Source organism: Macadamia integrifolia, unplaced genomic scaffold (genome assembly GCF_013358625.1).
Source record: "Macadamia integrifolia cultivar HAES 741 unplaced genomic scaffold, SCU_Mint_v3 scaffold1410, whole genome shotgun sequence".
NCBI lineage: Eukaryota > Viridiplantae > Streptophyta > Magnoliopsida > Proteales > Proteaceae > Macadamia > Macadamia integrifolia.
In genome coordinates this window covers 103,828-165,447 of record NW_024868193.1, presented here as the reverse complement: position 1 = coordinate 165,447, position 61,620 = coordinate 103,828, and the positions used below count along the sequence as shown (strand labels likewise).

General features: G+C 40.6%; 1 protein-coding gene across 9 annotated transcripts; it reads right to left on the bottom strand.

Annotated features, from left to right (window-relative positions):
* Positions 1-5,385: 5,385 nt before the first annotated feature.
* LOC122063660 (flowering time control protein FPA) lies at positions 5,386-49,901 on the bottom strand. 9 transcript variants are annotated; one of them, XR_006135432.1, is made up of 9 exons: positions 49,761-49,901; positions 49,318-49,646; positions 35,333-35,578; positions 34,764-34,907; positions 33,555-34,549; positions 18,715-20,181; positions 18,558-18,606; positions 10,579-10,637; positions 5,386-5,701 (listed from the first exon to the last, which is right to left on the bottom strand). XR_006135432.1 is itself a non-coding variant. In XM_042627355.1 (7 exons), the coding sequence occupies exons 2-6, from the start codon at positions 49,624-49,626 to the stop codon at positions 18,729-18,731; spliced, it is 3,147 nt and encodes a 1,048-aa protein (XP_042483289.1). In that variant the 5' UTR covers positions 49,627-49,646; positions 49,761-49,901; the 3' UTR covers positions 5,386-5,701; positions 18,715-18,728. The 9 variants fall into 9 exon arrangements, 4 of the variants coding, with proteins under 4 accessions (XP_042483289.1, XP_042483291.1, XP_042483290.1 ...); XR_006135429.1 differs by lacking the exon at positions 18,558-18,606 and having other exon boundaries at positions 10,579-10,667; XR_006135431.1 differs by lacking the exon at positions 18,558-18,606.
* Between the last annotated feature and the right edge of the window lie 11,719 nt (positions 49,902-61,620).

Sequence of the window (61,620 nt, the reverse complement as noted above, 5' to 3'; positions counted from 1 at the left end):
TATAGGAGCATGCGGTATTAGAATTCTCACCATCCCGTGCTACGACCCTTCCCAACAGGGGTTAAGGTGTTGGGTTGCCATTTGGGGGGAATCAGGGGTCGCGGTTGTTGGATCATTGTGGCGGTTAGGCATTACGCCCGGCGAGTCATGTAGGACAGTCGGCAACCCCGGTGGTACATTCAAGAGGGCCAATCGTACTGCTTTTAAATTGCTGGAGTCAGCACCTTTATTTTCAATCATTTACATTTCTGTTGAGAGCCGGTGGGCGGCATTGTCTTTACTTTTCCGAGTACTCACGGTGGGCCTTCTCCGACAGTCCTATGGGCGTATCGCGGGAGGGAGTTCGCGGCTCGTACCCGGACTTAGTAATGTTGCTTAGGTGGATGTGATTTAAAATGTATAGCATGGTATGTAGTGCATATGATGTGTTGTGATGTGTGGACTGCTGTGTGGTCCATCTTTCTACTTACTGAGCTAGTGAGCTCATCCCACGTGTACACCCCTTTTTACATATTTTGCAGGTCATACATCTGAGGAGCATGGGGTGGGTCCCACAGTCGAGTTTCCTGAAGAGGACTGGTGGACCCCTGAGGAGTTAGAGCACGGCACTGACTGCTCGTGCGAGAGTTGTGCTGCAGGACAGCAGTTCTGAGGCCGAGCTGAGCTCCACCTTTGAGGCCGTGCTGAGCTCCACTTCTGAGGCTGAGCGGAGCTCTACTATGTGATGCCGAGCTGGGCTCAACCCTTGATGCCGAGCTGATCTCTAGCCTTGATACCGAGCCGATCTGTGTACACTGATTGTTTTGGTGGATTTCCTTATGTACTTGATAATTGAACTTTATTTTTATTGTGTAAATATCATGCCTTCGAGCCCAAATGTATATAATTATTGTATTACAAATCGGGTATCAAATATTATGAGATTATTCACAGGTAAAACTTAGTCTTCCGCTGATCTGATGAGTTTATATTAGTTGTGTGTATGTTGTGGTGGAATACAGTATCTGATGATCCTGGCAGGTTTGGGTTAACCGGTGTTAACTCGGTCACTGGCCCGGTTCAGTGTGAACGGAATGTGACAGCCGCCTTGTGAGTTTAGGTGAAAAAGGGATAGAAAGAGGGTGAGAGATGTCTCCCAATCCATTTTATGAACCAATGCACAAAACTCAATTAAACTCTACCAACTATTCAGTAAGAGTTGGGATGGGTAAATGCTGAAGTAATGAAACACCTCGATCACAAAGGGGTGGATGAGAAAATGAAGGCCTCCTATAAAGGGCTCCTCGAACAAACAAACCTCGTCGTCAGACAACATATAGGAGAACTCATCAGCAGTAAGTGCCCAGAGAGTAACAGTATCAGGAACATGGAACCTGGACTTAATCTGAACCATATCATCTACCGTTAGGTGGCTAAAGAAGTTCAAAGCCTCAAAACCAATGCCCGTGGGGATGATAGAAGGTACGATACCCTTCTAAACATTAGGCACAACCAAACTAAGACCAACTCTTGAAGGAAGCACAGCCACTGGAGCCCCTGTCACGGAAGGGATCCAATACGAGAGCAGTAAATGCGAAGGTGGCCCTATTCATTGCAGAGATCTCCGCGATCTCTGCCTCCACATTCTGAGAAGACATCGAAGAAGGACAAAGAGAAGATAAAAGAAGGAAGGAGAAAATAGAAAGGGAGCTTACTAGTGAAAAAGACAAAGCCCAACAAGCGAGGAAACCACAACAGCAATAGTGGCAACCCAAAAGTAGGAGATGAGAGCTCTATCGGCAAGGGGAAGAAATTGCGGAAGGGGAAGAGCAGTCTTAACTACGATGAAGATCAACAGTGGAAAAGCCCAATAGATCAGTCTGCTTAGGAGATGTGTGGACAACATTGCTGTGAAATAGGTTGTGCACTATAGCCTATAAGAAGCGACGCTACCTGAGCCAAACAATAGGTCGGTTCCCCCTCTCCTACATCATGCTAAAGACGGTGAGATCGTCATGGCACCCCTTGATTCCTTAGCCATAAAATAAGGTGCCTTTTTAGCCACGAAAATGTACTGTTGCGCTAGCACGCTTCCTAGGAAGACCACATCGCATCAATGAAAGAAGAAAAATCCAACAAAAGATGAAAGGTCAAAGCTAATTGTAGCCTTGCCGTAGTCTGGCAAGGCAAGCACCGGTTCCTCCATTATCGCCTTCTTAAGGTCCTCAAAGGCTTGCTAGCATGCCTCAGACCATTCCCATGCCTTATTCTTATGCAGGAGGTCTATGAGTGGACCTTGTAGAGGGATTGCTACTCTATCACCCCAAAAAGCCCACTTGTTAAGAAGGAATGAAAGCAGGGCAAACTGTTATGGGAAATATAGTTCAAGGAAGATAGAGACAACCTAGTGACCAACGAATAGGTCGCTCGGACTAGACGCACAGCATGTTACCCCCACTAGGAAACTCCTAAAGAAGTCTATCCAGCCTGACACGTGGGCCATGGAATGAGGATCAATCCTAGTCCACAAAGGACTACAGGTGGAATACCAAATCTCCCATTTTAAGGAAGGTTTGACACATTGTATTCTTCGAGATATTGCCAGTACGAGAAACTCGCATAATGGGAACGACCTCTATACTCACTTCCCTAATACAACTCCTACTATATCTAAGCTCCTACCTACGGTGAACAACTACCAAAACAAGACTCTCCATAGACAACCGCCATCTTCAAATATAAAAACCCAAGTAAACCTCTTTCTAAGGGACTGATTTTTTTTATTGCAATTGAAATTATCTGTTTGCATAGAAGTCTAACTTAAGCATCGAGGGGTGGATGCTTAAAGTATAAAAACCCAAGCAAACCTCTTTCTAAGGGACTGATATTTTTTTATTCCAATTGAAATTATCTATTTGCATAGAAGTCTGACTTATGCATCGAGGGATAGAAAGAGGGCGAGAGATGTCCCTCGATCCATTTTATGAACCAATGCACAAAACTCAATTAAACTCTACCAACTATTCGATAAGAGTTGGGATGGGTAGATGCTGAAGTAATGAAACACCTCGGTCACCAAGGGGTGGATGAGAAAATGAAGGCCTCCTATAAAGGGCTCCTCGAACAAACAAACCTCGTCATCAGACAACGTACAGGAGAACTCATCAGTGGCAGGTGCCCAGAGAGTAACAGTATCAGGAACATGGAACCTGGACTTAATCTGAACCATATCATCTACCATTAGGTGGCTAAAGAAGTTCAAAGCCTCAAAACCAATGCCCGTGGGGATGAAAGAAGGTACGATACCCTTCTAAACATTAGGCACAACCAAACTAAGACCAACTCTTGAAGGAAGCACAGCCACTGGAGCCCCTGCCACGGAAGGGACGATCTCGTCCTTCCGGAAGGGATCCAATACGAGAGCAACAAATGCGAAGGTGGCCCTATTCATTGCAGAGATCTCCGGGATCTCTGCCTCCACATTCTGAGAAGACATCGAAGAAGGACAAAGAGAAGATAAAATAAGGAAGGAGAAAATAGAAAGGGAGCTTACTAGTGAAAAAGACAAAGCCCAACGAGCGAGGAAACCACAACAGCAATAGTGGCAACCCAAAAGTAGGAGATAAGAGCTCTATCGGCAATGGGAAGAAATTGCGGAAGGGGAAGAGCAGTCTTAACTACGATGAAGATCAACAGTGGAAAAGCCCAATAGATCAGTCTGCTTAGGAGATGTGTGGACAACATTGATGTGAAATAGGTTGTGCACTATAGCCTATAAGAAGCGACGCTACCTGAGCCAAACAATAGGTCGGTTCCCCCTCTCCTACATCATGCTAAAGATGGTGAGATCGTCATGGCACCCCTTGATTCCTTAGCCATGAAAAAAGGTGCCTTTTTAGCCACGAAAATGTACTGCTGCGCTAGCACGCTTCCTAGGAAGACCACATCGCATTAATGAAAGGAGAAAAATCCAACAAAAGATGAAAGGTCAAAGCTAATTGTAGCCTTGCCGTAGTCTGGCAAGGCAAGCACTGGTTCCTCCATTATCGCCTTCTTAAGGTCCTCAAAGGCTTGCTAGCATGCCTCAGACCATTCCCATGCCTTATTCTTATGCAGAAGGTCTATGCGTGGACCTTGCAGAGGGATTGCTACTCTGTCACCCCAAAAAGCCCACTTGTTAGGAAGATATGAAAGCAAGGCAAACTGTTATGGGAAATATAGTTCAAGGAAGATAGAGACAACCTAGTGACCAGGGAATAGGTCGCTCGGACTAGACACACGACATGTTACCCTCGCTAGGAAACTCCTAAAGAAGTCTATCTGGCCTGACACGTGGGCCACGGGACGGGGATCAATCCTAGTCCACAAGGGACTATAGGCGGAATACCAAATCTCACATTTCAAGGAAGGTTTGACACGTTGTACTCTTTCAGATATTGCCAGTACGAGAAACTCCCATAACGGGAACGATCTCTATACTCACTTTCCTACTACAACTCCTACTATATCTGAGCTCCTACCTACGGTGAACAACTACCAAAACAGGACTCTCCATAGACAACCGCCATCTTCAAGTATAAAAACCCAAGTAAACCTCTTTCTAAGAGACCGATTTTTTTTATTCCAATTGAAATTATCTGTTTGCATAAAAGTCTGACTTAAGCATCGAAGGATTAGCCCGATATTCACTCTTCTGTATTTATTCCTCTTTGCAGGATTCAAAGGAAGCCTCGGATGATTTCCCACGGAACACTACTACACTCAACACTTTTCATGAGGATGATGACTTAAGAGTACCCTCTCTCTCTCTCTCTCTCTCTCTCTCTATCGTCAATGATTTTCTTTTTCTGCCCCCTTACGATAAGGATAGTAAGTTCTGTTCAGAAGGAATTAACACGTGTAGAGGCAACTAACTGCAAATCAGTAGATTGACGGTAACACGCAAGTCAAATTCTGTACCATAAATGCCTGCCATAGGGATTGAACTCAGCGAAGCCAGTACTTAGCCACAAAACAAATGGATCTCATGGCTTTTTTTTATTATTATTTTTTTTTTTTTCCCTCTAACGAATGGCAAATCCCTTGGCTTTACATCGCCAAGTCCACCGCATTTTACTCTTTTTTTTTTTAATTATTATTTTTATTTCTCTCTCCATCTTGAGCTAAGCTGCAGTTGGTGATTAATAGCTCACGATGAAGAATCTCTTAGTCGACCGATTCTGGTGGTTAGATGAGACATCCAGAATACAATGAGCAGAGGGAATTACAACACCACACCACAATGGCTAGATTCTCCTCACCCATGTTTCAGAAACACTTCTTTCACCTCAGGAAAAGTACAAGTCAAAATTAAATCAAGCATCCTGATAATTATTAGAATTAATAGGCCAGATGAAATGAAAAGAGTGAACGCACGAAAAACCACTTTGTTCTATTAAATTTAGAAAGGAAAAAAAAAATGTTTGAAATAATGATTCATCTGATTCCATTGCTTTTCACATAAAATTGAAATCGATCCCGTTTATCAAAGTATCAAACCCTTGAACGCTAACGGGAACGCAAACAAGAGAAAGGTCGTCATTATCGCTGGCCAACAGACGCGTGCTGACCATGTTTGCTTAAACATTGATTTCCGTCGCCACACGTTTTGATTACTTAAAGCTTAAAGAACCCAAAACCGGTTCTACCCATTAGACGTCCGGGGTGCACCATGCATTCAAACCTACAAAATATTTGAAGGGTCACCAAACATTAGAGAAGGGCGTTAGAATACTTGGACTAACACACACACACTAACCGTAGATTTAGCGATTAGCATGCCATTACGGCTTGAAAGACAATTTTTTGAAAAAAATAATAATAAAACCCAGATGTCGGGGAGACCTACGATGTAGAGGATCATAAACACATTTTATATCCCAATCTCCAAATACAATTGACGGCCAAGGTTTTTTTTTTTTCTCAGCGATCTTTATTGTAAAAACCTCAAAACAGCAGGGAATATTGAAGAGGGAGGATTGAACTTAATCTATGAGAGCAAGCAATAGAAGTTTTGTATATTTTGGTTTGTCCACTTAATTCTTTTGTACCCAAAATGTTGCCATAGAAAGGTTTGAATAGAAACGCATGATGTTCCATGTGTTTGGATTCCAACATAATCGAACTCATTAAATCCCAGAGAGAGAATTCCAGTTTGCATGCAAGATTCTAATTCTATGGTGGAGCAGGTGGAAATGAGTTATGGCGCATGATTGCGTTCACACTGTATTGATCTGAATGGCTTTCCCAAGGAGTTTTCTGAAAAGGTAGCTAAACTTAAAAACATATTATGAAATTGAGTCCATCCATGGCTTTAAATCAAAACATATATGAATGGCTTCCAAAGTCCTCATTACGAACTATGCATTCATCTGTGCAATGTATTGTATGGATCTATCACTGACATTGGCATCTGCATGCAACAAATATGGTAAAGAACACCTCTCCTTGAAAGGGCTCAGTCTACAAAAGAGTATGTTGTCCTATGACGAATTCTATAGTTGGTATTCAAATTGCCACTTTTAACGCTAGGCCAGTCAGATTGGATAAAAACACAAGTTTGAACACCTATCATCATACTCCCTCCAAACCAAGTCAACAAATTCTACAACACAGCGAAGGTTTTCAGAATGCCAAGGTCAAGGTCAATGAACCTGATTTCAAATAATAGCACTAACTAATTGCACAAATAGAAGATATAATAGACGTATGCTATTGTCGAATTTTACACATACTTCAATGGTGGAAATATCAGGGCTCATAGACAATGTTCACTAAACTTTCTCTCGCCAATCAGATCAAGTGTCAAAATACATTATGAATGACGGTATTTACCATACTAAATCAGACAATAGAGACCAATGACAAGCCTATACCAAATAGGGATTATCTGACATATCGTATATTATTCAAGCTTGCTCAATTTTATTTCATAAATAGTAGGTTCACTCCAACTTCACAGACAACTAAGGAAAAACAAGTTTTCCACTAACCTGAGCCCTAGTTAAAACATCATCAAGACATTGAGATTATGATTTAGTCTAAACTTGGGTCAATATCAAAAAAAAATGCTCAGCTGACACCACTTTCAATTCATAAAATAGAATATAACTTTTTAGGAAATTATGTGTTAAGTTCTAATGGAAGAACAAGACTTGCTCAGGGAATATAGGACTGATAATGATTTTTAATAAATTGTGGTTTGAGAATGAATTTCAGTATAAATATTATCTCTTAGCCTTTGGAAGCGTAAATTACATGACCCGGTCAACAAGCTCCAGTATGTTTTGCCATAACGATAGAAGGAAAGGATAAAAAACTAGCGCTAGATTTTATTTTATATACCACAAGATCAATCCAAGGTCAATTTGATTGCTTAGATACTAGCAAAACGAGTATTAAGGTTGCCAAATCACAAAACATATTGTATTAAGGTTGCCAGATCACAAAGCCAATTGTTGAAACAGAACGTGCTTCTTAACAAAATTAAATGTGCAATATTTTAGTATTTTCCAACTTGCTATGTTGTATAAAAAAGGTAATATTTGTAGCATTGTACTTTTGGTTGTTTCTTACAAGTACAGCCCTAACCATAGTCATGCTACCGAGAAGAGACTTACTATCAATGGATGGAAGATGTGTTATTTACTGGGATACTCATGAACCATATACAAGATGGATGATTAAAAAATAAAGTAGGGACTTCAACCTATCGTAGGTTCAGATCAGAGAGGTGGCTTTTTGAGAGCAGCAGGAAGGTTAATAACATTATGTTTTAGAGCAGTAGCAAGGTTGATAATGTTATTTCAGACCATGATTGTCATGCAAACCATATTTACAGGTTCTACATTATGACCCTCCCTACACCCCACAGCGGCGGGAGCCTCATGCACGGGGTACAACCTTTTTATACCACACTTCAGAAACTGATGTCAACCAAACCTTATTCCTTCACCCCCAGATAACAGCAATGCCAGATGCATCACAGGGTCAAATATCATAGTGACTGAACCATTCGGTTTGAATTAGAGATGATCACCCTACCCTAGCCTTCCAAACTATCGATGTGAGTTCGATACCATAATGAAGTGAGTTCGATCCCCACTACCCACTCCATTTAATTGTGCTGATATAGAGTATGATACATACACCATTGAATCTTTAGTTATAATGGTTTGAAAATGCTCCCTCTTCCATCACATCATGCACTTTTTTTTTTTTTTGAAAAAAGCAAAAGGGAAAAAGAAGGAATGAAAAGCATCCACTGTCTAATGGATCAGATCATAGGACACAGGTATAATAAACCTCTGATATAGGTTGAAAACCTATTAGACGCTATTTATTTCCATCTATTTTCTTCCCTCTGTTCCTGGAAAGCTTTCAACAAAAGAGCTTCCACTTCATCAGTGAATGTCTTGGTAGAAGATATAATTTCTTAGAAATGAGATTTATTGATTTTTAAGCAGGCACGTAAATGATGAAAGCTCCAGAAGTTTGCACAGAGGCATATGCATGTGTAAACTTGTGAACAAAGGTTGCTGTTACATTTTTACCTATGTCAATACTACATAGATTTACGTGCCTTACTAGGACAACTGGTCTTTCATATTTTTAACTAACGTTATAATTGTACGGACTACCAAGTAACAGATGAAAAGAATGAAATAGAGAGCACTGAGTCATTAGGGGAGGGAGGTGAAGGTTTTTGGTAGGGTCCAGAACACTCCCACAAAAAAAACCTGATTGCTGTTAGCACAACTTTTGCATTAGTAAGGTCTGTACTCTCTACCATGCATGTGAACTTGCTCCACCTAGGACATCAATGAACCGAGTGGAGATCAATGCCATCCAAGCAACTGCAATCAACCAACTGCTCAGATATGCAAAGAAAATCCAGAGGAATTGCATGAGGATTATTATCTTACGAGCAAAATCATGATGATGATAAAGAGATTTCTAGGAATGTTTCATTACTTGTTCAGGACTGACAAACTAATATTCATGTATTTTCATACTTCGATCAGTATCTAATGCAATCCAAGGGTTCAAAAACCCTTGCTTGGATAACTTATGGGCCTGCCCAATCAACAAGACTCCAAGTTTTAAAAGGGAATGACAGCTTGGTAAATAACCATAACCAAAATTTTAAGGGGCTGTCAGGCAGACTAAAAGCGAAAGGGACACAAATGGGATTAGTATTTAAAGAATAAAGGTAGACTAGGCAATAAAAGGTTGGGAAAAATATACATGAAAGAGATGGGTATTTTTTTAAAATATGGAAAAGGAGGTCACATTTAAAGACTCACCTGGTTGTCTTCTTCCTTACGATGGAAAACACAAAGGGGAGCAAACCAGTGGAAACTAGTTTCATAAAACTTTGAGAGAAATATCTCATGATATACCCAACCGAAGTGAAACTTTGAGAGGGTAATCTCCAATCATACTCCTCCTGAAACCAACAATAGTAGTCCCAAGAAGCAAGGATTAAAGCTGAGAAAATTTCTGCAAGTTTGGTCTCACTGTTGAGGAAGAACCTGAAATATTTTTTAAAACTCAAATCAGATGGGATTTCAGTGTCAGGTTTGGCAGTCTGAGATGCCTACGCATATGTGCGCACCCCCAAAAGTTATCAAAATTGGAAGGTAACCGTAGGAGGGAGATCAAACCCAAACGTTGGGCCTGCCAGTGTCACACAGAACAGAGGTAACGGTAACAGAAAAAGTGAGAGAAAGGAACAATGAAAAGAAGAAAGATAAGACAAGAAGGAAGATAGAGAAGAAAAAAGGAAACAGAACAGAAGTACCTGAGAAGAGAGATTCAAACTCGATCCAAGGAGCACAAGAAGGAGGGAACAACAACCAACAAGCTGCCTAGGCCACACATGCACTCTCAAAATGTAAACTTAATTCTATTCTGTCCTACTCAATTGGTAACATGCATATAATAAGATAAAACTCCATAGAACTCAACTAGGAAACTAAAACTAAAGCAAGGAAACCAATCCTATCTCAAACTGCCACATAAAAAGATAATTAAAAAGTTACAAAATAACCCTAATCGCATGGCCTGGTTTGGATAAATAGTGGTGTAGGCTTGAGATCCTCCAAACCTAAGCCCAGCCTTCTCCAGCATCCTTACACTCTACATGAGTTTTGAAACAAGGTAAGTCTTATTTCTTCTCTTTTATTTTATTTGTGCAATTAATGTTTGGATATTAACTCCTTCCATCATCCTATTTAGAAGACTCAGAAATGCCTTGGATGGTGCTACTATGTGTTGCACCCTTTGTTTTTCAAGTTTAATGTTAGGATAGTGTTACATATAAACCTATTTTGACAACTTTGGCATGTGCACAAATTTCCCTAGTTTCTTTTTCTTTTTCTTTCCCCCCCCCCACCCCTTTTTTTTTTTTTTTTTGTCATGTTATTTTCTATCTATCTATCATGTGAGATATGAAAGAAAGAATGAAAAGAAGAAAAGTAGAACAGCAAGTTGAAGAGGGAAAAAAAAGGAAACAGGAAGAACTAAGGGGAGTTCATCTAAGGAGAGTTTCAAACTCACCAAGGAGCACAAGAGGGAGTGAACGATAGCCAACAAGCTGCCCACGCCATGCAAGCACACTAAAAACGTAAACTCAATTCCATTCCATTCTACTCAATTGGAAGGATTACATGCATATAAATAAGATAAAACTTGTAATTACTTTCTAAAAAAATGAAGAGGTAACTCAACTAGGAAACTATCATTAAAGCAAGGACACAATCTCTTACATTACCAATTGTTGATGTATACATTTATGCTACCCCTTCCCCCACAGTTCAAGCTTTTAGGTGAAAAGGTAGCAAACATGGTATCAGAGTAAGGAGGTCAAGTGTTTGACTCTTAACAAGTGCATCGGAAGATTTTTGCCGACATTCTCTTCTCTGCCACACAAAGGAAATGCTATGTGAGCTCCATGTGCAAGGACCATGGGATCTTGGCCTGCTCGTGCAGAGGAGTGTTGATGTATACATTTACCCTGCCCTTCCCTAACGATTCAAGCGTTCAGGTGAAATGGTAGCAAACATCAATCCTATCTAAAACTCCCATAAAAAATTAAAAAATAATGCAATTTCATGACCTGGTTTGGGTAAAAATTTGGTCCAATGATGAGCCAAACCATTTCCTTTTCTCTTTCCATCTACCATCTGCACAAGTATCCACCCAACCCCCCTCCCCACCCAAAAAAAAGAAAAAGGATAACTAAAGTCACAACTAAGGTACACCATTCTGCAATTAAAAGTGCAGTGCCAATATATAGAGTTTTTGGTCCTGAAGCTCTAAATCAATAATTCTCATATATTGAAGTGTCTAGGTAGCAAAGTCAAACCCCCCATCCTCCCTTCCTAGTCCTTGCCAGTTGTTAAGCAACTAGTTCAGAGTAACTAAAGTTTTCAGACTGGTTTCAGAGTAGTTTTCTATCAAGGAGCTCAAACATTGTTATCCTCTATTAACATTTCAGATGATGTAGCAAATTAGACTAGACAAACTACGAATGCACAAGCAAAGAAACTCAAGGTATAACCCTTTTGATGTTCTATTTGTAACATCTGCAAATCAAAACTACTCAAGAACCTTGATATCACATTAACATGTTTAGTTTATTGAAATAAGAAGACAAAAACTCACTAGAAATCAAATATATTGATTTAAGACAAGAAAATCAGCAAAAATGTAATGAAGTTTCATTATTACATTGACTTGACAATGGCAAAAGGCCTAAAAGGTGTTATCTAATAACATTTCATATGAAGAAAAGAAAAGTCCTCGTACGTGAAGACAAATTGCCATCAATGCAAGGAAGCACACAAGTAAGAAATAAAAGTTTGATGAAAAAGCAACTTTCAAGTTAAGTAGACAACAATTATTCCTAGAGGAAACCATGAGTCAACAAATTAACACACAGAACTGCTAAAACAGTTGGAAGTTAAGGAAATGGGAAACAAATTTTGATCATCATCGAAGTCAACATTTCTTGAGTAAGAACCAATGACAACTCTCCCACAAGTTCCAGCAACCTTTATGGACCATAGGAAAGGTTGGTTTTCGTTTTTTATTTTTCTTCTCCTTCTTCCTCTTTTTTTTTTTTTGTTTTTTTCAGGGGTGGGGGGTGAGGTGGTTATGGGTGGTGGAAGATCCCACAAAAACTCAAAGGCACAAAAGACAAAGTTCATTCACTAATTCTTAAATGTTCTCATAATATCTACTACTAATAAAAATAAATAAATTATAAAATGAACCTATTTGGTTACTATTAAATTCTGTTTTGATAGCCTATCTAATAGCCTATTAGTGAACCCATTTGCATCTGAGATCAATAATCCATTCGATTATCATATTGCATTAACTAATCTTGTAATTCTAGCTCGTAGTTTAGGCCAATTAAAGTGGACCATTACAATAATAACCAATTGGACCAAAGGCCCAACATGCGTAGTACACAACCCAAGTGATGCAGAATTGAAGACATCTCAGAGGACAAGGACCAAGAAGAACCAGCAGGCTTAACATGGCCTACTTTTTTCGTTCTTTTATTTCTTTGAATTTTTGTTCAATTGGTTCAGTTATTGAACCATTTGTAGTGTGTTATACCCGTGCCCTAAATTCCCTTGTGTGACTGAATGCAGATGAGCCACAAGAGAATGCCGGTACTAATGAATACTGGGTAGCAGCAGTCTTCTGCCGAGAAGGGAAGGATGATCCCACATGCACATGCTACTCATATTTCAAACCATTGAAGAAGAAGTTAGTGTACGTGCTTTACCATTGAAGAGGAATTACCCGAACCCTAGTAGTGAGATGCACGAAAAAAAGACCCACACACTTGCAAACACCTAAGGAACCCTCCACACAGCCATCAGATATTGTCCCACCCAAAGTGGGCCAAAACAGCCCACCGGCTGATGGACACCAACTACTAAGCACCCTCCAGTGAGAATACTTGCCAAAAATGGGTTAATGCTGGCGCGGGCCCTCGCACCCATGCACCTCAAACCACCTCCAATAGCTGGTACAACTTACTAGAGAGTGGATTAATGTCACTCTGAGGTAGGCCACTAGTGCCAAATGAGGAATTAACCCAGTAATGAGTTAAAACTCATTTATTTCCTAAATGGACCCTAAGTAACTTAAAGTTACTATAAATAGAGTTACTTGCTCATTCATTTCATTCCACCAAATTAAGAGCAAGAAAAGGGAGAAAGGAGGAGGAGGCAAGAGAGATCTCCTCCAATCACCTACCCCATTGAAGGTGAGTTTCTCTCTCTACCTCTCATGAATGTTGTGCTCTCTCTCTCCAACCCCCATTCTTAACCTAGGCTAAATGGGCAACCCTAACCGAAATCCCCACAGTTCATCTACATGATTCACAAATTAACTTGGTGGTTTTTTGTAGGAGACCCAAATTAACTAATTCATATACTCACCATTGAGTGTGGAGGCATTCTACATGAAAAACCCCAAATTCACGCAACCCAAACCCTAGAATTTGGGCAATCGACTAAATCCCCTATAATCATCCTAACCTAACCCTATGTTGGGGGAAAAATGTTGTACACCTAAAGGGGGTTGGGGTAGTTATAGGTGAAATTAGAGGCCATTGCATGAAGCTCCAACCTAAATCCCCAAATTTTGGGTAACCTAGACTCTAAACTTGGGGAACATTATCAAATCCCTAGAACCAAAGTAATCTACACAACTAAATACACCATTCCTAAACTAATTAATGTATGTTATGCTACAACATGAAAACTAACCCTAGAACTCCAAACTCTAATTTTTACACTAACCTAAAGTAGGAAAAATGGGAAGTAGGAGTAGAACCATCACTCCAATGGAAAATTGGGATATACATAGTCACTCAAAAGGACCTCAATGACTTTTGGGGCAAATCTGAGCAGAGAAGTCCCCGATTTGGTTCCACCGGCTGATCCCCATCGGTGGATCACCATCACCCGGTGAGCATCCAACGGTGAAACCCCATAGATATTTTGACTCCTTGCAACTTTCAGATTCATCAACCGATGAATTCACTAGTGGGTCACCTCCAGCCAGTGAACCACCCAAAACCCTAAGGTGACCTCCTCTTTGGATGGTTAGTTGACCCTCAGGGAGACCTTCCCATACTTGAACAACTGACCAAAAACCCCTATGTTTTATAGGAATAGAACCGGCAAGTAGTGAAGCATCGCGGCACGAGAACATCGGCAATACATAACAAATAGGAATACGAGGTGAGTGGGTGTCGTGAATATTTTAAGGAGTGTATAACATATTATTGCGTATGATCATGAGCATGTGCATTATGAACCTGTTATTGTTGAGAATTTGGATGTGCATAATGACGTGGTTTTGGGGTGTGTGTGTGTGTGTGTGTGTGTGTGTGTTGATGTTAATGGATGGGATGCAGGTGAACGAAGATTGGATTCCAGCACTACATGCCCATCTTGAGAGTGTGTTGGTGTTGGTGTGTACGTGTTGGTGTTGATGGATGGGATTCCAGCACTGCATGCCCATAGAAAGAAATAGGGTTGGGGTGCAGGGTGGCGAAGGTTCGATTCCGGCACTGCATGTCCACAAAATGTGAGTATGATTGTGATGTGATATGAATTCATACTAGATTGCATTGGGCCAGGAGAATAACCCAGGTGCTACAACCATTGCGAATAGGGGGATAGGTATTGGCTAATCCTACCGTTCGATGGGCCGAGGTTGGGGGAATTTCTGGTGACCGAGGTGGGGGTACCGGTGTCGTGACAAACCCATCACCAAAGGTTAGATACTAGTGTAGTGGTATATATGGAGGATTATTAATAAGGGCTTATCGGGTACCGAGTAGCCATGTAAAGACCGGTATGCTCCTGACTCGCAATTAGTTTGTATCGTCGGGAGACCGATAACGAACCTTCATGACCAGGGATACCACCTATGTTGCACTAGCACTAAAACCCAATATGGACTTAGAATCTATTGATTAGGCTTGTGTGATAATAAACCAGATCATAACATTGCATTCATCTAATACGCATTCATTTTATGTTGTTGAGCATTGTCATTATCATAACATTCATATATGATTATGTTTGCTTGCATGTCCACCACTCATTGAGCTTCGTGGAAGCTCACCCATTTGTTTCAATGTTTTTAGATGATGATCTAGGGAACCCTTCAGAGGCTACTATTGAGGAGCCAGCTCTATACGGAGATGAGCTATGGGTCGAGGAACTGATTGCAAACGAGACAGGTTGCGTGTGATGATTGTGCCTACGGGGCACCTTGAAGATGACAATAGTCGTCGTCCTCTTATGATTCTTTTGTGTATACACTTGATGTAACCCAAGGGGTAATATTATAATTATGTTCTGACATGAGTAAACATTCTTTTGTATAAATATGGTACATATCAATAAAATTCACCAGCTGTGTTTATCTCACTGATTATTATTTATACTGTGGATTTTAGATTTATTTTATAACATTGTGACCTAAAATACTTCATCGAAGATCCTAGATGGATTGTGGATAGAGTTGCGTGTCCAGGTCACCAACCTTCAGGTAAGCGAAGGTGGGGTGTGATATAGTGGTCATTGAGTTAGCCAAGTAATTAACCAATCAGGTTCTATTTAACATTAACCTTTTGGCTAACCAATCAGTTTCTGTTTTATCCTATACGTAAGCTAGCTTTTAGTTATTTACTTTATTGGATTATGATTAGGACTCCCACTCCATAAGTGGGTATTTCCTGGTCTAGTTTGGCTTCCTTTTTGGTCTACGGTTTGTATTCTCTATTTATAAATGTTAAGTTTGTCTCGAATTCTTGACCTGTTTTGAAGAATAACCATGATGTAGATCCATACTTTGGGTTAGGCTATCGCAGGAGGAAGCCCAGCCCAAGAACCCCCTCTTAGTTAAGGGGTTTTAGTGATCTTAAATAAGGGCGGGCCTAGAAGGCCCATCGATTTTCACTTATTTAATAAAGTTCTTAGTTAATTTAATAGGGTCCATTGGGCCCATCGATTGTGCTAAGCCCATTAAAGGCTTTTAGTTAATGACTATTAACTACTTACTCCATGTTGGAGTTCTAGTCTACTCTTAGTGGGAGCCCAACTCCTATGATGAAATGTCTAAACCTACTTGGAGTCACTCCTAGTTATGGTATAAACGCTATTCTGCCCTCTCTATATATAGAGAAGCTTATGTACTCTTATTTCTCAGATTTGAATAAAGAAAATTACAGTCAATTGCTTAGAACAGCCGAAATAGCTGTGGGTGAGAAACCCGGGCCGAGATATCCCTTCTCCCCCCACTTTTCCTTTGTCTTAATTTCAGTTCTTGTTTTCTATTTGCTGCGCCTGTTTACTGTTACTGTGAGGAGTCAAAAGGATTTCAGATCTGTCCAAACATTCAGAACCAGAATCGATACCCAGGAATTCCCCTTCTTGAAGCCTGTGATCTCTCTCTTCTCCCCTCTTCTGTAATCTGATCAGGGAGCTACTGCTAAGGGGTGTTATAGACCATTGTATGACCCCTCAGTCCTCTTCTTGAAGCTGTCCAGATAGTGTAGTTGCTGTTTCTGCAGAAGTTTTTCAGATTCTCTCTCCTAGGTCTGAAAATCAAGAAGATATATAATTCCAAAACCAGCCGTCAAAAGTCTATCAGCTTTGGGGGTTTTTGTAACCTTGGCGGGCCCTACCTTCAACCAAAAGCCCAGCTCCAACTGAGCTCTCCAAGCTCAGCCGCAGGTCTCTCTCTTGGACCCTACGCAGGTTATTTTCTATCTCCTATTCTCTAAGTTTTTTTTCTTGGTTTTGGGAGTTGTTTTACTTGTCCTTTGTGGGGTTACTTCTGGATTCCTCTCTTTGTTATTCTATTCTATCTTTGGGATTCTAGAATTAATTGTGAAGTCTTGAATTGTCTTGTTTGGGGTTGTATTTTGTTGGGGGTAGTTTACTTGTAACCTACTACTACATTAGACCCGCTCCGACATATTTTGGTGGCAACCCGAATGGGATTTTTTCTGAAATCTGTGATGGAAGCAGAGAGGTTGGGCCGATTGACCTGTGACTTGGAGGAGTATATAATGTACTATCGTCTTGTTGAGCAAACAATTGTAATTTGGGGGGTTTTCGAGCTAGGGTTTCATAGCGAGTTTTCTCGGTGTTGTTTGGGTGTAATACCTATTCTACACAGTGAAACATCTTCTTCTTCATCTGAGGACGTAGCACACCACATCGGTATGTGAACCTCGTTGAATCTCTGTGCTTTGTGAGGATCTATGTTAGTTTATTTTCGTATTTATTGATGTTTGCTATAACAATAAACAAAGCTCAAGGGAAAAAATGCTGCCTATGATTTTTGCATTCAACCTTTTATTGTCTCCGCTGCTGAGGTGAATCAGCTTCTTCCTGTGGTGAATCAAGCACCAGGTTAATGGTGAATCTAACCTAGCCATGCGGTGAAAAACCCAAGCACTGATCTTGTATTGTTTTCTTATCATTTTTCTCTGCTACTTCTATTCTCTGTTTCTATGATTGGAACAGATAATAGCCTGCAGTGAAAAAACCCATGCCCTGCTCTTGTATTATTTTTAATGCTGCTTCTATCCTCTCTTCCTACGATTGGATTATGGATTATCTATTCTGGTCCGCAAGCTATTGTCCTATTGCTTCAAGGAGTCTTCGGTTCCTGCTGCAACACAGGTCAAACTTGAGTCTCCTCCTAGTATCTCCTACTGCAAGGTCCACTGAATTGATCTGACTTCAAAATCTAATCTTGCAGGTTGGATGATTGATTACCTAATTCGACTATGAGTTTCTGTTTTCGTAGTATGGTTAAAGATTGAATCTTAGTTGAATACCTGAGTTTAATTTGTCCTAGTCTGGGATTGGGATTTTCCTCAGTATTCTTTCATCTCAACAGAAAGATTCATAAGTTTGTTGGATTTGAAGTTTCCTACTACCACAAGGAATCTGCAAATCTGGGTCATCCAACTGTTGGATTGATCACCACTATTGATTTATTATTCTCTTCTCTATTCTTAGCATTCAACCAAGAGGATCTGTAAACTTTACTGTTGATTTTTTTTATCTGGTCTTCTCTTGCCCTATTTCCAATCTTGTATATTACTACTTGTTACTTTTGACCAGAAACACATTATCAATGACTTCAACAAATCACAACAGATAATTTATTTCCAGAACAGTCACTACCATTTTTCAGTTTCTGAGATTCTTGAATCATAAATTGTAGCAAAAGAAAATCTTAAACCACTATGCATCTAACTGCAATATAATCATCCCACACTTACAGATACATACAAAATTGAATGTGAGCATAATGTCTGCAAATTTAAATTCAAAATGAGCAAACATCTTTATCTTTTATTTTATAAATGGAGAAATAGGATTTGGATACTACACAAGCCTCAGAATGCCACATCTACTAGTTTCAGTAAAAGCACATTTGAAGATAACAGAATTAGAAACATGGTTCTGCAAACCTACCAAAGCTAATGTAAGTTACCATCCATCAACAAATAATATATTTGAGAATCTGTTCAAATTAGAATTCGATTCAGATGATTTACCTTCAGTCAGACAAGCGTAGATCAGAAGAAAATAAACAAAAGAACAAAATAATAATAATGAACTAATGTATTACCTGACACTAAGAACTTATTCATGATTGCCAGAACCTTGCAGTGCTTGAGCTGTCGTTTGCTGTTGTTGTTGCTGCTGCTGCTGCTGCTGCTGCTGCTGCTGCTGTTGTTGCTGCTGCTGTATCTGGAGGAGAAGGCTGGCAGCAAATTGTAGCGTTGATTGGTATCTTTGGTTCTTATCTGCTTCACCATCTGATGTACCTTGGCCAGCACTTGATAGAGCAGATTGTAACTGTTGTACCTGATTAGGAAATTCTGAGTTTCCTTTATCAGTTGCTGACAGCATGCCAAATTGTGGTTGGGATAAATTTGAGCCCTGAACCTGGGCAGATGCAATGACAGGGGGCCTAGGCTGCAGAAAGACCTGAGGACGGAATAAACCAGAAGCTTCTGTACCAGGTACCATCCCATAGCCTTTCTGAGCAATTTGAGAAGCATCAACTTGATACTGTTGGGTGCCCTGATGAGGTACTGTATACTGCCCAGTTTGGGAAGGAACAGGAAAGCTATTCAAAGGTCTAGATGTTGCACCCTGTTGAGTCACATTGAGAGAAGGATCCTGAATCTGTGTACTACCAAGGATGGCTTGTGCAGAGGGGTCAGATCCATTTGATACATTCGTGTATGCAGGAAAGTGAGACAAAAGTTGTCCCTGGGAATTAAATTGAGCTCCCAATGGCTGGGATGCATAGCCTACTTGTTCTTCCTTCACAGGATGATGAGCACCAGCAACAGAGGCTTGATGATCTTGTCTCCATCCCTGTGGTGGTATTGCTCTATCAGGTGTCAAAGCAGGCAATGAGGGCCTTGAGGAAGGGCCGAGCTGTAACTGAGCATTGTTTGAATTTGAGGACTGCATATTGTTGTTAGGAAGTAAAGCAGCAAGGGTAGCAATGAGCTCAGGAGTTAGAGATACTCCTTGGGGAGCCACTGAGGGATTACTTGCACTGTCTCGAGGAGCAGACTGCATTGCATGGGGCTCATCAGAAGGTAAGAGTTGTTTCGGAGGTTGAGGCATCGAATCCTCATGGAATGCCCTATTATAATCAATTGGCAATGTTTGGTCCTCCTGATGAACTGAATTGTAATCGTTTTGAGGAAGTAATTGCTGCCTATCGATATACTGTGATGGAGGAAAAGTGGACTGCTGTGGTTGTTGATTGGATGCATTGCTTGGTATTTGCTGTGGTAACTTGAGAACCACACCATAGAGACGCTCTGGACCTGAGACAGACAGCACTTTTGTTAAGAAATCTGACGGAGGCACCAAAAATAATGTCATCCCATCATCAAGCTTAGCAACACCAGCACGATTCTTTGCACCAAGGTAACGAAGAAATTCAGTGTAGGAAGCAAAATCATCTTCACTGTCTGGTAGGAAGAAAACAATGTCAAAACCACTTGCTTCTGCATAGTGTTTTGTGAGCATATCCAATCCTGTTCTTGCTGAGCAATTCACAATATCAGGGCTGCAAACCACAAGTCGATGTCAGTATTAATATTGTTAACTAACAAAGCAAACATTTAGGTCCATAAAAAGATCTGTTAACAAAACAATGATCCCTTCAAATCAAGCAAACCATTGAGCAGATTAAATTACTTGGAACAGTTTATAGAATGCGACAGAGATGATGTTCATCTATTTTTGATAAAACAGATTAGGTCCATATATTGCATAGTCTAGAATCATCAGGTTCATTGACTTCTTTCTCCAATAAGATGCCTGGATAAGAAAATTGCAGCTCAGAAAAACAGGTTGCACTGGTGTTTGGCATTCAAAGAAATGTCTGAAATGGTGACTTGGGAAACGAGAACAGTTTCATCAAAATAGAGCTGTTTGGCGGGCAAGGATACATGTAGCCAACCCCATTTAGGTGGGATTTTTTGTTATCATTTTAGCCTCTAACAGATCCATGCAGCCAACCCCATTTAGTTGGTAAAAGGCCAAGTTGTTGTTGATTGTAAAATAATCTAGTTCATGAACGCTGCAAAATAAAGGAGTACCTAATGCAAGCAATTATACACCACTATTTATATAGATGAGATGTTAAAAAACACATGACAGAAGTTCCAGGTTAAGAGAAGCAAAAGAAAGCATCCAGATGCAATATAACATGCAACACACCAAATACTGGGAAAATGGATCTTTTCCTTTCATACAAGGTAGGGAAACAGAATGCCACCATTACATTTAGGACTAAGAGAAAAGAACGAATTTTACACTTAGGGCCCACATGCACAAGGACAACATGCCTTCCCCCAAGCCATGTGTCTCATGTGTGTAACCTTAAGTTGGGATCAGCCACTAAAACAAAACATGAGCAGTTTACAGCCTCGCCCTGGGATAGTAGGTAAGACTTGAGTTTTTTATTTTATTTATTTATTTATTTAGGTTGGTATACGTTTGCTGACTAAGATAATGCAGGCCCCATCCAAATATTTGTCATATTTTAATATCTAATAGCTATGAGATTTTAAATGTTTTGGTTTCATTTGTAATGAACTGAATTACAAGGCCCAAAAGTGGGGGCTCTAAAGGGGTGTACGAAAATGGATATTTAATTAGTAAATGGGGTCCATTAGGTACTATAGTTGGATTGAGTTTAGTAATTAAAGACATTCGGTGGCCAATTCTCTCCTTCTTGATCTATTCTCCCCATCCTCTCTTCTCTTTCCTTCTCACCATTCACGGATATTGTTCACAGTCCCAAAACAGTAGATTTCCCTTGCATTTTACCGATTTCTCTTCTATTCCTTACAACCTTAATCCATCCTACCCATTACCCAACACCCAACACCATTCTATTATAGTTTAGCCCTAGATTTTGAACACTAGGTTGTCCTACATCAACTTCGTATCGGAGCCTAACTTAGCCATCCGCTTGCCAATAGAAGAACAGCTATTATATTCATAGATTGATGACTGGGCGACTTGAGAATCTCATCTCGCGGTCCATGGTAGAGATGTTGTCCATGACATGAGATCATCATTGAATCTTATGGTGATATTTTCATCAAATTTTCAGTTCCCTCCAACTTCGATTGTGCTAGATGTCACATATCTCCTTCCCAACATGTCATTTATAGCTAGTCATGGATGGATGAACCGAAGGCTGCCCTTGATCGTGAAGGGAACTTATGTACCAAAGATAAAGGCGTGAATTTTGAACCAAAACTGTTTACCTAAACCGAACTGAACAGATTAAATGGAACCAATAAACTGAATAATAATTGGTTTATTTCGGTTTTGGATTATGGAACCAAATAATAAACGGTTCAGTTTGGTTTTGAACCGATAAACCGTCGTTCTAAACTACTAAAACCGATAAACCATTAAAATAAAAAAATAGAAAAGTCAACCCAGTGCACAAGGATCCCACTACTGCAGGGTCTGGGATGGCAAATGTACGCAGCCTTCACCCCCTGCTCTGTAGGAGGGCTGTTTTCAAATTTCGAACCTGTGACCAACATGTTGCAATATGCAACTTAACCGTTGCACCACAGGCTCATCCACTAAAAAGGTTGGTTCCTTGGCTTGATCCAAAATTAGGTTAGTATGAAAAATAAAAATAACCTTTTATGTTTTGCTACATATGCTAGACAGCTAGGGGATCTTTTGTGAGCTTTCTCTACTGTCCAAGTTAATCTATTTGATATGGTTTATTTACAATCCACATTTTAGAAATTTGGGTCATTCTTCGTTTTGCATGGGCTTAGTTTTTGGCTGAACTGAAAACAATTACAAACCGTATAACAGAAACCTATAGCAAACCGAACTGATATAAACTGTACAATCGGAATTTGAGAACTCAGACACCGATTAATAATTCGTTTGGTTTCAGTAATGTCCATTACATCCCGAACCACACAGATAAACACCCTTAGCCATAGAACCCTCTCGTATGCATCAAAGATTTATTTTTAAGGGGCTGCTACCAGATGAGTATTCAAGGTAATCAAACACCATGCCTACAACTGCCACAAGAAAGAGGACAAGAAAGATGAACTAGTTGTTTCAACTGAGCCTACCAAGCACATTCAATCCCTTAGAGATGAAAACGAGGAGCTTGTAAAAGATGCTACTAAAGCGATCATGCCTTTTTTATTCACAAGTTTCAATACACAGATGCAACATAAAAGCTTCATATTCTAAATTCTGTTCAAGTTGCAGAAAAGAAACTGCAAGCAACCATCAAAGTGTTCTATTCCTCCCTACTACAACAAGGACAATTTTTTTTAACTAAGGGTGAATAATGCAGACCCAGCCCAAAACTTAGGCCCATTTTAATATATATTGGGTATGGACTGTTAATTCTTTGGCTTCCACGTTTAATTTGCTGAATTATAAGGCTCAAAAGCAGGGAGTCTAAAGGGGTGTATGAAAAAATATATTTAATTAGTAATGGGTCCATTAGGTAGTGCAGTTGGCTTTAATTTAGTTATTAAAGAAGGCTTTTCATTAGTTGTGTGAGGCCCAAGTTATCTAGAAGTTATCTAAAAGATAAAAGAGTCCTTGTTGGCTAAGTAGTCTAGCATGCTAAAAGTTTTAGATTTAGGAGACTCTCCTTTGTTTTCTCATAAATATGTTACAACCCACCTCGCCCCACCCCCCGCCACCCCCCCCCACCACCTAAAAAAAAAAAAAAAACTGTGGAATAGAATGGATTAAATTTGTTGTTAATGGCTAGTTTTTCTCCCTTCTTGATTCTTCCCTCCCTCATTACTGTTAATGGTTTGTGTCACCAAAACAAAAGCTTTCCTCTAAGCTATTTGATGTAGATCCACATTATGGAAGGAAATATGAGAGGAAGAAGGGTCAAACCTTAGTCCACCTGAGTGGCCAGGGTCCAGCCAAGAAGCCAGCCGAACCCTCGCTTGGTCCACCTGAGTGGCTAAGTACAAATAAGGGCCAATTGGGCCCATCGGCTAGGGGAATAATTAGTAGTTGTTTTTAATTAATTAGTGGGCCATTGGGCCCATCGAGTTAAGTGGCATGTCGAGTCCAAATTGTCTTAGGACTCTATTTGTTTTCCACATAGATTTATTATCCCTAGTCTAATTTTGAATTCCTAGTTGTAGTAGGAGTGTCTAGTCCTATTGGAAACTAGCTCCTAGTTGAAGTAGGAGTGTCTAGTCCTATTGGGAAACTAGCTCCTAGTGGTAGTTTGATTGTTATTCTGCCCTCTATAAATAGAGGAGTCTATGTACTCATAATTTCATATTTGAATAAAGAATAATTGTAATCAATTGCTTAGAACAGCCGGGATAGCTGTGGGTAAGAAGCCCGGGCCGAGACAGCCGCTCCTCCCCCAACTTTTTCCTTTGTTTCTTCTTGTTTAAAGCTTTATATTTTATCCTACAGTTACTGCTGTTGAAGTATACGACTGTTGTGAGTATTCAAAAGTTCAGATCTATCCAAGTTACAAACCAGATTTGATTCTCTCTCCTGAAGCCTGCGATTATTTCTCCTAGGTCAGAAAATCAAGAAAGCTTGTAACTTCACAACCAGCCGTCAGAATGCTCTCAACTTTTGGGGGTTTTTGTACCCTCCCTGGGACTAGCTACGCCCAAGAGTGCAGCTCAATCGGACTCCTACAGACCTGGCCGCACCTCTCTCTCTCTCTCTCCAACTCTATAGCAGGTCTTTCTCTCTCCTATCAGGTTATGTTTTAGGTTGGTTTTGTTCCTATATGGGTATTGTATCCTCGGGGGTTTATTTGATGGTCTTATTTCTTTGTTTCCTGATCCTATTTGTATTGTTTGGGGTTATAAATTGCTGGGGTAGTTTCTTATAATCTACTCCTGCATTACTGTTCCTTCTAAAACTAGAATCTATACATACTATAAAACATTATGCCTACATTAGAAATCCCTAATATAATGGAGTCCGTATATATGTATCATAAAAAAGAGACATCTTCCATAAAACAAATGAGTATATGCACGTAAGGAATGTTCATAATTTAGTGGGGAAACTTTGGCAAAACATTATGGCTTAGCCATAAAGATTATGGTATTATACTGAACACCACACTACGCAGAGGCTTCATATGTGAAGCCAAGGCCAAGCCCTAAATTCATCAGGCCATCAGGTGGGCTGGACTAGACCAGTGATGAAAAACGCAGGCCAACCCTCTATCAGCCCCTATTAGATGGTTAAAACCTATTAGGGCAAACTAATCTAGACGGCCTTGTGAAATGAGGCCAAGATTGGGGACATGTAGAACCCATTGTCCCATGCCTACATGTCAATTTTCAGCCCTAACAGAATCACTAAGTGGAAAATTGTGCACATGTAGAACCTGTTATCCCATGCCTACATGTCAAGTTTCAGCCCTAACAGATATCACTAAGAGGCAAAATAAAGCTTGGAATATCCTGGGACTGTAGGAAGGTGCATAGACAAACACAGACGGCTGAAAAACATAAGGATGCACACCAATACAATGGATTGTATGGTATTTGATTGAATTAGGTTCTGAAATTTGACACGGCTAATCCAAACCTAGACCCGTCAATCCAGTGACCAGAATCACCACATAATCCTGCCACATGGCTCAAAATGGTTGACCATTGAGATAAGTTATCTACATGGGGCAGTGAAAACAATTTTTTCCCCTATAGGTTATGGGATATTAAAATAGGGGTGTAAGTTGACGGCCCAAATGGCCTGAACCCGAACAGTGCCTAGGCCAAGATTTCTGGCTCTGAAGGCGGGTTAGGGTTGAAAAATCTTTATCCATCAGTCAAGGTTGGGCCGGGCCGGCCCAGAGTTGAGGCCTCGGGTTGAGCCCAACCCGGCCCAAGCCCAGCTCAACCCTCTTTCAGCCCTACAAGTGAGGCAGCCGAGGTGTGGGAAGAACGTCCAGATAATTGTAAAATGAACAATCTCGTCGCTTGAACTTTCAAGGTCCAATTCACTCATCAGAAGAAGAAATCAATTCCAAAGACAAGTATACCTTCCAAGGTCCCAACTCTATTGCATTTTTTTCTGGGCAAATCAAGGTTCATGGAGGGCCTTAGGGATGAAAGGAAGTATCAGAATAGCAGGGGGAAGGGAAAACACACTCTCTCACAAAGCACAAATTGTAACCAATACTCATTCAAAATTAATTCACTATAACTTGTCCATCGGTTACAGCCACTATATATAAAAGTAAAAACATAAAAAGTTAGAAATTCAACTCAAATAATATCTAGCCTAAACTAGGAAACAACCATAAAAGGAAACTAATGCAAGGAAAGAAATCCTAACTCCTATACTCAAATCTGGAAAATAAAAAGCAAGAAATAAAAGACAAGTAAACTACTAATTTTCTTTCCAACCCTTGTTGGACCAAAACCCTGGGCTGGACCGGTTCTTCTGGCTCTTGGATTCCAAAGCCGATCATGCTGGTCCAACCAAACAAGCGCAGCCGTGTTTGCATCAACTCTCATTCACTGAAAGAACTAGACTCCGTCGAGTTAGGAAAAGGACCGAGGAGACCGTCTGAAGGAATACATTGAATGAGGAACAATCCCACCATCTTCTTGAACTTAATTTCAAGATCTCTGGCAAGATGAAATTTAATAGTCATGTTGTCATGCTTGAAAGCATAGGTATTAGCATAGCCACAATACTGCACTTTCTTGTAAAACAACCATGGTCGACCAATAAGGATATGACACACCTTCAGAGGGATGACGTTGCGTTGGACTATGTCCTTAAATCAACTAATAGAATATGTCATCAAAAACTTATGTGTGATCTTGAGATTAGTGTAGGGATTTGAATGAGGCTCAATCTTCAATCATAGCTTACGAACAGAGTCTTCAAAGATAACATAAGGGCAACTACCTCCATCAATGACCAAGGTTAACAATTGGTCATTGCACTTCACACGGGTTTGGAAAATACTACTGCGGCGCCAATATTCATTGTCAATGACTAAGTAGTCAACACATGAATGACATAAAAAGGATATGAATCTTCATCATTGGAAGTGTCATGGACTTCACCTGATGCACGCTCTTCCCTTAAATCAACTGTCAAAACCAAGTTGCTCCTCGGGAATACAATGTATCGGAGAATCCTTATCAATAAAAGCAAGCAAACGGTTGGGACACTAAGCACTGAAATATCCATCTCCTTTACATGTAAAGCATCGATGAATAAACTTAGTCGCCCCAAAAAGATTATCACCACCACACCAAGGTGCAAAGTATGGACGATTAGGCCATGAAGTTGACAAGTTTGAATCACTCTGAGGTGGAGAATAAGTGCGGCCAGGTCATGAAGATGCCATAGATGAAGCACTAGCCTGTGGGCTGCTGAATGACTTTTCCTACATAGAAGGCTCTTGATGAATGGATCCAGTACCTCGAGGAAAAGTATCTGTAAAGGTTCTCCGATTGTATGCACATTATAGACTTTCTTTAACCTAATATGCTACATGTACATTATTGTCCATGGTAGGTAGTCGACTAGATGTAAGGGCAGCACTAATTTGAGGGTGCAAACCAATACAGAATTGTGCGACCGATACTTCTTCATCCCACTCAAAATCAGATCAAGTGGAAAAATAATAAAATCCAACAACATATTCTTCAACAGTCACATTTTCCTATTTCAACTGTGTAGACCTGAGGTGCATGCGCTTTAAGAGAGGCAAAAATCTACGATTAATGACTACATGCATTTCATCCCAAGTAGTGACTAATCCAATGCCTCGGGTTTAGTTCTGTTGTTGCTTAATCCACCAGCTCAGGTCGTGCCTTTCAATTTAGCCTCTCCAAATAGGTCTTTCACGCCTCGATCAACTCATACCACCGGAAGAATGTCTCTAAGTTGGAATCCAATCGAGGTACAGTTCTGTATTGTTATCTCCATAGAAATCAAGGGCATCCTATCTTGCTGCTCTTTCCGCTCCATCATCATATCGACCAGCTCCATATGGTAGTGGTGGTGGTAATGACGGAACCTATGGTGTGTTGTTGGAAGAATCCCTAGATTGAATGGGACACTTTCCTTTATCTGCAACCATTAATTGATCAATGCTAGTTTGCATAGATTCCATCATTGTTTGAAGAGAAGTGATAATGGTTATGAGGGCATCAAATTTGGCATCTGTTTCACCCTTGTAGGAGTTGAGCTATTGGAGGACATCATTGTTTGCTACCATGATGAATAATAATAAGAGAGCACTAATGGCAAAATAGTAAATAATTAGAAGTTTATAATAGGGTGGAAAAACTATTAGTAGAAATCCTTTAGTGAATGGCACGACCGTACCTATGGAAGTGCAATAAGAACAAATGATGTTTAGAATGTATGAAGGAGGCAAGGGTAAATATGGTAACTAAATAAAAATTAAGACAAGATAATAAACAGAAAAGAGGGGCAGATAGGGAAAGAAGGAATGTAAATCGACAAAAGGGGGTTTTTGGGGTTCAGAACTTCAAAATACTGACAGAGAAAAGGGAGTCTTCTTCCCTTTTGGAGATGAAACTAGCAGCAATGGTTTCTCAGCAAGTTCTCCAGCAATAAAAGATCGAGGAGCAGTTGGACGTTGGAGGAGGCATGGCTTCGATGGAAACCGAGTGGAGAGGGTGACTTGCGAAAGAGTCACAAATAGGTATGGGTCTCTTTTCTCTCTCCTCTTCTGTTGCACATTTTTTTTTGTTCGGTCTTCTCTCTGTACTCTCTTCTTCCTTTCTTTTTCTTTTTTCTCTCTTCTTCCTTTCTTTTTCTTTTTTCGATTTTTGAAACCCTAGAAAGGGAAAACAGAGGGTATGGCTTGTTCTCTAGGGAATCAAAGGGAGATGAAGGGTTGTTGCTGCTTCTTTTTTTCTTTTTTTTTCTCCTGTAAAAACGAAAGGGGTTGGGATTTCTGTGGATTCAATGGGGCAAAGAGGGGTTTTAGTGGAAGAGGGGAGAGGAGAGGGGAAGACGGTAAGACAAAGAAGGGTTAGAGAAGAAGTGGAATAGGGAGAGAACAAAGGAAAGATCCTTCTGCTCTAATACCAGCTTAATGGAGGGCCTTAGTGAAAAACGGGAGGATTAGAATAGCAGGTGGGAAAAGGAAACACACACTCACATAGCACAAATTTTAACCAATTCTCATTCAAAATTAATTCACTCTAACTTGTCCATCGATTACAGCCGCTATATAGAAAAGTAAAAAACATGAAATTATAAACTCAACTGAAATAGTATCTAGCCTAAACTAGGAAACAACCATAAAAGGAAACTAATGCAAAAAACGAAATCCCAACTCCTACGTTCAAATCTGGAAAATAAAATGCATAAAATAAAAGGCAAGTAAACTATTAATTTCATTCCCAACCCTTGTTGGACCAAAACCCTGGGTTGGACCGGTTCTTCTTAGTTCTTGGCTTTCAAAGTTAGTCATGCTGGTCCAACCAAGCAAGTGCAATCGTGTCTGCATCAAAGGTCCAGCTCACTCATCTAATAAAGAGAACATCAAAAGTCACTTTTCCACTTCAAGCTTTACTTCCCAACAACAGCATCTCTTTTTTTTTTTTTTTACTAAATTGAGGTGACAGAAGAGAGAAAGGAATCGACCTACCCAACACAGCCCGACCTTGACTCATGGTTAGGGTTGGATTTTTCAGGCCCAGATTTAGGGTTGGACCAACCTGGGCCTAGATAAGGGGACTTAGGGTTGGGTTGGGGTTTTAAGAAACCCGGCCCAACCATACCCCATTTCAGCCTTGGGTATATACATTGAACATCAACCTGTGCGCATGCTTCATATATATATGAAACTCAAACCCGATCCTAAATTCATCAGGCTCAGACCGTAATGCACCAACTAGAAAATCCTCGGTCCAATTGTTGGGGAAATTAATCAGAATGATCGTCCCCTCGCGGATCTTAGAACATATAAAGCATATAGATTGATCGTATCTATGATAATCAATGGGACACCCCCATTACATGAACCATAAATGGGAATAGAAGAGTATATGTATGTAGGTTGAGAAGCCCTCACAAGTATTGATCACGAACCTCTGTCCCACGTGCTTAAAGATTGGTCCCATGAAGATGACAATGAAGAACTACACAATGGAGTTCCATTAGCTAAGATCTTCAGTAGCCTTTCACCGTTGGAATTCTCTCACATAAGCACTACTCCTGTGAGGGGGAGTCTGTGCTTCCAAAACCATGAAGGTGTTAAAGTGCCGACTGTAGGGACCATTAGCTTCTATTTATAATAAAAACCATAAAACCCTATCCCACTCCCACGATAGATTGGGCCAGAAATTTCCCAATCAGAGTGGGTCTATAACTGCTTAGGCCCAATGGATCAATTGGTATCAGTTAAGCCCACATAAAAGTCCTAACACCAATCTCCTCCCAAAGTTCAAGATTTTGGGTTCGACCTTGGTTTCAACCCTGTTTGAAACAGAAATATTTCAAGTTTCGACCGAAACTTTATATATTTCAGATGGCCATGGTCAAATGACCATATTTTGGCATAACTTTCAAGCAAACCCTAATTAAGCACCCTAAACATAATGGAACCTTCATATTGTAAAAAATAAATAAACATACTCAAAATGGTAGTTCGGTTTCGTACCCTACGTTGGTAGTGTACGTCATACCTTGTCCCTGTTGTATAGTTTCTCAAATATAGCCTATATATATATATATATATAATTTATTATAAGAACACACAAAATTCAATAAAAACAACTAAAATATGCATCAAGGAATGAAGAAAAATCATTTGATAGTAAGTGTTAATAAGTACGTGCAAAAGAGTACACCCCAAAAAAACCCGTTCGTCCGTTCCTCCAACTCTATATCACTAGCACACAAAGTTCCGGGAATGCTCGAAACCCTTGAGGGAAAATTATATACTTCTACCTCTAAGTTTGAATTTTGCACAAATCGTGCTCAAATGCGGCAAATTGTCATTGTAGATGCATTGTATTCACTATTCAAGGTTGTCACAATAGCTAGGAGACCCAAGGCGTTGGAGGGGCGTCTAGTCAACAAGGAGCCCGTCCAGGCATGCAGATATTGAATATAGCAATGATAATTTTATATAATTATAATTACATGCAACATAGAAACAACATCAATGCAATATGATATAATTGTGCTAGTAATGACTTAATATGAGAAAAACCAACATTAAACAAAGTATAGGATATATAATATATTCATAAAAAAACAAAACAATAAACATAAATCAACGTAAACTGAAGTGTCAACAAGGTGTATTGTCGCCTTAGACTCGAAAAAAGGCCTGACTGCCTGGGCTACACCTAGAGAGCTATGGATGTAGTCGTCCCAACTCCCAACACTTTGTTCTGCCAAGAAATGTAGGTGATATGAAAAAAAAAAAAAAAAAAATTTGGGTTTTTTGGAGTTTTCCCCATCAGACAAGCAAAACCACTCAAAACTTAACGAGATGGGTCGAAATTCTGACCCATTCTAATTGGAATAGTGCTTTTACATGCACTGCTTTCCATTGATACCGAAGCTGAGTTGAAACTGAAATTTGGCCAGAATTCTGCATACCTAGTGAATTGGACCAGTATTTTGTTTCAACCTTTAATGAAACCAAAATTTGCCATGAATTCTGTCTTTTTCACCAAAAATTTGAACCACGCCCCCCCCCCCTTTCCCACGCCTATTATGGTTGAAACCTGGCGACTTTCATTAGTAATATCACTAAATTCAATCTACACTTCTATTGCTTTGTTTCATTTAACTTCTTAACTCAAATTCAATTCCTGAAACCAGTGCAAAGTGATCTAAATCTTAAAGCATAACTTCTCTCGAAGTTGATTATTACTTAAAATTCTAATTTCAGATGCAAGTTCTAGATAAGTTCCAAAAGTCCAGACAGAATCATTTTTCTCTCTCAAGCCCTTGCTGTTTAGCTCTGTCAGTCAGGCTCACAATTCAGGAAACCAAACCCCCCTTTCTGGCCCAGCACTTTCTCACCGACCCAGAAACTTGTTCCTGGATCATTTAACCACTGATGGTGCATCCCAGAAATCCTAAACTGAATAAAAAAAAAGCAGTCGCATGCAACAGAGAGATGATTTCGAACTGACCTATGATAGAAATTGAACCATGAAAGGAGAAATTTCAAGGAGGGAAGCCAGCATCAAATAATGCTCTTTTCAGCCAGCCTGTGACCATGGGATTTAGCCACAGGGCTCCATAGAAATTGCCAACCAGTGACTCCAAGGATTGTCATTCATTAATCTCAAAATCCATGTGACACAAAACTGATATGACCCCTTACCTATAAACTAACAGATCCTTCTATTCCTAGCAAACTCAAACTTCAGAAACTTTCTTAATTTCCTAAATTTGGGAACCAAGGATTCTGCAAATAAAAACTTTGTAGAGTTTCTATTTTTTTTTTTAGGAACCAGATTCAAAAGCACTTTAACATAATAAAAACACACCAAATAGCAGGCAGCTTAATATAGGCCAAATCTAGCCTAGATCTTCTAGAAAAATAGAAACAGATAAACATTAGAAACTACAATCTAATTTCGTGCACCTAAAAATATCCCTGACATACCCATTAAAACATTCTTTAGAACCAATAACCCAAAATCAGAAAACACAAAGTCCATATGACTCATTGAAGCCTTGAAATTAGGCTTAATCAGGCCCAGTTAAGAGGGTTGCCTGCATCAACTTATCTCATCTCTACTACTGTAATTCTAATTTTCTATGCTCTAGCAAAACACAGATAATTTCTTCAGCCCTACTGCACCTTTAGCATCTTTGAAGGCTGAATTTATGTTTACTTTTGTATGAGTGCTTAAAATTACCATGGGACCATAAGAACAGGCCTGTCTAGCATATTTGTAGTCTTTGGTCCTACATCAAGATATCAAGCATCAGCAATCTCAATAGGCCCATCTTGGTAGGGCAAGATGGGCCACCATTGCCATTCAAGGGAACTGTGCTGTTTTACTGATTTCACATTCCCCTAAAATGATGAATTATCAATCACTAAGCATGAGTTTGTTGAAAGAGCAACAGCTCCGGCACATATCCAAATCTGTCCCACAAACTGATCTGCATTCTGAACAAGGCAGGAATGGCAGGAGCAAATTGCAGGGAAAAACCCTATGAAACCTAGAGATGGGCGAGAATGACAAGTCAGTCTTGGATTGGAATTCTGAGATATTTAACTCAACATACCTGAAACGTTGTCATACACATAAAGTCCATTGCATAAACGAAACATCCCATTTTGTAAGACAAGTTTCTCAAATGTCTAAAATACAAAAAAAGTGTACTCCTGTGTTTGTGTGTTTGTATAAAAATTTCATCTAAGTCCAGTCCGAGAGAGAGAGAGAGAGAGAGAGAGAGAAAGTAGGTCAACAAAGCTAAGGCCAACAGTTCAGAATTCAAGCACACAAATGGAAGGGCAAAAAAGAGAGGAAGAAAATTTTTCTCTAGAAAGAATAAAAGAGAAGTTCATTCATGGAATGGGAAGCACTAGAATGGAAAAGTGTTCTTTAAGTGAAACCAATTAATTCAGGTGTTGTAAGCCAGAACACAATAAAGAAAGAAAAATCCCAAGCAACCTATGCTGACAGTGTTTAAAAGAAAGCACATGTACATGAAATATTTAATTGGTTGTACAAAAATAATTCAAATCAAAGACTAATCATAAGTTACATTTGAAATATTATTATCAGCATATGTATCAGACGTGAATATATTATGGTATCCTGACATGCTTAAGTTCAGTAATCATATACCGACATTAGCTGAACCCATACAATCATATGAACATTTTACTTAGATCTATTATAAGAAAATATAATAGAGTCCAGGGAAGAGAGTTCTTACAGCTGAGAGTCTATCCCGTTTCCAATGGGTACACAACGAGCATGACAAACAGGAGTTCCACCTTTAGCAATAATGCCACGCCAACAGTGATCATTATCAGGAAGAACCTGGCCAGAAGGCCCTCCACTAGGGACCCTTCCATCTGCAGGACTCTGGCGGATCTGACTTGGAGTGTTTGCAAGTGGTGGTCCAAACCCAAATGGTGGCTCACCCCCAATTGCCTGGCCATCCATCTTTCTAACAGCAAAGGCAGCATCATCAACTGGTGGAGGACCATCAATCCTTGACCTCTTGGATTCCCTTTGAAATGCATTAGAGTCATATCCATCCCATGTACCCAGTGAGTGCCTAATGGGTGGCCACATAGCAGGTGCAGGAGAAGGGAGCATGCCAGGTGCTGGCGGAGATAACCTTCTCCAATTTGGAGCCATGTGATTACTAGGATTAGCATCTGGGAAGTTATGGGCAAGCCCCGACAGATCATTGAACTCGGGACCTGGATGAAGTGGATCAAATCCACCTTGAGGACCAAAGGGCCTCATCAGCATGTTTGGACCTGGCATGCCACTAGGTAGTGGTCCAGGGAAATTATGTGGTCCCATCACGCGAGGATTACCAAATGCGTCCATTGGTCCAGGACCAAAAGGAGGTTCATTGAAGAACATATCTGGCCTAGGACCTTTTATTCCTGGATAAAATGCTGCGTTATCTTTACCAGGTGCAGATTCACTGCTTGAAAACAAAATCTGTATCCTAGGATCATTGAAAAGACGCCCTTGCAGACCTTCTTTGGCACGCCGAGCTTCATCCACACTTCTAAACTCAACAAACGAATAATTCCTTGATGGGAAACTTTTAATTCTTTCAATTTCTCCAAATAAGATCATGGCATTGTGAAGCATCTGTTCATCAATCTGAACTGACGGTGGATATCCTATCCACAAAACATTGCTTGGTTGGCCTTCTCCTCTACGACTGCCCAACGATTGAGAAGGCTGTAGCAAACATGACAGAGAAAATTACATTTAGTCAATCCACTAGTCAGTTTGCATCAGGAATCAGTATAGTGGACTGCACCACATATGGATGCAGCCAGCCAAATAATGTAACATCTCTAAAGTGTATGGCTGTAAGTCTGTAATACTTAATACAAGCAGCAGAAGCAAGTTAATCCAAATGACAGGTACAGAGAAGACAGTCGTGAATTACCATATGCCTCTTAAGGCCAATCTGGGATGAGTCAGAGAAATTTCTCATGGCATCTGGTGGCATCCATAATGGCTCTGGAGGTCCCATGCCCCTTCTGTTGCTAAAAGGTCCATCCCTTGATTCATGAAAGTCCGACCAATGGTCCTGCCGATATCAGAAAAAGAAATCAAAACCAAACAGGAATAGAAGGACAACTTTTACTTAGCAGACAAGACATTTATTACAATGTACATAATGGCACTAGATACACAAAGCAAATATGGAGAGGTTATAAACCACCAATAGCTTGTCCCGCCTCGCTAATCAACAAGACATAAATCAGATAAGAAGAAACAGTATTCTCTCACCATTCGATCTTAAGATATTTATCTTCGGATCAGAATAGGCATTAGTGCGAGAAAAGGAAATAAGAAGTAATCTATGATCACATTTGTCCAAAGATATCCCACACAACCCATTGGATGGAGAATTAATGCCCCTCACACATGCAGGACATAACCACAAGACATCCACAATTGTTATCATGCAAACTTTTAAAAAATTAAATTCGTAAATCTGAAACTACTTACTCTTCGAGAATGTTGAGACCTCAGGAAATCCACACGTATTTGTTCACCACCTAAACGTTTCCCGTTCATACTTTTCAAGGCTGCAAGAGCATCTTCTGACTTAACATAATCGATAAGCACTGAATTTCGGTCCCTAAGAAATTTGAACTCCTCAATTTTCCCATACTTCAAAAACTCAGCTTCTACTTGCTCTTTGGTAATAGATGAACTAATCCCACCAACCCATAAATGTTTGCCAGGCTTAGCCTGCAAAAATAAAATTGATAAGGGAACTGTCACAAACAATTGATGGAGCTGAATATCATTAAGTTTTTACAATACGGAGCAACACATCTTGAATGATAGCACATCACAGTCAGTAACCTAACAAGAAGATAAAATTCAAAAGGGCTATGTCACAAACAATTGATGAGAGCTGAATACCATTAATTTTTTACAATATGGAGCAACACATCTCAGGGTGGACCTTGGAGCAACAGTAAGGTTGCTCCAGGGTCTAGTTGGGAAACAGCCTCTCCGCAAAGCGGGGGCAAGGCTGCGTACATTTTTTCCCTCGCCAGACCCCAAAGTGGCAGGAGCCTTGTGGCCCTCGTGCAATGGGTACGCCCTATGGAGCAACACATCTGCCCATCAAAGTCAGTAACCTAACAAGAAGATCAATCAAGTGCCTATCAAATTATTTACCTGACAAAGAAATTTAGAGGCTAAAAAGCAAGATAACAATCTTTGAACTTACACATGGAACATGAATTAAGCAGACACCCTCTTGTAACATATATATTACAAAAAGAAGCACCAGTAATACATGTATTATGAGGGTTAACCACCAGCCCATAACTGAATTACAGTTAAATGGTAAAATAGAAATTCAAAATTTTCAAAATAATTTTTTTATGAAAGATGGCATCTCAAATCTGTTTGGTGTTCAATTACACCCTAAAATCCCTCCCCACCAGCACCAGTACCCACCTATCGTGAGAACTGTTTATCTGGAACCATAAACTGGTTCCACTCCACCTGTATTTGATACTGCACAAGATACCAAACGATTCCTTGGGGATGTGCAAATGATGTACCAAAATAACAGGAGGACATGATGACCAAAGAAAAACTCAGATTTTCAATTATACAGGCATTGGCAATTAACATAAAATTGTTGGGCACCAAATCCACAGGATAGCTTCTGGCACCTTAAGTAATCAGTGCCCAACATTTCACATTCCCATGCATTTACCATTGGAAAAGATAGGTTCATCTTGCAGTTCTGGGTTCTCTCTTCCATGTGTAATTTATAAATTGGAGGTGTGGTGGTCTAGTTGACCTAATCACGAATCTCCTTTCTCTCCAGCGGTTGCACTCTCTTCTCTCTCTCGCATTCCTCTCTCTTGCAGGTTCGATAGTATCCCTTGCTCTCACATCACTAATAACAGTCTGAAGTTTAGTTTCCAACTAATATGTAATTAAAGTACTGAATATGGATGTAGCATCCGTAATGTGGTTCTGATTTTATAAACAGTACCAACCAAAACAGAATCGAAAACGAAGACCAAATTTCCAGATTTAAGAGAAATCACATAAAACAAATTAAATAACTCAGATGGCCAGATATTGCAGGTTGAGTTCTCCTCTAATGGCCTATAATAGTTGAAGAAAGTTTCAGCCTGAACCAAGGATCGGATCTGCTGGAATGGTCAATTCCTAGTTCAAGTAAGAGACCTCAAGTTTGCCCAGTCGACCTTTTTTTTTTCTTTTTTTCTTTTTTTTTAATATCGGGTTTCAGATACAATACACCCAACAGTAGGACAATCTATGCTACAGATTAAGACTTAACAGATCAACAAATATCATTTCTTGAATAACCTCCCAAATAGCAAGTGTTGAATCCAACTTAAAATGGGAATAGAGCATTCATCAACCAAAATCAAAACTTGGTTATAGGAGAAGATTTAGGGCACTGACCGAATATGATCTGTGGAAACAGACCAGAATTCTGACCTGTGTATGATGTAATAACCAGAAAATAGAAGACAAATTGCAGGTACCACTGATTCTGTATACTGATATGCAGGAACAAATAAGCTCTTTAATGAAACTGATAATGAAGAAGATAGGAAGAAGAATCTACAACCTGGGCTTCCCACCACAAGTTGTGATTGGGTTCACCACCAATCCAGCATTTTAAATCACCACAAAACCACACTGTTTCTCAAAGCAGAAACAACAATATTGAAATTTGAAGGCCAAAAAAAAGGTTAGGAAACCCCCTAACCGACCTTACGTACAAGAAGTCCCATCTAATTAAAATCCTAAAATGACAAGATAATGTGTACCCATGATTAAGCTCGATTGAAGAAAAGATAACAAAACTTAAATGCCATTGACTCACCAGTTCAACCAGAACAGAATTTAAATGCTTAAAATAAAATGAAAGCAACTTGAACTATAACAAAGTGACGTCAAGGCTGTTCCTAACAGAACTGTGCCACATTAGGCCTGGTTCTTTTTGGATTTCCTATGTTGGTAGGTCCTTAATTCTGCATCAGCTCTCCCTGGCTAGAAATCATTAGTCCCCGACGAATGGGTGAAAAAAAAAACATAATACTAATATAGATCCGGGTTAAGACATTTGAAATCATCAGTGTGAATCCAAGTGCATTTTAGTGGCTAGGATGGCCTTTCCATTTAACAAGGAAAGACTAACAATGGCCTCCTCCACGTTGAGTCATGGAATAGGTGTCATCCAAGACCTCCTCAATCTCATCATCAACGGATGGTCGTAACTGGGGCATCCTTAGCATATGCTCAGTGTCACCTTCATCTGAGTGATGTCCTTTATAAAAATAGAGATCAGTCCCATTGAAGATAATGCTTATGGCCATATCATCAAGCAACTAAGCACATAACCATTTGGTCCCACCCTTTTCAGCATCTTGTAGGGACCCATCTTCCTTGGGTGGAGTTTTCTGTTAATACTAGGTTGAAAGCTCTCAGGATTAACATGGACCATAAACATGTCACCCGACATGAACTCAATATTACTGACAACAATCAGTTATAGCCATATGGCACGAAAATTCATCAGCTTCGAGGCAGATTCAGGCTTGGCATGGAAAAGGAATAAGATCGATAGGCTGTCGAGGCTGAATTCCAAGAGGTATCTCATATGGTGTGCATCCTATCGTCCTGTTCATTGAGCTATTATAAGCAAATTAAGTTGTAAGGGAGGGCTGACAAAGTCTTCTCAGAGTCTTGAATGAGACACCTCGAGAAATTTTCCATACTCATGTTTAGCACCTTTGTCTGTCCAGTCATGAAAGGCGGTTGAAAACTACAATTTAGTATTAGTCTTCATCCATAAAGTTTTCCAAAAGTAACTCATAAACTTGATGTCATGGTCAAAGAATGGTCGAAGACAATATTTTTCTGGCAACCCATGTAATTGTACTTCTTTGAAATACGATAGGCATCAAAAGTCTTGTGACAAGGAAGAAAAATAGGTAGGAGGTAGTCCAAACACAAAATACATGCTTATATGTGAGCAGTGTGCATGGGGAATAGGTAAAGCTGAGTACAAACCTATGTTTTGTTTAGTTCCTTAAGCAAGCTGGCATATACATCTTTTTATCACATAATCAATGTCCTTTGACATGTGTTGTCCTCCCTATTGTAACTCCTGATGAATCTGGGAAAAATCTTTATCAGCTACAAATCCCCTGCCCATGGTTCAAGAACTCGGGCGATACAATCGAAATTTCCCACATTTAGACGGTATCGCATGATTCCGATACCATATAGCCTGTGACTTTAAAAAATCACAGGTTTCGACCGAAATTCCCACATTTCGACAGAAATGTGGGAAATTTCGAGTTGACCAATGGGTTCGACTCCCCTTGGAATTGACTTTTAAGTGTTGAATGTTGAAAGATAACTTACAATTATGTAATATTATTATTTATTTTGAATTCTTTGCATTATGTATTATATACTTATGTAGATTGTAGACTACATATAATGTAGACTATGTACTTATGCAGTATAGTTTCAGACTTTCAGCCAACGACTCAACCTACATTACCAAACTTTGGTTCACCCCACAAGTATGACTTCAGGTGTTTTTTCCATGAAACTAATTATCTGAATGTGTTAAAAATGGCTAAAATAGGATATACACAAAAAATAGGAAAAAAAAATCTTGGGGGGGAGGTCAAGCCCAAAGTTTCCACCTAGCCAGGAAAAATTCTTTGATTCCCTCGAAAAACTCTGGTTCCCTCGAAATTTCCCAAGTTTCGACCGAAACTTCGATCTCCCCAAGGGTCGAAACCCAATACCATGAACTTTGCCCCTGCCCTATCTAAACAATAGTAATTGCCTACGCTAAGAATGTGTTAAGAGTTAACACTTTGCGACTCAGTGCATCAGCAGTAATATTCTCTTTGTCAGCGTTGTACTTCAATGCAAAAGTGATTTCAGGTAAAGAAATCACCCACTTGGCATGTGAGTCGCTAGCCGACATTTAAGAGTAAAGGTGCTTAAGCGCCTAATGATTAGTATAAGTTGAACTTTTCACCTATAAGATAATGCCTCCAATGCCATAACATTTGAACTATAGCATAAAGTTCTAGATCATAAGTCGAGTGGGGTCACTTCGCATCATTAAGTTTCTCACCACAGAAAGCAATAAGATGGCCACTTTGCATAAGTACTACTCCCAAAGCGATCTGTAAAGCATCTATAGCAACTTCAAACACTCGCTCAAACTCACTTCTTCTTGATAAGAATAAAAGCCATGTTTGTTGTTGCTATCTATTCAAATTTGTCTTTGTTTTGCACTTCAAGATTTCGTGATCGGTGCCATAATTGAGCTAAAGATTGTAATTTTGCTAGGATCAGCTTCCACTCCTTTTGAAGAGAGTATAAATCCAAGGAACACCACCTTGGTTAGTATAAAGGAACACTTCTTGATAGTAATGTAGACTATTCAATGCATAGTACTCTCAAGATTTACCTTGAGGATTGAAGCATGGTCACATTGGTTCTGATGGACTTTTTATTTTATGGGGTTAAGCTGTAATGTGCTGGTTAATAAAACCCAATGAGAGGTTTAGTGTTCCACAATCCACATGAATATATCAATATTTTGTCATTGTTTCCTTCATTTGTTTTGATGATTCAAAGTAGGGGTTCTGTTGCGAAGTTAAGAGTCCTGGTCGTCCTGGTCATCCTGGACAAATCCTAGTAGGATTTTAAATCCATCTCATTATAGGGATTCCACTCTGTGCATCTGGACATTGAATATTATTTCTTTTCCTTACAGCTTTTTCATTAGATAACATTTTTTTATTTGGTGGTTGGGAGGGGAGGGAGTTTAAGGGTTAAAATTGAGTTGACAGAAAGAGCAGGTGCAACCACAGACCATGGATACCATGAATGGTCTTGATTTCCTGTTGCTGCTAGACAATTTATCTGTTTTTGTTTCTGCAACGAAAAAACCTTCCATGACATTCTCTCCACTCAACTCTTCAAGTAGGTTCCAGCATTATACTTCTCGTAGGAATTATAGTTACCTGCATCCCTACTGCGGTGGGAAAATTTTCATGATATGGTTTAAATGTCGCAAATATGCTGACATTGACCGAAATGTAATTACTTCCATATGCTACCAAAACAAAGTCCACAAGTTCAATGGTAATAATAGTTAAATCATAGCAAAGAAGTCACTTCAACTTAACCTTCGTATTAGCAAAAACAGGTTAAATGGTTTTTCTCAACACCCAACATATATCGCCAAGAGACCACAGTTTAAACTACAAGTTCTTAGAAGATCCTCATTCTTTTCTTCTTACTTCCCAAAATCATATTGAGTAAGGAGCCATAGAAAAATATACTTTTACATTTGCCAACATATAGACCAAATTCCACATTTGAATCATGGTTGGGAATTGAAGGAGGGTCAAAGCAAAAGGTACCATATAATACTAATTAGTGACTCCTCCCCTTAGTACACACAACATAGATACCTATTAAATAGCCAATACAATGCTTCCCAATGTACAAAAAGTCCCAATGTCACTCCCCTTGGCAATGAATCTGCTAGAATGTTGTCATGGCACCACGATTAGCCGTGGCAGGTACCAGCTGCGTACAGACCTATGCGAGTGACATGTTCATATCCCAGGCCATATTGTCCAGCCAATTGTATGAAAAGAAATTATGAGATCTAACTGTCAACTTATAGATGTAAGTATATATAACATAGGGTTATAAATGTCATAAGGGTGTAAATGTGAGAACATAGAATCATAGAGGTTGAGACATGATTCACATTTAAAGCATGCGGAAAGCAATATCAGGAGGTTTGGGGGCTGGTTGGTTTCAAAGGGAGCACCTTGGCAACACCTAGATAATATGAAGAATTCACCTTTCAATTAGGCGTGGAATCTCAAGGTATACATATTTTATTGAGTGAAAACTCTAATAAGGCCATCTTGTTAGGTTAGTCAAAAGGACTCCCTAACTTGAGCCATATGAACGATTCATATGAACAATCTAGATCCTAAGATTAGTGAAGTACCCTTTCGATTAGCAATATTTGAAACTTCATGCACTGTCTCAATCAAAAGGCCCACCAAGTGGTAGAGATTTTCTCCTGATTTTTACCCACAAATTATTTTTCAGAACACTGACTTGTCAATGATTTTTTATGTTTCACTTGCAATGTAAATCTGACTGAAACTTAATGCATGAATGAACATGAAAGGCAGCAACTTGTGCACTAAATTTGGGTGCCACAGAAGATGCCAACATGATAGATACAATTCCTCATCCTGCTAACATGAATTAGGAATAAAAACTCCACCCCCTACTGAAATCAGTTCCCAAAACACCCCTCATGTCCCATCTGACTGCCATAAAACTATTGCTTTTATGGTCTGTTAGACGAAACCCCTCCCTTATATATAGGGGGAGATATAGGGGGAGTGTTTCCTATGGGGAGTGTGGCCCTGCACGTGCACGGGAGGGCACGAGGAAGCATCAACAGAGGCGTTATTTTTCATTTCATGGGACCGGCAGGTCATTCCGTCCATGTGTCTAGGCACAGGGGCCACGCTCCCCCAAAGAAACCATTTTCCCATATCTATGTATCCTATAAAAGTATGTACTCCACATATTATGGCAAACTTTTCTAACTGACATAAATGCCCCACCTAATGTGAAACTTTCTTTCCTGGGTGCCCCAAACGTCGCTGCTCACAGGATTACTGCTCTCTATGGTGCTAATATGAAGTCTACGGTTAAGGTTTTATAAAACCAATTCGTGAATTATTGTGGGCTTCCACCTACGGCAACTGTAAGTCTGACTTCATCATATTCAATTCTAACATGGATTCTAGCAGTGTAACATTCGATTTTGTTTTGGTCCTCTTTGGGTTAATACATTTCTTACCTTATGCCGGCAGAAAACTATTGTTCTATTGCTAGTATATATATATATATATATATAATTATAGAGAAAAATGTTCCTATGATTTCGGGATCAGAGTTGTTGAGCACTTCGGGATTCACTTCGCTAAAAATATGGCTCAGACTATTTGACAATATAACTTTCTACTTTGTGATGGAACCCAGCATAAGCATGGTTATGAAACCTACCATATATTTGTAGATCTGTTGTGCATGAGGGCACTGCTTGCCCCCACCCCCAAAAAAAAAAAAAAAACAAAAAAAATGAACAAATGTTTCCTGGCTCTGCCTTGGATCAGAGATAAAACCCTCTGATCCCCCTCCTTTTTCACAACAGGGTCTTTGGCAGGACACTTCAGCATGAGGTATAACATCCCTCCCACCCCAATTTTTTTTCTATATGTGCTCTCTTATCCGACGTTCATTCATATGCATGTTATTCGTTTTTAGAATGATCCAACAGAAACAAATAAAGAAAGAAAAGTTATCCATGCAACAATGGAAGGTGGTGTTTCCAAAAATCACGACAAATTCAAGCCATCGATCTTTACATTTTTTCTTTAATCAAAAGAGTCTGTTGCCACTCAAGAGTTGGGAGAGTGCATGGTAATTTCTAGAATACTACAACACATGCATACACACACGGGATGTGTGCCAATATAGAAAAAGGGTATTTGATTGAATTAGACTCTGAAGTTTGACATGTGGCTAATCTAGACCATGTCCTCTCTATCCAATGGTTGGAATGGACATATCTGCCATGTGGCAGAATAGATGCTCTATGACATTTGGAAAAATAACAAACCTTTGTTATAATAATAATGATTCCTCATAAAGAAAGTCATGGCCTTTTTTATTTTTATGACAAGTGCTAATTTTCTTGAAACTTGGATGAAATTCTCCTCTTTTTTCCAAGTTATATTGTATTATATCTATAAAAGTACTATCATATAAATAAAGTCGACAATATAGAACATTATAAAAGGATGAATTATTTGGAGAATTATGCCTCCAAAAAAATTTGTCAATGAAATATTTAAAATTAGTTAAGCCACGAGTAACTTTTTATGGAAAAAGTTTCTCAAATTCCAGCAGATCTACTAACACAAATATCTGCCACATGGCAGATTGGATAGAGATGAAATTTTGTGGAAAGGTGGACCCAAAGGTCCACTGCTCACATGTCTAGTTTCAGTTAAAACAGAGTTGACCATGTGGCAAAATAAGGATTGAAAACCCAGTAGAGAAAAGAAATGAATGGCTGATATGACGAGGGAATATGTTAATACATGAGGGAATCTATGATTGAATCTAAGTCAGAAATTTGACATGAAGCCAATCTAGACCATGTTCTACATAACCCTACAGTCAAGATTGCAAATCACCCTTCCATGTCAAATATAGAGAAACTATGCAGTCTTTTGCGAAACTAAAGAAAATTCTCCAACTTCTTCATAAGTATGTTTAAATTTTGAAGAAAGGGTATATGTATTAATATCACGTACAAGTAGCTATATTTACAAATTTGGCTCAAGATATTCCAGTAAAACAAAGTCTAGTAGAAGAGATCATTCTGAAGCTTCTCTAGAGAATTCTAAACTTCATAAAGGTTTCCCCTCTAGGGATTTGAGTTTTCTATGTAAGGTATATTCCACTAGTTCTCCATTTAATTTTTGAAGTTCAATCAGTGTACAGATTAATCAACATGCTCAAAGGTCAGAGCATAGTTGTCAAGACAGTGCATAGGCATCCAGGCACTGCTGGAGGGGGAGGGCAAAGGTGTGTTGTTGCCTTTCTGGAGATCCAGAAAAGTTATCCACCTTGGTCACCTGAGCGTTGCTTTGTGAGCTGGGCAGTCACATTTTTTTGGTTTATTTTTTTATTTTTTCTTTTTTTACATTATATAAGATTAATTGCCTGCTTTCATTTCTAATATTTATACTTGCTAGTATTCAGAACTATCATACAAAGACTACATGGAATCATGCATTATGTAAGCAAGCAGGTCATTTTACGCATGGTGGAAAAGAGGGTCAGAAATGGTTAAGCTTTCAAAAGTAAGGCTAAAAGGGTGAGTTGGACCACAAAAGTTGACATATGACAATCCATCGGGGACAAACCTATACAACAAATGGAACTTGCCACGTCATCTATGATGTAGTATCTAGGCACCAGTAACAATGCCAGGAGAAGGAGAACAGCTTGGGGTTTCAAGAATTTCAGAATTCTTAGTTTCTCTAGGAACTCTAGTCTCACTAGGAATCTTATTCTTAGTCTAGTACTCTACTATGAAGTTCTATTGAAGTAGAGTTTTGTTATCAGTTTCTACCAATAGTTAGATCTCAGTCGAAACCTCAAAATTTTGTGGTTTCAAGCTGGGCTGAGACAAAACCGAGGGTTGAATTCACTTTGTTCCTGGTTTCAACTAGTTTCAATGAATTTCAAGGGTATCGCATGGTTTGACCATTTCAATTCAACCATGCTTATGTAAAATCCCTCAGTTTCATGGAAACATAACATTGAAACACTTGGGAAGGGGATTGAAGAGTGTCTACAATCAATGGAGATGGAACTACTAGAAGAAGACTAGAAGGAAAGCGGTAAGATAGCCAAAACTGGAATACCAGACCACTTTTCAAACTCGACAACTCCTTGACAAAAAAAAAAATCGTCTTGATTATCAAATCACATCTAACAGATGGGGGGTGCTTACATAAATATAGACCATTGAAATTCTTAATTCCACTCCTATTTTGGACCCCTAAACACTATCACACACTGAATAAAATAAATAACTCAATCTATCTAATAAGCACTGATCTCTAAATCTGATTATATCTTTGCTGAAATTGAATTTCTCCTTTTAAATCAGGTTTATCAAAGATCAATTACATAATTATTGAACTGTTCTTCAATTCTAATCATCAGATTCTGCTGAAATTCCATAGTTCTTGAACTTAACTTCAGATATGAGCAGCCTGGATACCATCTGTTATATCTTACTGATTTCAAGATTCTTGGGTCGATTGATAGGTCTGTTTAAGAAGCCTTACAGTCCAGAAAATCCACCTAATCTTGTTGTTGGATCTTTAGATAGTAAATTTCTCTTATTTTCTATCTTGGATGACTTTATACTAGTCCTACGGGCTTCTATGTTGATCTTAGTTGTATTTGTTGGCTCTAGATTCTTTTTATAACCCTGAACTGCATTACTGACCCTTAGTTTCACTCACTCCTGGTTTGCTTTTGTATAAGTAGTGTGTCTAAGACAAGCAGGGAAAATCAATGGCATTTATTTTAAAAAAAAAAAAAAAAACCAAAACTCTGTAACAACATCATAGAGTATCTTCTTTTTTTTTTTTTTAATGTATAACACAATAATATGAAGTCTGTCAATTTTCAATCCACACGTTCATATAGAAGCAGCAAGCATTATGAATAAAACATACCTACATCACTTGCACTAAAAGGAATTTGGAACATAATGAGGTAATGAGACAGATCTCCCATGGATAGAGCAGAGCTTACCTCCTATATCAATTATTCAATACTAACTGGCAAAGACCCAATTCCAACTTGTTTCAAAGAATTTTTTTTAGTAAGAAGGACCTTTACTAAAACAGAATAAATAAAATCAGATTTGAATTTTTTGAGCTTCAGTGCTGTAATAAGCATCCATCAAATGAAATGAGAAATTGCAGAACTTATTTAAAAGTCGCAAACGCAATCAATCACTTGTTCACGATTAAATGATTAAAGCATGCATCATACAGAGTTCTGATGCACAGAAAGTACTATCGTAAGTTAAGCAAGGCTCTCCATGAAATACACACACATAAAGAAACAACTCCAAAAATTCTAAATGACTTTCCTTCCACAGAAGCACCTGAAACCAAGCTACAAAATCACTTAGGAATCTTGCAACAAGTACATGAAGTAGCTACTGCAGCACTGCAGGTCCATACCAATGTCGCATACACAGTCCAAAAAATGGACTGAGTAGTCAACTCAGCAAGAAGTGACTAGCGAATTAGGTGAAACCCTCTCTTATATTAAGCATCATGACTTTAGGATTTTTGCCACAGTTAAACCTTTAAGTCCTCATCCAGGGGTTGCTGACAAACCTGGGTCACACAGATGAGAGATAGATCCTCTGTTTCTTGAAGGTAGGACTCTCTGTGGTACTGATGATTTTTCAGTCTTGAGATATCCTGGCTTTTAATGGGTCATATTTTGTCTAACATTTCGTGTCTCCTCAAGATCTCATCTAGATCTTAGTAGAGTGATGACTTCATTGCCACGTTGTTTTATTTATTTCAATTCAATATGAAACCTTAGGGTTGGATGGATTGTAAAGAAAAGAAGAGGAGAGAAGATAGATTAAGTGAAGACATCGGGTGGTATTGACCTTCCCTGATACTGTTGTTTCTTTTCTCCTGAACACTGCAATACAAGAATGCCACTACTTGGATTTTCTCTTATCCTTCCATTATCATGACAATGAACAAAACCAAAATTTCCTTAGCCAAACTATGTTAAAGTAACCTAGAAAAATCTTTCCCAACATCATGTCAGTCGATTGACAAAAAATTAGAACCCACAATGCTAGTCAATTGCTGAATAGCCAATTAAAAAATAGTACCATCAAAGTATACCAACTTATCTAAGAAGCCTATACACCTACACTGCATATCAGAAGATCCATCAGACGTAGTTCTCAACTTACAAATACATCGGGTGTGCACGCATAGGTCGCAAATTTGTTCTACCAAGATTTTGACCCCGGTAGAAACCGAATATATCGTCTTTGGAGGCTAAATGATTAAATTTTTCCCTAAAACTTCTAATAATTCCTATTTAAGCATGTTTGCATCATTAGATTGTAAAAAACAGAGGGAACTAAAGAACCCTATAACATACGATGGCCATGTAAGTCTATCATAGCAGCCCTATAGGTGGAAATTTTTAAATTTGGGAAATTTTGGCAAAATGATGTTTAAAATCCCTAAATGTTGAAGTGAATGCTCCATAGTTGACTACCAAACCTTAATTTAAGGGTGAAATGAAAGTGAAACAAATTGAGGTTCTCCAACAATTCTAGAGCTCTCTGGCAAAGGAGTTGAAAGCATGAAACCTTGCTGAAATTTCGTCAAAATTTCATCGAAATCTACACTTCCAAGTATTTCGCATAGGATTTCATTCGACCTTTCTCGAAGCCGGTATAAATTGTCAAAATTTCGGTTGATATGATGTTCACTCGCACTTAAAATGGTTCAGATCCCTTTTAAACCTACCATAATATGTACACTATATCTGCACAGATATCATGATTGGGAAGGCAAAATTAATTTTGAATAGCATTACAATTCACTCAGCTTCTTCAAAAAGCAAAGTCGAGGGGTAGAATGATTTCTTTCATGTACAATATGTAAAAAAATTTCTTTTTCTGCAGGAACCTAGTCTTAGTAGGGTAGTATGAGCACACTACTTAAAACTTCATTTACAGTTATTGGTGGTCATCTAATACTCACATCAAATAGTTTTTTTCTTTTTTTCATCAGAACAGTTTCCACATTGGAGGGGGTGGTGTTCATGGATTACCTCCTCTCCGCTTATAAGGTAGAAATTATTCAAATTGTTGAATTCCAGGTCATTTTCTCTTCAACAATAAGCTTTGCAAGTCTGCCCAAATACCTCAAGCTTAACTTCTTCAACCATTGACTTATATAAGGCATATCCAATGACTGTTATGTAAATCCAGTTCATTTGAAATAATCTCAAAACAAAAAATAAATTTAAAATAATATAGCTCAATTGTTTCAACATTTGTTCTATGCAGTAGTAGTCGTCCTTTGATTTAAGAAGCTTGACAGTGAATCACTATCACGCTGTAAATTGATGATAAGCTCAGCTCCTCATATGTTCTCTTAACCAAATCTATCACCCAAAAGCAAAATAAAAAATTAAAAAAAATATATGTGAATTTCCTTTAATCTACACGCTCCACTCACTTTTTTGTTCAATGATACAAATTGAGTCACCCCACCCCCCTTTTCATAGCAGGAAAAATCGAACGCCCTTGTTAAATTGAGCCATTATAGTTCTTTGAATTCTATTAGGACCCCAGTTTGACCTAAATGTAAAAAGATTCTCTCCCTTTCTCCCTACTTTCGTTCTGAATGTGATTTTCCAACTTCCTAATATTAGAATCTACTGCTGCAAACTAAACTGATTGATTGGACACGATTGTACATAAATTAAGGCAAAAACGCAGTGTATTTCACCAATCCTCGGACAAATGGTTATGCCTGAATAAACAGAATAATGAAAAAAACCAATCTTTAAACCATGGCCGATGAAAAAAGCACGACTGTTTGTTTCAGAAAATAGTCCAAATGCCAGAAGTGGCACCAATCAAAAACCATATTTAATTGAATTACAAGATACCCAATCCCTGAATGAAAAAATTTAACCACCCAAATCACGTTACAATCATTAAACATACATGAAAGGGTAGAACGAACCGGTTTAGCAAACTCAATTTTGATCCGATTTCCACGAACAACGGATCCCTGCAGAGCATCCTTCGCAGCCCTAGCATCATCATGATGCTTGAAGTAGACGAAAGCATAGTTTCTAGATGCATACGCAGCGCAATCGAGCGCACAGTACTTGCCAAACATATTCATCAAATCAGAATCACCCGTATCAAGGGCAAGGTTTCCTACCCAAAGATTATGCGAAGGAGCTTCATCTTCTTCCGTCTCCTTTCCACTATGGCTCGATCTGGGATTTAGCTCAGTCGCCATGTTCGATTTGTTCGGTGGTGGCATTGCCGATATCCGAAGAAAACCTTAAAAACCAGAAACCCTAGAAAGTTAAGGCAAGCATATAGATAACGAATTGGACAACGAAAAGCGAAGAAAAAAAGCCGCAAATCTGAAGTGAGAAGAATGAATTAAGTTACCGAAGGTATCAAAGCCAGAGAAAATCAATCAACAAGAGATTTTAGAGAACGAGATGAGAAAACCGTAGGACACACAGATTGAGAGGCCGAACGTAAAAGCGTAAAAGGTATCGAGACCGTGAAGAGGATACCATGCCCCCCGTGGGGGATTAATTTATACTTAGGGTTTTCTGAAATACTTTCCCTGATCTCTTGCCCCGGAGAAGGTTATGCACTAGGCTGTGTTTGGATACCAAGAAAAGATTGGCAAGAAAAAAATTATGCGAAAAGAAATTTAATTAATTTCCTACAGTTAGGATGGTGCACAAAAGGAGAATTTGTTTCCCCATTTTGATTCATCCATTCTTTGTTTTTTTGTCGCAACTAATGAAAAATCATAATTTTTTATGTAGGTCTTTGTTTCAAGGATTGTTTCTCCAAGGGCAGGATTAAAGTATTGGTATCGATTATCGTATCAATCGATCAAAATTAAGATACATATTTGAGGGTATTGTATCAAAGATACGCACACAAATGGATAAGAAACACTTTTTTATACACTTTTACATTTAAAAAAAAAATTATATATAACATGTATTATGCATAAACACTAAATTGAGAGTATCACACTAAGAATCCAAGGTTTGTAATTGTCTTATAAATGTAAAATCCTAGTTTCCAACCTTGATTTCCACTTTAGTTAGAGAGAAAAAATGGCTAGCAACAACTTTGGAACAAAAAATCGTGTTTTTTTTCCTGAAAAATGACCCATCTTGACCATTATATGACCACAACGTACTGTATGATACAATCGATACTGTCACACCCCGTTCACCCTGAACCGGAGCGGTGACCGAGTTAACACCGGTTAACCCAAACCTGCCAGGATCATCAGATACTGTATTCCACCACAGCATACACACACTAACATCAGTTCATCAGATCAGCGGAAGACTAAGTTTTACCTGTGAATAACTCCCATATGCTTGATACCCAAATGGTGATACAATAATTATATACATTTGGGCCCGAAGGCATGATATATACACAAAAAGAATAAAGTTCAAATATCAAGTATATACAGGAAATCATCAAAATCATCAGAGTACACAGCTCGGCTCGGTTTCAAGGCTGGAGATCAGCTCGGCATCAAGGGTTGTGCCCAGCTCAGCATCACATAGAAGAGCTCAGCTCGGCCTCCAGGGTGGAGATCAGCTCGGCCTCAGAACTGCTGTCCTGCAGCACAGCTCTCACACGAGCAGTCTACGCCGTGCTCAAACTCCTCAGGGGTCCACCAGTCCTCTTCAGGAAACTCGACGGTGGGACCCACCCCATGCTCCTCAGATGCATGACCTGCAAAATCATCTAAAAAAAGGGGTGTACACGTGGAATGAGCTCACTAGCCCAGTAAGTAGAAAGGTGGACCACACACAACAGTCCACACATCACAACACATCATATGCACTACATGTCATGCTATACATTTTAATTCACATTCACCTAAGCAACATTACTAAGTCTTTGGTTTAAGTGCTACTACAACCACAGTGCGCGTATACTCCGGGTACGAGCCACGAACTCCCTCCCGCGATACGCCCATAGGGCTGTTGGAGAAGGCCCACCGTGAGTACTCGGAAAAGTAAAGACAATGCCGTCCACCGGCTCTCAACAGAAATGTAAATAACTGAAATAAAGGTGCTGACTCCAGCAATTTAAAAGCAGTACGATTGGCCCGCTTGAATGTACCATCGGGGTTGCCGACTGTCCTACATGACTCGCCGGGCGTAATGCCTAACCGCCACAGTGTTCGACAACCGCGACCCCTGCTTCCCCCCAAATGGCAACCCAACACCTTAACCCCTGTTGGGAAGGGTCGTAGCACGGGATGGTGAGAATCCTAATACCGCATGCTCCTATATGACAGTACGACTGCATAGTGCCTCCGTGTCCCATACCACGGGCCACCAATGCATTCGTTTCCAAGCCGACAACGGCATCTAGTCTATCAATGCATTATGCACCATGATGTCCACATTCAACATATAAACATCTCATTCAATTGGCATTTGAAAAGTAAACATAGCATATATGCACATCAATGTGAGGAATGACTAATCTATATAGCATATTCATGATGACATGACTAGATTAGATATAGTTATATGAATGCCAAACAAATGCCTTGAAACAAGGCCAAACGTCCTCTCTCCACTTACTTGTAGCGTACAAGGATTCCCGCTCGGTACGGGTGAGATCCGGAGCGAATCGGGTAGGATTTGGTGAACCTAACATAATTGAGCGGGGTTAGTACTTCACCATTTTAGAATCAAAATTAATGAAATCCGATGTTAAAATCGTGTTTAGAACGTCAAAAGAAGGTCACACGTCCGATTTGGGTTCGATCGGACATAAGGATCACCTTCGGGGCCAAACAGGTGGGTAAGACAGGTGGGCTGTCTACCCACCGGTTATACCCACCGGTTTGGGACCGGCGGGTAGGGGCGTACCCGCCGGTTGTACCCGCCGGTTGGGCCAAGGACCCTTTGGCTAAGACTGGCGGGTACAAGGTACCCGTCGGTTAGGCCTGAAGGCCCCCTGCCTTCTCAGGTGGGTACCCTCAGGCGGGTAGGTACCCGCCGGTTGTACCCACCGGTTTTGGCGGGAATGACACTGTCTCTTCTCCATTTTCTCCATTCTTTGGGGAATCAAATGGGGCTTTCCCCCACCCATTCTTCACACCTTTCAAGTCCTATAGGATGGTTCTAACCTAGATCTAGGTTAGATTCAAGTGAGGGAAACCATCTTACCTTCTTTGCCCAAAAATGACTTCAAACCCTTCAAATCACTTCCAACTCACAATGCTTCTTCTACCTTGTCAATATCTCTTCAAATCCTTCAAGATCAACACATAAATCATCTATTAAACCTTAGATTCATCATTTCAAAGGGTATTTACAAGATCTCAAGAAACCATACTCGAATCAAGGGTTTAAAGCGTGGGTATGGTGAATGTTCATAAAACCCAACTCTTCTTACCTCCAACTGTAGATCTAGAGTTGAAGATTACTCTCCCGGCACCGGAATGGCAAGATCGAGCTTCGGCGCCACTGAAATCCTTCCTTTCTTCCTCTTCCTTTCTTCTTCCCTTTCTTTTCTCTCTCCTCTTTACTTTTCTCACCAAACGTACGAGGGTAATAAATGGAAAGAAAAGAAATCATAAAGCCTTATATACTATTCCTAATTAAGTGAATAGTGCTGGATGGGTCACTCAGGTGGGTGCACCCACCTGTCCTACCCACCTGAGAGCCAAAACTTGGGATTTTGACCGGGTTCGGACCTCGGCTCGAACCCCACCCCAGGCATACGATGTAGCATACGTATATACCTTAAAATACGGATATAATACCTGTTTTATCCGTACATAGCCTTATGGTAGGTGCACGTACACGGTTTGGGCACTCCCGTCTCTTCTGGCACTGGCTCGGACTTGTCGGGCCAGCCGGTGTTTAAGGTCACCCGTGCCATCATAGCCCATAAGGAACCCGCTCTAATATCCTCTGGCTCGGTTCCTGCATGGTTAAACCGGTTCAACCGCGAAATCAGACCGGGTTTAAGAAGCGGGGTATTACATTACCCCCCCTTCTGAAAAATTTCGTCCTCGAAATTGCGTACCTGGTTGATCAAAAAGATGAGGGTACTTGGCTCGCATTTCTTCTTCTACCTCCCAAGATGCTTCTTCAAGTGAATGATCAGCCCATCGCACCTTTACATAGGAAATGGAGCGGTTGCGAAGGGTTTTCACCTTCCGGTCCAAAATTTCAGCTGGCTGTTCTGTGTAGGTCATATCAGCTTCTAGGTACTCTGGTTCCACGGGTAGTACATGAGATGGATCATGCACGTACTTCTTCAGCATGGATACATGGAATACATTGTGAACATCCCCAAGCGAAGGTGGCAGAGCAAGCATGTAGGCTACTGAGCCAACCCGGGATAAGATCTCAAATGGTCCCATGTATCTTGGGCTCAACTTCCCCTTTCTGTGAAACCTTTGCAAACCTTTAGTAGGAGAGATCTTGAGAAATACCTTTTCTCCTGGCTGAAATTCAATCTCCTTCCTGCGGGTGTCCGCATAGCTCTTTTGACGGGACTGAGCTGCTTTAATCCGTTCTCTAATAACGTCGACTTTGTCACAAGTCATTTGTATCATCTCAGGTCCTAACATTCGACGTTCACCTACCTCATCCCAATACAAAGGAGTTCTGCACTTTCTGCCATATAACGCCTCATATGGAGCCATCCCAATTGTGGCTTGGTAACTGTTGTTATATGCAAACTCCATAAGAGGTATATATTCTTCCCAACTGCCACTCATCTCCATTGCACATGCCCTGAGCATGTCTTCTAATATCTGTATGGTTCGCTCCGACTGACCATCCGTCTGTGGGTGAAAAGCTGTACTCAAATTCAGTTGCGATCCCAAGGCACGCTGTAAGCTTTTCCAAAATCTGGAAGTGAACCTTGGGTCCCTATCTGAAACAATGCTCACTGGCACTCCATGTAAGCGCACTATGTTGTCCATGTAAAGTTGTGCTAGTTTGGTCATGGAGAACTTGGTCTTGATAGGAATGAAATGAGCAGTCTTGGTAAGCCGATCCACAATCACCCATATCGCATCCATTCCCTTAGGTGTACTTGGTAGTCCGGTGACGAAGTCCATTGTAATCCTTTCCCACTTCCATTCTGGTACTGGGAGTGGCTGAAGGGTACCATAAGGTCGATGCCTCTCAGCTTTCACTTTCTGGCAGGTAAGACAAGTCGCCACATACAAAGCTATGGTGACTTTCATGTTTGGCCACCAGTAACTTTGTTTGAGGTCTTTGTACATTTTGGTACTTCCTGGGTGGAGTGAGTACTCGGAGCTATGTGCTTCTCTCACTATCTTATCTTGTATATCCAAATCATCGGGTACACACAATCTGTCTCGAAACATCAATGCCCCATCACTGGCTAAAGTAAAATCTGGGTCGTTCATTGTTTGATCTTGAACCTTAACTCTAATCCGCTGCAATTCAGGATCCAAAGGTTGCTTCATTATCACCTCTTGCCTAATTTCCGGATGCACCTGTAGAGCCGACAAGGATACCGTCAACCATTTAAGGTTTTCTGGTTGAGGTTCAAGCTCTAAGGTTGCCCCTTCATACAAGAGGGTTTCATCCATTAGCATCGCCTCTTGCACAAGTGGTGAGCTGACTGCTAAGTATGAGAGCGACACAGTCTGTGTCTTCCGACTCAATGCATCTGCCACTACATTAGCCTTGCCGGGATGATACTGAATATCGCAGTCATAATCCTTCATGAGTTCAAGCCATCTTCTCTGTCTCATGTTCAAATCCTTCTGGGTGAAGAAGTATTTCAGGCTTTTGTGGTCACTGTATATCTCACACTTCTCCCCATACAAATAATGTCGCCAGATCTTAAGGGCAAAAATGACTGCGGCTAGTTCCAAGTCATGAGTGGGGTAGTTCTTCTCATATTCCTTTAGTTGTCGGGATGCATACGCTATTACCTTCCCCCGTTGCATGAGAACACAACCCAAACCAACTTTGGAAGCATCGGTATAGACTGTCATTCCACCTGTGCCCCCAGGAATAGTCAGCACAGGGGCAGTCACCAACCTTTCTTTCAATTCCTGGAAGCTCTTCTCACATTCCTCTGCCCAGTCGAATTTCACACCCTTTTTAGTCAACTTGGTCATTGGTGCTGAGATCCGAGCAAAATTCTCGATGAAACGCCGGTAATATCCAGCCAAACCCAAGAAGCTTCTAATTTCAGTAACATTCTTGGGGCTTTCCCATTCCACTACTGCTTTCACCTTAGCAGGATCTACCTCGATTCCAGCTTTAGACACTACGTGCCCCAGGAATCCAACTTGTTCAAGCCAGAATTCACACTTGCTGTACTTGGCAAACAACTGTTGATCTCTCAACCTCTGTAACACCATTCTCAAGTGTTGAGTGTGCTCCTCCTCGGTCTTGGAGTAGATCAAGATATCGTCAATAAAAACAATTACCCATTTGTCGAGCACATCCTGAAATACTCGATTCATTAGATCCATAAATGCTGCCGGTGCATTGGTTAACCCGAAGGACAACACTAGGAACTCATAATGGCCGTATCGAGTCCTAAATGCTGTTTTGGGTATATCACTACTCTTTATCTTGAGCTGATAATAGCCGGACCGAAGGTCTATCTTCGAAAATACCCTGGCTCCTTGCAACTGATCAAATAAATCATCAATGCGTGGCAATGGATACCGGTTCTTAATAGTTAGCTTATTCAACTCCCGGTAATCTATGCACATACGCAAACTACCATCCTTTTTCTTGACAAACAACACCGGGGCACCCCAAGGTGAAACACTTGGGCGAATAAACCCCTTTTCCAATAGTTCCTGCAACTGCATCTGCAACTCCTTCAATTCAGCTGGTGCCATCCTGTATGGAGCCTTAGATACTGGAGCTGCTCCAGGAGTCAAGTCTATGGCAAACTCCAACTCCCTATCAGGTGGTAAATGCATCAGATCATCTGGGAAAACATCGGGAAACTCTTTAACCACCTTTACTTCTTCTAGAGGTGTAACTCTTGCATCAACATCGAGTACCGAGGCTATGAAACCCTGACATCCACTTTCTAGCAACTTTACCGCTTGGAGAGCGGAGACAAGGACCTTCCTCACCCTTTTCATTGTATCTGCTCGGTATACCCACTCTTTCCCTTCGTCATCTGTTACCTTAATCAGCCTTTCCGCACAGATCACATTAGCTCGATGAGCCGACAACCAATCCATACCCAATATAACATCAAAATTCTGCATATTGAATTTAATGAGTTGTGCATCAAAGTTCTTCCCACTAATCTCCACTGGGCACGGCCCATACACTTCCTTCAACTGTGCAATTTTACCAGTAGGCATACTAACAATCATTCCATGGTCTAGGATCCTGGGTGACATCCCAAGTTTCCCTACAAATCTCTTAGATGCGAATGAATGAGTAGCTCCTGAATCAAATAAAACATAGGCTGGTATGCCCGATATGGGTAGGATACCTAGTATAACAATGTATATAATTTCAGCAGGTCATCAATATTAATCATAATGAACTTCTTAATTTAAAATGTACCTGCTACAACTTCTGTACTAGCCTCAGCTTCCTCGGCTGATAGGGCATACATCCTTCCCTGCGGTTGACTGCCTCGAGGTAAGGGAGGTCGGTACGCAGAGGGCTGACTGGAGGGCAAGGCTGGTCGGGCCCGACAGTCTTTCGCATAATGCCCATAGGAATGGCAGTTGAAGCAACGAATCTGAGACGTCGGAACTGGAGCGGGGCCCCTCTGCACTTGACCCGTTGCAGATGGAGGTCGAGGTGGCCTTGGAGCTGTAGGTGCCACACTAGTGTTCGGGCGAAAAGAGGTAGAACCCGAACCACCAACTGGCCTAGGAGGGTAGCCAGGTGGCCTATAGGGCTGCCTATACATAGGCCCAGAACTGTATGATCCGCGGTAAGCCTTGGAGGAATTTCCCGCATCTGGGAATGGATTTGTTCTCTTCCACAGTCCAGGAGTGAGGGACTGTTCACCCTTCTGCTTATCTTCCATTGTTTTGGCCTTCTGTACAATCTGGCCATATTCGGTCAAATCCAAGACTTCAAGCACAGACCCAATAGATGCTTTTAGGCCTTTTAGGAACCTTGCTGCCTTCTCTTCAGCTGTTCGCATATGCCTTGGGGCAAAATGGAACAAACTCTCGAATTGTTGTTGGTACTCAAGGACAGTCTTACCTCCTTGAGTTAAGGCCATGAACTCAGTCTCCTTTCGGTCTCTGAAACTGCGCGGATAATGGTTATCCAAGAACAACTCCTTGAACTGCTCCCAAGTAGGTTCTGGATGAGCAGCCATCAATATAGGTTTGGAGGCTTGCCACCAAGAATTTGCCTCTTTCTTGAGTTGCAACCCAGCACAAATAAGTTTCTGGGCATCCGTGCACTCAAGCACCTCAAATATCTTCTCCAATTCTTGGATCCACTGATCCGGTTCCAGAGGGTCACTCCCCACCTTAGAGAATACCGGTGGTAAGTTCCTCTTGAATGACTCCACTACCCTTGACGTATTACTCGTCGCCGGGAAGTTAGGAGCATAGACAGGATAGTAGGGGTATGGAGGAGGCATCCCATGCTGAGGAATACCGAATGGTGGGATTGGAGGTGTACCCACCACTTGTGGTCCCGTTCCCGACCCTACAGGTGGGTCCTGCGGAGTGAGTACCCGGGGAGGTTGACCCGGTTGAGAAAAATCCAACTGTTGCTGGATGGCAGTCATAAATGCTTGCTGTTGCTGAAGCATTTGTTGCTGGAAAGCTTGTTGGGACTGCTGGATTATTGTAGCAACATCTCCCGGTGTAATGACCGGTGGAGGGTCCGGGAGTGTAGTCATAGGTGGGTTCCCATGTGCCCCACCCTGACCAAGGGTCTCTGGAGGTAGTGGAGGTGAGGTATGCCCCACAGAACGGGACCCCCTAGGATTTTGTGGTCGACTGACCCGACGAGGACCCCGCGAGGTACCTCGGGCATTACTACCGGATCTAGTACGTACCATCGTATCCCTGTACCTGGAACACATCACACACCATATTGGTTAAACACCATAGAATTGATTTAGGCACACAATCATATGCCATTACATGAGGTGTGGTAGTGTATGATAGCCTGTAAATAATCATAGCTCAATTCCAAGATACAGACAAAGTCCACAACATACATGCCAATGGTCCCACTTGACCATAGCATATCAATCATAGGAATAACATCCATAGTGACAATCAATGAAATCATTGCTAGGAGGAGAGAAGGGAACAAGAAAGAAGAAAATTCTTCAAAATTTCCCAACTGCCATAACCGGTGGGCTGAACCGGCGGGTAGGAGCCCGCCGGTTATACCCGTCGGTCTTCACTGCCTTAACCGGCGGGTAAGAGCCCGCCGGTTATACCCACCGGTCTTGCCCGTGTTAAAACACGAACAGGGCCCTACAGACCCTGTTCAGTCTTGTCTCTTTCCCCATCTCCTTTCTCTCTCTTCCTTTCTCTTCTTGGGCGATCTTGGAGGTCTCCTTGGCGCTTCTACTCGCGAGTCTACTCACCCACTCGGCACTTTAGAGAAGAGTCAACTCACCCTCATTCAAGTAAGTTCCTCCTTTTTCCTTTTCTCAGAATTTCCATTTGGGTGAAATGCATGTATAGACTTTACCTTAGGTTGTCTTTCCATATTTTTCACCATAGAACAGTCTTTCCATGTGTTTGTGATGATTCTACTGTGGTCATTTGTAGTTTATAGGAATTTTATCCCTTCATTTGGAGAAAACCCCAATTTGTGCCCTAGGTTTCCAAATTTGGGGGTTTCTTCAATCCTTACCCTTTTTCTCCAATTGATGACTTCTTTGTGATGCATTCCACTTGCTTTGTGCTTAATATGCTTTAATTTGCATAGATTATCCATTGTGCTTGGAATCCCCATGTATTTCCATGAAAATCCCTATTTTTGGCATTGGTTTCCTTGATTTTCATCCCATACATGTACTCATGGAACTCCATAGTCTATTTGGGGTATGTTCTTGCATTTCCATCATCCCACTACTATGGCATTTCGTTCTAGACCTGGGGTTTCAAGCTTTTACTTCATTGTGAATGAGTTGGTGCATTGAAATCGAATCCTCCCATGTTATTTATGCTCTTTCCCTTTTTGCTGTCATTTTACTGTCTTGGCATGTTTCTATGCGTTGTCAACTACCGTGCTTCATGTCATAAGTTTCCTATCGTTCCTAGATTGTCGCCGTTCCCGTTTTGCATGAATTGGGTTTTGGATTTCCCCTTCTTAATGCTGCTGTCTTTTCCTTTCTGTACTAATCCTTACTTTCTTTTCTTATTGCCAGGATGTCGTCACGCACCGGCAAAGGACCATCTTCCTCTGGCGTTAGACGCAAGACCACCGCTTCTAAGCGGAAAAGTGCGGAGACCAGCTCTTCAGCTCCTCGCACAGGGAGACCTGCACCTGCCCAGTCTGACCCTACAGACTATGATGAGGAGCACTTCCTCAGTGCCGAGGCCGTAGCCAACTGGCCCAACTTCCTGAAGGGGTCAGTGTTGATGGAGAAGACCGTGGTAGTCGAGGACTTCCACAAGGCTAGGCTTCAGGAGAGGTTCTCAGCATTGGGCTGGGACTCTATTCTTCATGTGGACCGACCATGCTACGAGCAGCTCGTCCGTCGGTTCTACTGTAACCTGGAGGTGTCATATCCGTACGGGGAGTTCACCATCAGCAGCTTGGTGAAGGGAGTGGATATCCAGCTGACGGTAGGCACCTTGGCCAGTATCTTGGGTATATCGGCGGTGGGACACCGATACTACAGTCCCCCCAGGGGTAGGCCTCAGGGACCGTTCATGAGCCTGGAGACACCGGACTTCATCTACTAGACCATCTGCGGCAGCAGCAGTCGCCCGGAGTCTGAGACATCCTTCTACCCTGAGGTTCGTCTATTCGCCCGGTTGATACAGTTCAACCTGCTCCCCAGAGGAGGTCATCGGAACCAGGTGGGTTTCATGGCGGCTTTCATTGCCTTTTGCATCTTCACGGCCGCAGAGGGAGGCGGCGAGCACTTGTGCCTCCCCTACATTATTCTCAGAACGATGGAGCACCACACTTCCCACCCAGAGGATGGAGGATTCCCTTACGGCAGGATCCTCACTAGGATCTTCGAGTTCTTCGGGGTGGATCTGAGCGGTGAGGAGGGGAAGACTCCGGCTGATAGGTTCGACCGGAGAAACCTCCTGAAGATGGGTCTCCAGACCCTCATGGATTCACCTCCTAGATCAGGAGTTCAGAGAGGTAGGGGTAGGAGGGCTGCCCCTATGGAGGATGTCCCCATGGAGAGGAGTCCAGTGAGGAGGATGAGGACTACGTTCCTCAGGACGAGGAGGAGGATCTGATGGGTGGCAGCATCCCTGAGGAGGCGCCTCAGGAGTCGAGAGGTCCTGGTCCTAGTTCTTCTAGAGCTACAGCCCCACCACCTGGGAGTGGTGCTTACGACTTTGAGGGCATGACGTCCTCCATGCGGGCCTTGCAGGATGGCCAGGTTCAGATACTGAGGCGGCTGGACGAGATTGCCTCCAGGCAGACCACCTTGGAGGATTCCTTCCTTAGGCTGGGTCAGGACTTGGACACCAGGGCCAACGCTATCTCAGCAGACTATGGCCGGCTTCGGAGGGAGGTACGGCTGGTGAACGCGAGGTTCGATTATTACGATCACCGCTTCGACGTCAACTCCAGGCCTCCAGCGAACGTGGTGATCATCGACGACGATGACGACGACCAGTGAGGGCTTGGCTCGCCCACACTAGCTGTTTACCCGTTTTCTCCTTTTTTTGTAGACATTGTATATTTATTTATTCTCATTCCTTGTATATGTATTGTAACTGGTTTCATTTATGGAATAAAATATCTTTGGATAGTGGATTTTTGTGGTGTTTTCATATGTAGAGTGCTTGTGTGATTTTGTTGTGATGTATTGTGCCATCTGTGATCTTTATTATATTTATTATCTGTTGTTTATCAGGTATTTGTGTAAAATTTTTGGAAATCCCATTTTACGCCGTTATGCTGCCGAAATTTCGTCGAAATAGTACTCTATAGGTTACATCACCAACCTAATCCCCTTTTATCTATACTCACGCATGCCATGAATGCAATATATAATGCAATCACTTTTTATGCTTTCTTTCTTTAGCTTTTAATCTTTAAAGCTTTTATATTAGCCCAACCCCATTTTCCTATTA

Excerpts from the sequence above, each read along its gene's own strand:
- LOC122063660 (XM_042627355.1), bottom strand. The coding sequence starts at position 49,626 with ATGCCACCACCGAACAAATCGAACATGGCGACTGAGCTAAATCCCAGA. Across the intron at positions 35,579-49,317 it reads AAATTGAGTTTGCTAAACCG|GCTAAGCCTGGCAAACATTT; the intron begins GTTCGTTCTACC and ends TTATTTTTGCAG. Across the intron at positions 34,908-35,332 it reads GGTCTCAACATTCTCGAAGA|GACCATTGGTCGGACTTTCA; the intron begins GTAAGTAGTTTC and ends TGATATCGGCAG.